This window comes from Trachurus trachurus, assembly GCF_905171665.1.
Source record: "Trachurus trachurus genome assembly, chromosome: 19".
NCBI classification, from domain to species: domain Eukaryota; kingdom Metazoa; phylum Chordata; class Actinopteri; order Carangiformes; family Carangidae; genus Trachurus; species Trachurus trachurus.
In genome coordinates this window covers 23,514,047-23,586,135 of record NC_139913.1, presented here as the reverse complement: position 1 = coordinate 23,586,135, position 72,089 = coordinate 23,514,047, and the positions used below count along the sequence as shown (strand labels likewise).

The 72,089-nt window shown below is 41.2% G+C and overlaps 2 protein-coding genes across 4 annotated transcripts; one reads left to right on the top strand and one right to left on the bottom strand.

The window, feature by feature from the left end:
- Positions 1 to 38,267: 38,267 nt before the first annotated feature.
- LOC311002477 (G protein-activated inward rectifier potassium channel 1-like) lies at positions 38,268 to 50,411 on the bottom strand (the record flags this gene model as incomplete). Its single annotated transcript, XM_083993860.1, has 3 exons — positions 38,268 to 38,941; positions 40,268 to 40,484; positions 49,743 to 50,411. The coding sequence occupies 3 exons, from the start codon at positions 50,409 to 50,411 to the stop codon at positions 38,268 to 38,270; spliced, it is 1,560 nt and encodes a 519-aa protein (XP_083849986.1).
- Positions 50,412 to 53,531: 3,120 nt separating this feature from the next.
- Positions 53,532 to 61,042, top strand: znf281b (zinc finger protein 281b). 3 transcript variants are annotated; one of them, XM_083993751.1, is made up of 7 exons: positions 53,532 to 53,659; positions 55,764 to 56,285; positions 56,405 to 56,518; positions 56,713 to 56,836; positions 57,645 to 57,728; positions 57,859 to 57,977; positions 58,257 to 61,042. In XM_083993751.1, exons 2-7 carry the CDS (start codon positions 55,836 to 55,838, stop codon positions 59,883 to 59,885), a joined length of 2,520 nt encoding a protein of 839 aa, XP_083849877.1. In that variant the 5' UTR covers positions 53,532 to 53,659; positions 55,764 to 55,835; the 3' UTR covers positions 59,886 to 61,042. The 3 variants fall into 3 exon arrangements, with proteins under 3 accessions (XP_083849877.1, XP_083849879.1, XP_083849878.1); XM_083993753.1 differs by having other exon boundaries at positions 53,572 to 53,655; XM_083993752.1 differs by lacking the exon at positions 53,532 to 53,659 and adding an exon at positions 53,844 to 53,980.
- Positions 61,043 to 72,089: the final 11,047 nt, after the last annotated feature.

Genomic DNA, 72,089 nt, shown 5'->3' with positions numbered 1-72,089 from the left:
GGGGACAATTCATGTTTTTCAGAAATTGGGGGGGACATGTCCCCCCCGTCCCCCCCCGGGATCTGCACCCATGGCTGAAAGTGATTTGTGAAAAAATAACTGTTAAATTAATTAGCTAAAATTACCATTAACCTAAGCAGTTGAAATAATTAACTTAAAGTGATTAACTAAAATTACTGTTAATAGCAAAACATGATCGTTTCAAATTTCTACTCTACTGCCAATTTTCTTTATTATGTTTTTTATAACAAACATTCTGTGGGCTGATTTCAGCCATGATGATCTGTGCGATCACCCGGGTGCTCAGAGGGGTTTCAAATAGACAGACCATAAGCCTTGGATGTCTGCTGTGAGATGAGCATTTTAAGGGCTGAGAACGTACAGTACTCATCCAGCGAAACAAGCACCCAACACAACAGGACAATAACCGTCTAGGTCAGACAGCCATTAGAAAAGAACGCCGGGTTCAAAGCTGTAGAGTCGACTGCCACCAGACACAAACACTCCTGTATCCTCTCAGAACAGTCATGAAAAACACATGATGAAGGAGCGCAGTAGCTCTCAGTACAAAATAAAAAGACTTTATTAAACACACAGTGGTAATCTATGTCAGTGTGGAAGCTTACACTATAAAGTGTATATTGTGGAAGTGAACATCACTAGGGAAATATGTCTGTAACAATGTGTTTTATACTTTTTGAAACAAAGAGAGGAAAGAAGTATGAGGATGACATTTTTTAAAAATAAAAGAAGTCAAATTTGGGATTGCAATAAATAGAGAACATAGAGAGAGGAAAAGAGCGCAGGTGGAGAAGGAGATTGATTTAGAAAGACAAAAAAGAAAGTAAAGGTAAATCCTTTTTTGCATTGCAAGGTTTATTATACAGTAGCTACCACCTGCAGGTTGGCTTGACATTTGTTGTGGAGTGAAATCAATGAAATAACAGTCCACTGTTTACACTCCAGGTCCCTGGAGGAGGAATACTGACCTTGTGACTTTTCCTTCAGTGGCACCAGTCAAACAAAGTGTTCACACCATCTTCAGTCAAATAGATCTGCTTGGTGAAGTGGCACAACATTTTGCACGTATACATTGAGGGTTTTCTTTCTTAGTTTTGGTTGTTAGTCAAATGTATTGATGTATTTGTGGTCAATTTAGGTCAAATTTTGAAGTGTTGTTTGAATATAAATAATCTCACAGTGATCACACACAGGAACCTCAGTCGATGTCTGCTGAATACACATTATAGTCATAGTTGGTGTCAGTGCACTTTCTTAATCTCTGAAAGCAGACTGAGACTCTGCTTTAAAAAAAAGTCTTTCATAGGCCAATATGCGTTTTAGGGATTTTAGCAGGAGGAGACGGCTTTGTAATTGAACCATAATTTCTGTGTGATGATGGGTCTCAGCTTTCCTGTACTGGCTACACTTATTACACCCAGTGAGCTTTTTTGTTCTTATCATCTAATCCTTGCTAAGCCCATCGGGGTCTTTGCCAAAGCTTAATGGGGTTGTCCACTGTCTGATATGGAGTGACCTTTTATGTGGCAGAAGAAGCTGAATTAGTTCAGCCACGGTGCCGTCTCCATGTCCATGTCCATGTCTCCACCACTTTTGTTCTCTGTTCGTATAATACATCCAGAGCTGCTTTTTACTGTATATATGAATTGATTTGCTCCAAACCGACACTCTCATCATTGTCGGACAAGTGTCGTCCTTTCTTTTACTTCCTGATGAGTGACCCTGAATAAACTGTGAAGAGAACATTAAATGTCTAGAGCAGCGTTTCTCAAACTTTTTTCAGTCAGGGCACCTTTCAAAAGTGCATAAAATCTCACGGCACCCCTGTGTAAAATATAATTCAAAATGACACTGCATAGCCTAAATGTAAATGTCCTGTTTATTTAGACGGGACAGTATTACAGTATTTATGCATAGGTGCCTCTGTAGCCTACATATGCACACACACACACGCACACAATAATCCGCAATGTGAGAGGAAGAGAGAAAGGTCTACATGCGCAGCGCAGGCACGCGCTCACGTGAATATCCACCGGCGTCTCCGCTCCGTTCTGTCTCCGTTGCGAACAATCAGAGAATTTCCACCGGTGGAAGAGGAGAGAGGAGGCTGTGACTCACCATCAGAGACGTGAGCCTGGTACGACGCATTTTTTTCATAGCGTCTGGTGGACACGGACCCACTGCTCTGAGTGCCCGTGACCACCGGCCTCTCTCTCTCTCTCTCTCTCTCTCTCTGAACGCTGCTGAAACGAGCCAGCACCGCTTGATATAGCTAATAGGCCTACCTACTGTATATCAGGGGTGGAGTGGGGCAGGGTTAGAATAAGAAAAATAAGAAATATGGGTAGCTATATTTAGCTATTTCCTTCAGAAGTGGGCACCAGTTAGATCATGGATTTGTATTAAAGTAGGCTACAGAAATACTGAATGGGGTAAAAGAGCTGCAACTAGTAGTATAGTGCCACTCAAGCATTAACGCTGCTGACCATAACATTACATCCAGTCAGGTATATTTCCCTCTCCCTACTCTGCTCTGCGAATGGATCTTACTGACAGCGCTGCACACGCCACCAACATGCTTCGGTGCCCATAGGTTCCGACTCTCAAGTGGTTAAAATCCAGAAGTAACGGTAAGTTACCGCGTACCGGCCAGGTACCGACGTACCGGCCCACTTAGCACGGACTGTGTTGTCTTGTTAAATGAACATAACTTATAAATAACGTGACACACGGGCAGGACTGATAAGCTTTGCTGTTTAGCTTCCGTGAGTCGTTCTGTTTTTAGCCGTAGCCGCTAGTTTAATGATAACTTTCTCAGTGACTTTTCTCTAGCGCGTTTCCCATTTCCCATGAGGCTTTGCGCCATTCTACAATTTAAGAACGAACAAACATTGCTGGTTATTTTATATTTGGTCATGAAAGTTCAGTTATATCTGAACAAAAAGAATTAGATAAAGACAGGAGGCTAAACAAAAATCATTTAGTAGTCTGGATTGATGAGAGTCTGCGTCACTATCGCAACCATGAGTGAGATGTAAAAAGACAAGAAGTGGTATAAATAATGGTTGGACTGTTAACATCAATTAATTCAAGGAAACCTTGAAGATTATCATGATAACATGATTGACTTACATTAGCCTTCACTCACTGAGGCTGGTCATAAAGACCGCGTAACCGCGCAGGGCAACCTGCTGCTGGTTAACTGGAGCATATTGGCTGGGCGGCCGACCGGGAGATCTCCTGGTCGTCCTGATAGCCATTCCACAGATATATATAAATATATATTTCAACTCTGAGCGCTCTGAGCGCCGCGACAAAAAAAGGAAAGTCCGACAGCTTTTTTCCGAGCTCCATAGGATCTGAATGGAAAGTAGACGGTGGACACGGCCCCTTTGCATATATAAAGAGAATGTATTCTATGAAATGTCAGAAGAGGTATTTTTTTCACGGCACCCTTGACGCAGTCAGACGGCACCCCAGTGTGCCGCGGCACCCACTTTGAGAAAGGCTGGTCTAGAGGTGCCAAAATGGTCACACTTTTCTATAGCTTTTGATGTAACTGTGCCATAACATTATTGTTGTAGAGTGTTTTAACAGAATTCATTTCTACTGTCTCTTCCTGCCTATTTTGTCCTTTATGTCCATTTCATTCTAAATCCATCTTTATCTGTGAATTTCTCCCTTTTCACTGGTCAAGTAGGGGATTATGTTCCACATTTCATGCACTTTCTTCTAGCTTTTTTCAATGCAAAGTTTTAAATCAGAGGGTTTTTGTTGTTTTTTGCCCCCATGCCTCCACAGTATCAGCTAGAGGTGAATTGGTTTTGGCTTGTCCATCCAGTTCTTGTGGAGGTGATATCTCAGTACAGATAATTTGGCACAAAGATTCACATGAGCTTAACTATGACCTGATTAGATTTGGTGGTCAAAGGTCAAAGGTCAAGGTTATGGTGACCTCTCAAAACACATTTTTGGCCTTGTGGATGAGATATCTGGAGAAGTCTTCAGTGGAAACCATTCATGTTTGACACAAATGACAAATGAACCATGTTAATATTCTGTCTGCTCATATTAATAAAGGTCTATGTGTTTGGTAGCTGAGGATAACATGGCAATGCTAGTGTAGGCTAACAGTTGTGGCTTGTTTGTTGTTGACTCAGGTATACAGTGGCAGTGGTGATCTTATACAAAACCTTTAAGTTTGGTACTGTTTTAATGAAGAAAAAAAAATATATATATTAAAAATAATGAGCATCTCAATTGAAGCTAAACCCTTCAAATTCAATTTCTCTGAACCTCTCTTAAAAGCCATCAGCTCTTCACAGATCCTTGGGACAAAGACAGTAGCATCCTGCACCAGTCTCAGTGCTGAGTGCCAACTAATGACTGGACAGCAGAGCACACTCTCTACTGGATCTCATTTGGACGGTAGCTAAGGGTTTATTGCAGGGTTGATACTGTGCCTACATTTCATCAAGGACGCTGTAAGGTCGATTCTTACAGTCTAGCAGTGAGTGAGGAGAGAGGATGAGATGTTAAGAGGTGTGTGTGATAAAACTGTCACTGTGTGTGTATGTGTTTGTTAGAGTCAGACAGGGGGTTCAGGATTTTAGTCATCTGCTTTTTACTATGAAGCTTTGATATTTTCCCCCAGATTAGATGTTTCTGGTGTTTTTATCACTGGTACAACATTGTGGGAAATAATTTATTCCTACAGTATATATACATGTCTACTGTGGTTTCATATGAACTCATTCTCCTACACAGATGCTGTGAAATTGCTTTCATAGTTGTGTTTACCTTTGCCTGTAATGGTTACTGCATGCTTGCATACACACACACACACACACACACACACACACACACACACACACACACACACACACACACACACACACACACACACACCTATATGTGTCCGTGCTGCACGACTACATCGAACCTCAGAATATTTAAAATGTATATGTATTTCTAATCATATTCACAGTTGGGTTTCAGTTTCACTGCAGGTGTTTATCAGAGTTCATGTTTCATTTTATGTATGTTTCCCTTTTTCTCTAATTTTCTCTCCATCTCCTCTCTCATCCATGTCCGCTTTTTCTTTCATCCCCTCTCTCTTTCAGTCTGTCAGCCTCTATTCTTCCTTTCCACTCCACACCAGCCTGCTCCCTCTTCTCCATCTCTGTTAAATTTGCAACAATCACCAGCAGTGGGAAGGCTGTTTTCCAGCTGTGTGCCAACACTGGTATCTGCAATTTTGGGGCAGAGGTGCTGGTGTATACACCTCAAAGTGCCAGTGAGACAAAGGAAATGTCGGTAACATGGTCGGGATGGGTTTCCACAGCGACTAACAGGTTTCCCCCTGAAAGGCTATAGTTTCATCTACTTGAAAGATGGGGACCGATTTTGTGGTTTATTTATACGCAGCCCTCCCTCTTGAGCCCTTGAGATGATGGTTTTCGTCAAGGGGTGCATGCGTGCCTTCTTTGTTGTTGCCAAACTTGAATAATCTGATTTGGAGTTGAAAAAGTGCTCTCTAATTATCCTCAAATGGTTTCCCTTAACAGGCTTTCTCTATTTGTAAAATGCACTTGGAGTATCACAAGCTATAAACAGCTGAAAAACATCCCTGTTTAATAGCCGGTGTGTTGCAGTCCAGATGACAGCATCACAGCGCTTTTCAAAATGATGGCAACTGTGTAATTGTGTTGAATGTTGTGTGTCAGCGTGTGTTGCCGATGGAAACCTCTGACCAGCTAACCCTCCATGGACTCAAGCAGCTGATTTAGTTAGCGCCCAGCGCCCTTACAGCGTGCACTGTCACAAAGGATTTCTATATTGTGCTTTACTCACATGATGACACACGGTTGTGTAGCCTGGCACCGTGTATAGCTACACTCACACAGATCGCCCTGACATGCACATGAACAGACCCACTTACTTGTGTTTACTGTAAAAAATGTTACTTGCGTATCTATAGTGGAGAGAGAGTCAAGTGTTTCTTCAATATGAAGTTTAATTTCACAACATCAAAGAGCTGTCTCTTTCTCTCAGTCCCAAGCCGTCTGTTTATTTCCTCCACTGAACTTCAATTTACCCCTCAAGTGTAATTTGATGATTTCTCGCCTTTCATGTGCTAATGTTGGTTGCAGCAGCCAGTGTTTGTGCGTTTAGGCAGAAAATGTAAAGGTGAAAACCTGCAGGAATTGATTTAGATTTTTCATTCTTCGGCTTTATTTGCCTTAATATCCACAAATCTTCACTGCAATTTGTTATAGCAGAACCCTCTGTTGTTTTATGCATCGCAGTGATGTAATAAATGTGACACAACATCAGCAATTTTTCCCACAAGAAACTCAATTTCACCCGCAGCAGAGGGGATTCTCTGTGGTGTTTGCTATAGCAGCATTTTTATTTTTTTTCCTCCACGTCGGTCTCACCTCAGTGCAGTCCATTACAAGCATTTGCTATCAAGGGAGTTTATTACTGGCAGAAAAGCAAAAACAAAAACAAAAAAACCCTCCATGATCTCTCCATTTCCACCACCTAGCATGTGTTTTCTATAATGACACACATACGCATTGACATGTTTTGTAAAATAATCTGCGCTGTGACCCCTCCTCACAAGGGGTTATGAACAAACCCATTTCCTGCTGTTTCACCGCCTCCCTGATGACTCCTGCTGCTGCGTTTGTTGTGTGCCCTCGATCCGTCTCAGCGTGACCCCGAGGTTCTCCTGTAACGCAGCGCTCAGCGCTTTCATGCACTGAAAAGAGGTGTAATCTGTGTGTTTTGTTGTCACCACATAGGGTTACTTTGATGGATGGGATGTATGTAGTCAATAAACTGTTAGTGTCATAAAGTGCAAAAAACACATTCATGTAATCCATCATCAATGTACACTCGCACGCATGTGGATAGATATGCACACATTTGATCTTATATCTGCCTGCTGTTTCTGTTATATGTAAAGAAAATAATGAGCAATCCTGTGCTCCTGATCTTGTTCCTATGGTTTCTTATATATATTATATATATAAACCTCTCGAGCTATACTATACACCTATAAGGGTCAAAGTCTGTTTCTCAGCTTGACCTTGGAAATTTGATTTTCTATAAAACCTTGATTTCAAAAACATCAGTAATGAAAAGACAATGAGGACATTCATCCAGAGAAGTGCTTCACACAGCTATTAAAGTGCCTATAAGCAGATGGGTCTTTCAATGTTAAAGTCAAAGCACTCCATTATACACATCTATCTGAGTGAGACATTATAGCCCAACTGTAAACCCCATCATGCATCATAATTAGTTGCTTTGGACGCTACACTTCTTGGCTTTCTTGCCAGCAGTTGGACGAGGAGCAAACTCCAAACATAAAACTGATGATGAGCTGTTTGATGGGGGTCGTGTACCGGACTGTTTCTCAGCCAGCATCAGTGACGTCTTTGGGATCTTCGCTGGTTGCTGGTAAATTGCTTTTTACTGCCTGTTTTTTTTTTGTGTGCTGTAGACTCAACTTCAAGGACAAAGATATTTTTTACTTTGACTTTCATGTAAGTGCAAGTTTCAAGTATTTTATCTTCTCTTCAAGCAGCCGCATCAGCTGCACCTGGGAGTTTGAATTCATACACAGTAACGGGGTCTCTCTCTACACATATCTCAGAATTCCCATCTTTGTAAACAAAACCGATACATTAAATGTCACCTGCTCATGCGTAAAATGTGGTCATGTTGGATTTCACTGTCAGCTCTCATGGACACCTCCTCCCCTGTGGTTCACACTGATCCAGCCACTGGAGGTTGAGTCCTCTCTCTCTCTCTTTTACACACACACACACACACACACACACACACACACACACACACACACACACACACACACACACACACACACACACACACACACACACACACACACACACACACACACACACACACACACACACACACACACACACACACACACTGAAATACACAGAACACACTTCAGAGAACACTTCACCTTCTGTGTGCCTCTCTACCGAGACTCCTTCAATCTCCTCCATGCTGAGATGAACACACACACACACACTGATTCACTCAAGCAGGGCGACACATGCTGCACCCTGAAGCATACGTACACTCGCATGCAGACGCACTCACACAAAACATACATTCACTGCAGCTGAATATAGAGATTCCCTCATTCATACAACACATGTGCTGTATTAGGTCACTGTTTAAAATGTCACACACGTCTGCCCCGCTACACCTACTGGAGCTCACCTATCTTTTAACCATGCTACTCTTCATGGCTCTGGGGATGTCGCTTCCTGTCTACCAGAAGGTCAGTTGATCGAATGGATTACCATGGGATATTCATGGTGCTCAGAGGATGAATCATACAGACATTGAACTAACCCCAACTCTTCCCAATGGCACCAACTCTATTTAAAGGGACAACGAGGAGTTTCTATTTGGTTATAAAAAAGTCTCATATTAATGTGGATGAATCTACGTTACCCACACATGTTAATGGGCCAATTTTTGATAAATATATCGTTTTGTCTCTATCGTTATTTTGTTATTATTAGTGGTGGTGGAAATGCTGGGTGAGCCGACCAGCATTTCTTTACTTTCGTTTTTGCGGCGAGTCATGAGAATAACGCAGCCGAATCGCCGTTTATGGTCGGAACTACGACAGTATGTGATCGTCTTCCAACCTCTGACTTTAATTCTTGATGAATGAAAACATGAGTCTGTCTTGCGCCGGTCAAAGAATTTCACGGTGCGCGGAGGCTCATAAATGTAGTGTGGAAACACTTCGCTTTTCCAAAACTCCTCGTTGTCCCTTTAAACATTTCTACTTGTGCAATTCATGACCAAATATCTGCGCATTTAGTGCCATTCCCCATCAGTCTCAGCTGCATGTGATATGCCAATTAGTAAATGTGAGTTAATATGCTAAACCACAACTGTGAACAACATGTTAATATTGTCACAGTGGATATTTTAGCAGAGCTGCTTGTTTTTATTAAATATCTGCAGTGTTAGACTTGTCTCATGTAAATCCTCAGTAGCAGAGAGCCCCATATGGACCAACAGGTGGCTAATGCCGGCTTGTTAGTGCTCAGGTGACAGAGAATCGCTGCGCTCCACGCAACTGGCATCAGCCAGACTGTTACGCAGTTCACAACGTCTCCCGCTTCCTTTGTTATTTATTTCATTATTTCATCACTCTCATATCCACTGTGATCTAGCATGTTGTTCTAGATTTGTCAGAATTGTTCTTTTTTGATGTTTTTAAGTAGCTTTGAAGGAGACTGGGAAACAGCAAGGAATATTTACACATATTTTGTAGATGCTGACCTTTCAATCAAACAGAATGATCTAAATGAAGTCATTATTACAAAATCCTAAGGTCATGACGATAATAAAACATCAAAACTCTTAGATGTCATAGTAACACCCTGTGAGCCTGTGTGTGTATTGTAGGCTATGTCTCTGTTCAAATTAAACAACTAACTGTAAGTAATGTGAAAATCTTTTATCTTCACATTTTTCTTCTTAGTATTTTCCCTGCAGACATGACCCCTCTTAACGAAGTCTCAGCAAGCAATTGAGTCTATTATAGTTCCTAAAATCTCCAAATTTTGCTTCAGTGGTGTTTGAAATTGAAAATGTCCAATCTGTTGATTGTTAATAAAAGGAGCCACTGAATTCACTTTCATTCATTATCACCTGGTCTGAGGACAGTCTTGTAGATACTTCACTGAAGGTCATTCTCCAGATGTGTTGCAGACCTCAGATATTCTAAAGCTGCTTTGTGTGAAAAAGAAAAGGTTTTATCTGTCATGTCTTTTTCGTCATGGAGTGTGTAAAACAGCTCTTTGATGTGCACCGGTGATAGCTGCTAGATGTGGTGACTCTGTCACAGCTGCTTTAGATCAGCAGATTGCTACTGGCTGATTGAACACATCCTATATAAGCTTTGTATGTGCTGTCAAGTGAGGAACTCCTGTGAGACTCTTCTGTTTATCTATAGTGAAATGTTGACTTCATTAAACGGCATCAAAAGCACATTTATTTTCAGCACTATAGACAACGAAAAAATCCCACACCCCATAAATGTGGTGCATTATCTCACATATGTGTGTCGTGTGACAGGATCAGTGCATGAACAGTGACATGGGCAGACTGTCAGAGCTGCATGGTGGCATTGGAGCTGATTAATAGGGTGGATGTGTGAAATGGAGGGGTGTTTTTCTCTTTTTTTGGGTCTGAACTGAACTGCTGACTGTGAGGGAGCATGCAGTGTGTCGATCTGTAAGGCTACTGAATGGCAGTGTGTGTGTGTGTGTGTGTGTGTGTGTGTCTACCAGATGGAGCTCTTGACAGTGAACTGTGTCGGCGTGGGGGTGCGGTGTGAGAGGCGACATTGAAATGATGTCACTCAGTCCCCTCTTCCTGTCTCCCCTTAATTTAATAAACTCTCTCTCTCTCTGTCTCTCTCTACCTCGCTCTCTCATTCTATCGCACTCTAATTCCATCAGATCTGGATACACTGAGGGGGCAGGTGGTGTGTGTGTGTGTGTGTATCTGCGTTGGGGAGTGCAGAGGGTTAAACATGCGGATAAGACAGCGGGTGCAGTAAATTCGAGGTCTTTCCTGTTTGACAAATGAGTGTGTCAGCCAGTGGAAGGGCAGCGGCCTCCATCGGCCTCAAGGTGCCCTTCTGCACATTCAGCTGCAGCTGGGACGATCAAATCACAAGTGCAATGAACTTCATAAGCAAATGTGTAGCTGGCGCCTCCGGGGAGAACAGTTAACACATTTCATTGTGCCCCCCCCACCCCCCCCCCACACACACACACACACACACCTCCCCACCCCAGCACAGTGTATCAACATTTAGCAGCAGGGGGAATCAAACGTTTTCATTTTTAAAACAAACCAGAGAGTTGACAGAGGATGTGATATTGTTACAGGGATTAACCCTCCTTTTTCCCTTCCTTCCTTCCTTCCTTCCTTCCTTCCTTCCTTCCTTCCTTCCTTCCTTCCTTCCTTCCTTCCTTCCTTCCTTCCTTCCTTCCTTCCTTCCTTCCTTCCTTCCTCTTTTGATGCATTTCACCTGATCTGTTCCCTCCCTCCATCTTTCTTTCCTTCCCTTTTCCCTTCCTTCTTTCCCTTCTTCCTTCCTTTTTGACCCAATTGATTCAATCTGTTCCCTCCCTCCTTCTATCTTACCTTCCTTTTCCCCTTCCTTCTCTCCATCCATCTTTTCCTTTGTCCTCCCTTCCTTCCTTCCTTCCTTCCTTCTTTCTCTTTTTCCTTCCTTCCTTCCTTCCTTCCTTGATCCAGGAGGACAACATGATTACCAATAATAGTTGCAGACCTGTGCATCAAGCCAGCTGATTGGGACAAGGACAAATTAATTATAACATTGCTCACATTACTAATATTTCTATTGAACAGTAGCATAATCTGCAATTATCATTATTGTAAACTGCACAAGAAGACACTTGACAGGCACGGCAACTGAAACTGAAGGGGTGGGACTTGTAAAAGTATACGGGAAGGTGTCCTTAGCAACAGCTCAAAGAAAAGAAGAGAAAGAAAAAAAAAGAAAAGAAAAAAAAGCCAGCTGATTGGTTGATTCAAATCCCAACAGGGGGCAGAAAAAGAAAAATATTATTCAAGTTTGTGGTTAGCACTGCTTCCCAGGCTTTTCTGGGTGGAGTTTGCATGTTCTTCCTCCCACAGACGCACAGTTGGTTGGTGACTCTGACTGACCCGAGGTGTGAATGTGTGTATGTGAAGTTGTTGCTCTCTGGCGACCTGCCCAGGCTGTACCCCGTCACCACCCTCAGCCTTCAGCTGGCTCTTTCTCCTCCAAGACGGTTAAGCAGTGTATGGATAGATATTATACAAGTTTTACAAAAGAAATAGTTTCATGACCCCAGATTGTAGACACTGTTCATATATCATGTCACAAAATCAGATAATTTCTATGAGGTGACATCCAGACAAAATCTGAAGGTTAAGATTTGGTCGTTGTTCAGAGCTCTCACTTGTTGAAGGTGGGAGAGAGGTCGCTGTGACAGGAGCAAGATGAATCATATAAACATCAGGGATAGTAACAAACACTTTGAGACGTCCTCTCCTCTGAGATGTTCATGTTGTTGCTCTTGTTTAAACACAGAAGAAGTGACAGACGTATGGAGAAGGACAGGAAGCAACTTGACAGAGGGATTCAGATCTTTGTAATTTCTCACTGCTGCACATCTGCCCGAAGGCTGAGTACTTGTCAGTGTCGAAGTTGCAAAAAATGAAGCAAATACGCAGTGAAAGTCGCAGCCGCGCCTTGTTTTCCTTGGAAAATGACTCACATTAGAGCGACATCTTCTCATATCCAGTGATTAGTCACTTCTCCTATCATTGGGCTATCTAAATCACTTTCATCAGTTTTCAGTGACATTTGGGAATGAGAATCAAATCAAAGACATCAAACTGCTCAATTCTCCAACTCTGACTTCTTCTCTTTTTTTCCACCCATTACAGAAAATACAGGGAAATGGATTTTCAAAGCAATTTTCATCTCCTCCAAAACAGACCGTGGTTGAGCTGAATGTGAGCAAATCATATTTAATAGCACCACGGTGGGGAGGGGAGGGGAGGGGTGTATGGAGGAGGGATGTTTCCATTAGGGTTAGGCATTGTGTGGTGGCGGGGGGAAATGAGAGATGGTTTGGAGTGGGCGGGTGGGATGTGACCCCCCGTGTTGGAGAGGGATGAGGGGCTCCGGCTGATAGAGTTTGGTCAAAGTGGGCTGATAGAGTTGAGCTTTACAGTTATGAAAGCAGCTCTGAAATGGAAGCGTGTGGGTGCCAAGTGGCTCGTCCAACAGTCGCTTATCTAATTGCACGTCGACAAGTAGGGTGGGGAGGGGGCTGGGTGGGGGTGGGGGTAAGAGAAAATTAGCTGTGTGCCTTGATATGTGTGTGTGTGTGATTGTGTGTGTGTTCATTCATCTCATGCCTATTGTAATCTCATCACATGAAATCCATATTATTGCCTGTGTGTTTTGCGGTTTCCTGTGCCAGCTCATGCGTTTGTTGTCACCTGCTTTTTGAGGACATAATTAGGTTATTTATTCATGTTACTGTACCAGTCAGTGTGTGTGTGTGTGTGTGTGTGTTTGCTTCAGCTTACAGTATACTGTAGCATCATGTGGAAGAGCTTCCTCTCCCTCCACTCAGAACTGCAGCGATTCAGATTATGAGGTCTGGATAATTACTGTGGGGGATTCAACACTGCAGCTCTAGTGCAGATCCCAGGTCTGTACAGTATGACTGAGACTGTACTTTGCTCTTTCAGTGCCAACGACAGACAGTTGAGCTGCTACAGCTACAGTATCACCTGCTGCTCCGGTAAATTACATTATGTTTATTGGTGTTTTATTATTGAGTTTCTTCATTAGGAGGAAGTAGTATCCACTTTGCAGAAGATGAAGTTTGGATAATCCCTAAACATGAGATCCCTGTTTTCACAGCATGCATTTCAATGACAGAGAACTCTTTCAAAATAATGATTAAAAAACTTTAAATTCATTTCTAAAATGGCAGTTTTTTAATTTTTGGAAAGACTGTTTTCAATGACTTGAACTAATAATTGTAACATAATTGTTTCTACCTCTGTGGTTATGATTTTATTACAGTTAGGCATAAAAACTATTTGGTTGAGGTTGATAATAAGTAATGGAGTATAGCATTGGTTCAGACACACTATTCAAATCAGCCTTCAATTAGCTGATTAGCATCAGCTGCTTTATCAATGCTTCATAATCAGTTGTGTGCCGAACAGCTGACCAGTGGTATCCAATAATATTCATGCAGGTTTACATGTGCTGTTACTTAGCACTGACGTTGATGCCAAGGCCGTTCACTGCCTTAACACCTGATTTCATCAATGGGTTTATATAAGAATTAGTCACTTCAACAGAACATTTGATCTGCAGCCTATCAGTAGTGATTTGTGTTTTTCAAGTTTGTTGATATCATTTTTGTGGCTGTGTTATTATTTTTCATGTTATTATTATAATCATAAGGCTAAAGCTGTTATTTTGAAAGAGGAATGCTGGCAGGAGGAAAAAAACACTTTTTGTTTGCCTTAAGGTTTTTCTTTTGTTCCATATTGTGTGTAATTCCTGTAAAACACAATACACTACACCTCTGTTGTACAGTACTTAACAAACAATTAAGGTTCACGGGTTGAATAAGAACTGGTCTAAAGAAATTATATAAAAGTGCTGTATATAAATAAATACACAGTATAAACTGAAACGTACATGAATGAAATAGATTAAAGCTGCATTTTCTGTGGGATTCTGGACTTTGACTGTTAAATTTTTCATTTTACGGTTCAATATGCTGAGATGTAGCATCAAAGTAAAAAGAGTTTAAAATGATTTTCTTGAGGTTGATAAATATTTATTATATTCAAGATCTTAGGGGCTGTTGATTCATGAAAGAGCCTTATTGTTACACACAGTTTATGTATACAGTATAAAAGGATGCTAATGCCTTGGTTTAGCTCTTATGGTATGTTCTCTGCATGCTGTTAGAGCAGCATTATTGTGTGTCATAATTCAGCATTATGTCAAGCCATTATTTGCAGAGTCAGACCATCATTCAGCCAGAGAGGGTATGGTCAAAATAAAAGAAAATAACATTTATTGTTGAGAGGAACAGAAAAAAAAACAGAAACCTCTCTTGTTTAAGTCAATGCAGTTTTACAAGCACAGTCTCATTGTCATTTTTTGGTATATTATTATGTGTTTTCCTTTCTTTCTGCATCCAGCAATATAAAACGGTCCACCCAGCCATCACGGCTAAGAGCGTGCAGCGTTGTGAATTGGGACTTTAACATTCCTGAAGATTAATGCTAAACAGCTGTGACAGGCAGATGTAGCGAGTGTTGACTGACAGGTCAAAGAAAATTGTGATGCATGTGTGTGTATGTGTGTGTATGTGCGTGTGTGTAGGCCTACATGTGCTCTTGTGTTCCTGTCTTTGTGGGGACATTAATGAGGAGCGATGGTTTGTGGCTCTTCAGACCTAGGACTGTCAGGTCCCAGTAAGGGGGTAGGTCTGGTTTGTGGAAGTGTGTGTTGGATGGGGGTTCATCTGTATGAGCCGAGCCATGCTGTATATGTGGTAACCCCCACTGTGATCAGTATGTATGCTTCACTGTGCACCTGCTGCATTATTAAGGAGCAGCATGGGGATGTGCACACACATGAAGAAGATGAAGGAGATACAGACACATGTCCCCTCCAGTTTTACTCTCACCCCCCCACCTCCTCAATCCCCTTTATCTAATGTTCAGTAATGAGACATTCAGGTACAGAGGTCAGCTTGAGCTCGGCCTTTCTGCCAGTAAGGTGAGATACAGATTGAGAAGGAGCTGGTTACAGTCTGAGGGAAGTAACTGTGGATGTTTCAGCCAGAGAAATTAACAAACATGCTGGGATAGCGCACATTTCATGTTTCATTCATCACTGCTACCAGGGGGCGAACAGGAGTGGCAGGAGATCAGGCGATCAGGTGTGCATCTGTGTGTGTGTGTGTGTGTGTGTGTTTGGAGTTAAAGTTGATGCATGTGCGATGCGCCTCTGAGAAAACTACATTTTATGTCCGCCTGATTGAGCGGCGGTCGACGGGAGTGAACCCCTCTAGGGGAAACGCTTGTGTGTGCATGTATATGTGTTTTGCATGAGTGCGCATTTCTGTGTGGAGATTCACACTCAGTTCATACATATGCACAGAGGCATCTCGGTGTGTTTACTTAGCTGTAACATGCATGTTTGTTGTCTTCAGGCTCATGGTGTGTGAATATAGCACAGCCGAAGCACCATTCATCTTATGAAAGACATTGGCCTCCATTTCTTTCTCTAATTAACCACTGAAAGACAAATCTCCAACTGTCAGTGCCTCAGAACATCCGCTGAACAAAAACTGCTTTATCAGAATAAGAATGATAACCCGACTCGCCTCTAATACTCCAAATCTGTGTGTTTTCCCTGCAGTTAAGAGTCTTTCAAAGCTGGTGATATCAAAACAAATCATATCCGATTTCAGCTCATAACACTGGACTGTTCTTCTATGACTTACCCCATCGCTGCTCACGCAAGTTATTATCAAATGAGGAAATGGCAGGATGTTTGCATCAGCTGTCCGCTCATTGCTCTTCATTTTCATCTGAGCTGCATGAGCAGCTGCAGAGCATCATATGTCAGCATTCATTTCATCATGAAACCTCCTGTTTTGGGGTGATTTAGTTTATTTAACTACTTAAACAACTGAGATGAGTTTCACTGCTGCTGCTTCAAACCTGCGTGACAGTGTCAGACATGCTGAGCTGAGAACATCTACTGTATTATCATCTCCTCTCATCTTTGGTAATTATATTTCATACTAGCCAATGAAGCAGGTAATTGAGCTTAAAGGGTGAGTTCACCCTAAATTAAAAACACACATTTTTTTCTTTACTACCCAAAGTGGTATTCACCCATGTGCTAGATACTGGTGGTACAGTTGTTTCAGCTTCATTTGTTCAGGTTTTGAGATGTGTTGCTGAGATTTCTGAAACTACAACAGAGTGGAGTTGTTTTTCTGTGGAGTTTTTGCTGTTTAGGCTACACAGCTTTATGTAATAGGTGAAAATGTGGAGAGTCTGGATTAATCTATCAGACGCACAGCAGATGATAAATGTGTGTGACCCCAATTGGAAAAAAAAGAAGAAAAATGTATCTCTGTGATGCAAATGTAGTCTTGACTAGAATTGATTTTGATGTTTGTTTTTTAAAATTAGTTACTGGATAACTTTACGTCTTTTAGCCTCCAGAGTAAAGTAGAGTAAACAGCAGTCTGAACAGTCTTTTGGAAATTGTGATAGCTCGTACTACTGCATGCAAACTGATGGAGATGTAACTCAGAAAGGTTGGGAAACCTTGGGGGAACAACATTTACAGACGGATAAACATTTTCAGAGAATGTGATTTGAAATTGCAAAGTGGAAATTTGAACTCGTGACCTCAGATGTTGTGAGAGAGTTGAGGGGCCCAGGGAGGGTTGTGTTCTGGACCACAGTGGTAAATGTTCCTTACTGACTGACTGACTGACTGACTGACTGAGTGATAAGGTTACACCACTGCTCGGTCGGCTGAGTGTTGGAGTTTCCCTATTGGTTGAAGCTCTTTCATAACAAATTGGTGTGAACAAGCAGTTTTGCCGAATTAATTTGCCAAGATTAACACACCTCACAGGCCCCTTTACCGACAATCACTGCACCATGACCTCATTACAGCTGACCTTAATCAGCTGTAATTGAACTTTTTCTCTGAGGAATTTGAATGTAAATACAGTCAACATCTCAGCACAGCTATTGTTAATTTATGCAAACTGTGATTTTCTCAGACAATGTCACAGTTATAAAATGAAAACGACTGCTGTGAGCCACATTTCAGGCATTGTTTCATAAATGAGAGCAGCTTCATGGGGAGTTTTGCTGTATTTAAGTGCTGTGAATGTCTGTACAGGGAGTTGGGCTGGGTTGTACATACCAGGCACTATAGGTATAAAACACATATTGCGTGATTGAGCCAACACTGTTGTTGGGTGTAGTTACCCTCACCTGGAGCTCAAATGTTAGGTGATCTAACTTAGTTCAGCTCAGTGGAAGTACGTCTTTTAGAAATTGTATGTAAAGCTGAATACTTGATAAAGACTATTTTCAAACAATTTGTGTGTAATTTAATTGATATTTTGTATTGACACAATTATGTATTTTAGTTTATGACTGTGCAACTTTTGCAGTCAGAAAAAGCACAACATGAAAACAAAAAAACAATGCCTGCAGAGACAGGCCATTTGGTGAAAAAACCAAACTGCTATTTTTTATTGAGATATAAGAACAAAAGTAAACATCCACTTTTTTCCCATATCTAAATGGCCCTGCGGCGGTTGACACAGTTGTGAGTCAGTTTCAGTGTTCAACCAATCAATCCTCAGTATCCCTTCAGTTCACGTTGCTTATATTATCAATCACAAGCTCTGTCCCCTCTCATTGGCAGTGGCTTTGACCACTCTGACATATCTAGCCTGTGTTTCACTTTACCACCTTGCAGAAAGCCGAAATATGGGCTTACAAATAGATTTTCTTGACAGAATGAGACAAAGCCGGTGTCAGCTGAATTTCTGCTGTAGCCGTTGATTCGCTCGAGCAATCTTCTGTTATCTCCTGCAGGGCCGGAGCAGCGCTGCTGGCTGTAACCTCACAGCAGAAATACGTCTGCTTTCTCAGGGCTGGAGGTACAAAGGAACGTGTTTTACTTTAATGGCTAATGCATTTTTAAACAACATCTCTTGTACTGAGTGCAGGAGTCTCCAAATGTATTTGTTTTTTTTTTCATATCTGGAGCCTCATCTGTGTCCTACAGTCCAGTTCAGCAATCTCAGACAAGAAGGGGAGGGGGAAGGAGCGGAGAAACCTTCTGTCCGATGTTTACACCACACACCAAGCGTTGTGTAAGGAGCCTGCATGTGTTTGAACATTTATATATTCACATGCAATATGAATGTGCTTGTGCTGGTGTTGTGTTCTTTTATCATCTCAGTCATGTCTTTCTTCTTCTTCTTCCTCTAAGTGTCTCTTGCTCGGTCTGCTTTAACATTCAGGATCATCAGTAAATCACTGCACTGCACGGCACCTCTAACAATCAATTAGAGCAGTCAGTTAGTCCAGTATCTAGTCGTTAACGAACCTCTAATTGGCCCATATAAAGTCTTTAGTCTGCAGGTCCATCTTTGATAGAAACAATAGAATATACAATATATATATACATATATATACAGTATCTTAAAAACTGTTAGATGATTTCCTCTTTAAATTGCACTGACATTCATGGTTCCCAGATGATAAACCCAACTGACACCGGTGAACCCTGACATGTCCTCAGGGAACACCAGGAGGCTCACATTTAGTGTGAAATATCTATTGGATGGATTGCTAGTCACACTTTCCTGACATTTTAATCTCCACAGACACAACACAGAATTTAGCTTTTGTACTGATCCTTTAATCACATTTCTGGTTTGCTCTTCTGGATTAAATATAGTCCGTTTTTTGACCCACTGTCTTCCTCTTTCATATCTTATTTTGCCTCATCCTGTCCGAGCAGCTTTTCTCAGGGATGTCATGAGATCTGCATGCTCCGTGCTACAGCGATTAGGACATTAGCATGCTGCAGCATTATGGGATAAGGCTCGGGAAATGAATACTAGACAGGAATCACACCAACTGTCTTCAGGCCTCGGGGGGGAAATCATGACCTTTCACTGGTTCAGCTGAATTGTGGTTTTACCTTGAAACAATAGCAGAGTGTGAGCACCTTTGCAAGGTCAGTACAAATTTGCAGCGGGCAAATTTAAAAAAAAAAAAAAAAAAAAAAAGAGAAGAAAAGAAAAGAAAAATCAGCACACTGTGGTTTTATTTAGAGAGGACTGTTTTCTCAATGAGACACCTCGGGAAATCAGGCAACACAAAATGAAGATACTGATGAGATGAGTCAGTGCTTGTGCATAATGGAAAAACTAAAGGACATTACTGGAGTTAATGAATGTTATGTTACCAAATATACAGTATGTGGTGGACATCAAAAACAACAAGAGAAGATTTGATGGTGATTAAAGAAAAATTGGATGCAGGCTTATTTTTGCACACAAGAAAATTAATAAATTCATCCAAAAAGTACAAAAGCATTTTGTTAAAGGCATTATTGTGACCTTGAGGATCAGTGCATACAGTGTGTGAGGCAGAATGAAGCAATGTGTCATCTACTTCCAGGCTGACCCCCAGACTCTGATAGCATTGTATTTAGTCAGTGATGACAATACTCTCATTTTTCCAGGGCCTAACTCAGTCTGTTTAACATAGTCCTGTTGTATGTGTGCCACAATAAATAATATACTGTATAATAAAAAGTTAAAGTGAGTTAAAGTTGCATATTTATTTAGATCCATGGGTTCAGTGCATTCATTAAGCGCCAGCTGATGCTACGTGGGCAGCGTACGTACAGTCTCACGAGAACAGGTCAAACAGCGAAATTCTCTACTGTTTTTTTATTTTTTATTGAGCAATTGAAAATACAAACTGAAAATCTCTACTGTGTACCATAGAAGACTGTAGTATGGAAGTGTACACAATGGAAACGGAAAACGTCATGTTACTTGTGCTGAAGGGATGTCACTGCTCTATGCAGGTGAGTTGGTGATTGGTGATGTCATTTCAGGATGCAGGGGTGTTCAAACATCTGTGACTCTCTGTTAAGGCTATTAGCTGCTGTAAGAGCTGAGCTTAGCCTGTTAGCGGCTAATGATAAGTTCACAGTTGCACGGCTGGACCTTTATGTAGCGTTATGAAGTGTGTGACATCTGTGGACTGATGTGTTTTTGTACACTTACAGATGTTTTGATATTGAAACTTTTTTTTTATTTATTTATTTTTTTTACAATTTACAGAAAATCTTTATTAACGAGTAGCACGTGTATGTATCATCAATATGTAGCCCCATTACAATAAACCAACATGTTGGTAGGAGGGGGTCATTAGCAGTGCAGTGCTGCCTGTTTTATCCAGCTTACTAAAAGTCCTACGTACAATCAATTTATCTTGTTACATCTGCAAGGTCATGAGTTTTGTTGCGAAATGGGGAGAGAAAGTAGCCTATAGGGAAAATAGGAAACAGAATTTCCATCCTTAGAGTAAATTGTTCGACATACAAGCAGCTCATATGCAGGTTTTTTGTGCGCCCAGTTAAGCACTGGTTCCCTATGGTAATTCAAGTGGACAGATATAATGGTAGCAGTGTGTTTGTGTTTTGTGTAACCTTGCACAGTATTGTAAGAGCCCAGGTTTGTTTTGGTTGCCTGTTGGTAGGCTCATACTGTATGTTGGCTCAGGTTTTTGTTTCAGCTAAATTTCTAGAACATCAGACATAAAATGCTATATCCAATTTGTAAAATTCAAATGTTCTTTTAGATTTTTTTAAAAAAAATTGTTAAATTATGAGCAGCTCTGTGGCCTTGTTGTTGTTGAGTAGTAAAAGTTTGCCGAGGCACCACTAAGCACAGGACACTCATGTCAGAATAATATTTGACAGTTATGGCGTCGTGATCATTTTAGTGGCTTTTGTGGTTCTTCAATGCGCTTATGAACAAGCAGATTGTGTACCATATATTAGGACTGTGCTAACACTGGTACTTTCATTCTAATCACTTTAACTTGATGTGGTGTTTAATACTCATTTCTACCTATAGTGAACTCCTCTGTGGGCTTGTTCATTTTTTTCCCAGTTGATTATATCTATGTGAAGTTTTGCAAGCAAAATGTTCTTCCCTACAAACCATCTGACTTTAGATAACCCATGAGAACTCACAAAGGCGCTGGTGCCTTTTACTTGATAAATAGAATAAATTATTATTAAATGATTAACTATATATTTTAAAACTTAAACAACTCATTCCATTGGGTGATGTTTAACTTTTAACTTCGGTGAGATAGGGGGAGATATTTGTGATTTGTTTTTAATGCTGTTTGTGCTTAACTGGAAGTGGGACTGAAGTGTGCGGTGTGTTGTATCGTCTTCAGTCTGAACACGTTTCTCTGCTGTACTCAGGTCCCTTTCTGAGCAGATCCTAATCTCCATGAGACAACTTGATTAAATAAAGGGGATATATATGTTGTTTGTTTGCTGTTACCATAAAGCACAAGCTTTAGTAGGACAGAGGTCGTGAAACCAACTATCGGACAACTTGTTATCCAAAGATAGAAACATCATCTGATTGTGTCTTTAATCTTTTCCTGTTCTTTGTTGTCACATAGCAGAACTGAAGTCTTAAGAGCAAGTTGCACATGTGTCGCACGATCACGTCACTGTTGTACGTCTCCAAACATATCAACAACCATTAGGTCAAAATAAATAAATCGAATCGTCCCATTTAGCCTAAATTAGATCAGGCAGAAAAACAACTGCACATCCTCACAAGCGCAGGAGTATGTGCAAGTCTGGTCAATGAAGAGACCCAACATAAAGTCTCCTGAGGACAAAAAAAAAAAAAAAATCAACAGAAATCCAATTATCCAGCTCATAAAAACATCCTCAAAGCATTGCTGCTGCCTCTCAGTGTTCATGGACCTTTTATTGTCAGAGCATCTTATTAAAGTCCTTCTGATATACAGTAGCAAATGTGTATTTAAAAATCAATAAGAATTACGTTACGGTAACAACACAGTAACTTAAATATGTCATTAAAGTATGTCATTGGGGCCAAGTGTGGGACAAAAGTTCATGAATTTTTCATATCCATCCTTTTGTTAGTAGTAGCATGCCCAAAGGACTGGGTAAGTGTTCCAGTATCTTAGTAGTTACTCTGTTGATTGAATCAGAGACTAATCAAATCAATCAAGTAATAAGATTTAAAAATTTCCCCAACTGATGGAGCACCATGGTTGTATAAGAAACCACAGACCTCCACAGAACATGCAATCTGATTAAGTTCTTTCGAAACACAATTTGTCCACTGTTAATGAAAATGAATGTAACCTGCCTCCACACACGGTTTCAACAATAGTCTAGTGAGGCTACAGAGCCCATAGTTAGTCCACTCACATTTACCTTAATGTAAACACATGTCCCCGCTGTCAGTGCAGCAGTGCTACCTTGTCTTCGTTTTTCTACTTGACACTCGGAGCTCTTGTCTTGAGCTGAAAAATCTCAAGCCAGAATAAATAAGGAGGCATTGGAAGTTGTCGGGACATAAAAAGCTACACTTTAGTTGCAGGATGATGCATCGGCCACAGAGTCATCCAGCGCAAAAAATGTCTTTGACAGCTGAACCCGACAGTAACCGGTCTGTCACCGGGGGCATCAATGTGTCAACAGCTCTGATGAGGTTCATCCTAAGAGGTGAAATGCACTCGTATATTTGCTGGCGTCAGGGGAGACAAGACGTACGTATGTGTGTGTATGGATGTGTGTGTGTGTGTGTGTGTGTGTGTGTGTGTGTGTGTGTGTGTGTGTGTGTGTGTGTGTGTGTGTGTGTGTGTGTGTGTGTGTGTGTGTGTGTGTGTGTGTGTGTGTCATACTGTTGATGACACACTTGCCAATCGTAGGTAATGGCACCACAGGAAGAAGTCAGTCAGCGAACATCCTGGGTCTGGACTGTCACAGATATTAGCAGCTCTGTGCTGAGCCCTGACAGAGCCCTTGATGTGAGGAATTACATCCCTGAGTTGTGAACGATGCCCTGAAACAGAAGGTGAGAACACAGGGCCAATGAGGAACTTAATGTTCATTTTATATTCAGAGTGAGAGGAGAACAAACTGTTTTCCCCTCCTCTCACTGCGCAGCTCTTTATACAGCTCGCACTCCCCGTGAAACAACATTTCATTTACTTATCAGTCTGCAAAAGGTGCTGAGCTGCAGGTTTCTTTTATGTATTGCATGCACGCGTTTCTGTAGTGGCTTTGCAAACAATGCAATGAATCCAGTATGGTGCAGAAACTATAGGGAGTGATAATTTGTATTATTATTAAAGCATTCTCTACCAGTGTTGACACTAAATATCCACAATTCAAGGTGTTTGCTCATGTTTTGAACTTGTAAAGTCATCAGCTGTAGATAGTGTGGAACCATAAAACTACACATAAAACACAAGAACCCCACTCCTCCTCTGTGGATATAATGTTACCTGAATTCAGCACTTATACTAAGGATCATGTAAACCGGATCAATGCTTCTGTAGCATTTGCGATTAATCACTTGTTTTCTCTATGTAGTGAGCAGCCACCTCATCCTCCTATTACCGGCGCAGTAGCTTGAACAAGCGGCTTAACATCCCGGCTTTTTGTTTTTATAGCAGTTCAAAAGGTCATCTTTGGGGGAAAATAAAATCAAACAACAAAGTTTTTAGTGGAATATTGATTGGTCATGGGAATGATATTCTGAGGAGCAATTTCATTTGCCTGTTTCCCCTCTATGGTAAATCAGAGCGTGGCAAGTCTTATCAAGTGCATTTCAGGACACGAGGCTCACTGTGCATACTGATGAGAGAGAGGGAGGTGTGACATCTCCGCCCCAAAACTGGAGCTGAGTCAGTTAAAGGGTAAATCTATACAATATTGTTTCTAATGAAATATAGTCAGCATTTGTCCTGTCTGGTCTGTTACTGCCCATGTGGGTATATTTCTATGTATCATATCACAGTATTTATGAATCTTATTTTGCACATGTATGGGCTCCATGTAAATATACAATTGTAAATCAATGCTTTTTTCATAGGTCTACTGTAAATATATTGTTTTCAATAGCCAGTGATGTATCTTTGCACACAAGGCATATCTGCTCCAAGCACACACACATACACACACACCCCAGGCTGAAAAATGAAGTTCAGCAGCGAGTCAGTCCCTGTAGACTCCCTTATTACAATGACCAACATCAGAGCAGAGATTAACATGATTACAGCCCGATACAAGGTCCACAGCTAATTTCCTCCTTGAGGACAACTGTACAAGGGATGAATTTTTATAAAACTTTCTCCATTAAGGCTTTAAGTTCTGCATAATTGAGGCCATGGCGCTTGAGTGACAGGTGCATCCTTGCCACAAGCCGGGGATACGCTGAAGCCTCAGCCTCTGCATGCGTCCACACACAGCCTCTTTATTTTTGGCTGTTTTTGACTTAGCTCGGAGTTGGATCAAGCACTGGCAAGATGGTGGCAGCTTAACTCCAGTCTATTCTCTGCTCTTGAACTTGGCTGCACACGTTCAAATCAGAGCTGCAAACATCTGTGAATTGATCAGTGAGCAACAAGGAAGAGCTCATTCTAATCAATTAGTCGTCTCAGACTGTGTGATACACAAAACCTGTTTGACTACAAAGTGGAATAGAAGAACTTTTTTGAACAAAAAACTCAAAAATGTACTTTGAAACCTCAGAGATGAAAGCTGTGTGAATGAAAGACTAACGATTCATTTAGTCAAATTACATCGTGTCTCCTAAGATCTACCTTGACTGAGCTGTAGGTCATGGTTGCACTGTTCAATCATGCAAAACAATTTTCTGCTGATCCTAATTAAGCAAACCTGCCTCCTCCAAACAATTACCTCTGAGTTCAGAAGACACAGATGGCAAAGAACCGCCGGCAAAGCATTTAGCATGACAAAGATATGTTTGTTTGTTTTTCAGCCCCACATCTCAGCTGCCATATTGTCTTATTATAAACTCACATGAGAACATAATGTGCATGCCGCTCTTTTTTTTTTTTTTCTCAAGGGCATCACAACATATAAGCCACTCTCCTCCTTAGCTGATAATTACCATGACAGGCCGCGCTGCAGTAACATTAACACAAGACTGGGGAAGGGAAAAGACTTTCATTAAATGCTGGTGTGAGCAGATCACTTGACCCACTTTACTGCCAAAAGATATCAGACATCACAGGTCACTGAAGGTCACCCAGCCTCCCTTAGGACATACTTTTAATTCTCTTTTAAGTTTTATTAAGTCTCCCATAATAGACTTGGCTTGGTCTCAGCAGCAGACATAGGGTGAATGCAAGGGTACGCTTTATAGCTGCCCCACCCATTCTGAGCTTCAAAGCTTTCATTTGACATGGTGCTGTGCAGCGCCATCATTAATATGCTGCTTGTTTTAAATAGTTACCAAAAACTCCATTTGTCTCCTCTTTTAAACGAGGTGAAGAGTCACGTTGCTCTGCTTTGGTTTAAAGGGATAGTTCAACATTTTGGCAAATTGGCCCATTGCCATAATCACTATAGTCATAGCAGTAGGTTCGTTACCTTTAATTGTCGGTGCAAGCTATTTTTAGAACGGCGGAGCGGAGCCGCGAGCTGCTCAGTGCTACGCTATGGAGGCTAAGGGAATTTCTTGGTTTCCCTCATCAAACTCATCAAATACACAACCCAACAACTCCAAAAGGCTGTCGTGGACAAGTTGTGACCTGCACATTCACCACGCTATGAGATAATAACGGAACGTTACCAGACAGAGTTATTTTAGAGGTAAATTCATGCAAAACCGCTGATGCGCATTGCGTTCAGGGTTAGTTTTTCAACAAGCAGACTCTGTATTTACCCTGTATTTACCTCTAAAACGGCTCCGTTTCGTAATGTTCCATTATCATCTCATAGCGTGGTGAATGTGCAGGTCACAACTTGTCCACGAAAGCGTTTTGGAGTTTTGGGATTTCGTATTTGATGAGTTTGTTGAGGGAAACCAAGAAATTCCATTAGCCTCCGTAGCGTAGCTCTGAGCAGCTCACGGCTCTGCTCCACCGTTCTAAAAATAGCTTGCACCGACAATTAAAGGTAACAAACCTACTGCTATGACTATAGCGATTATGGCAATGGGCCAATTTGCCAAAATGTTGAACTATCCCTTTAATAAATAATGAAATGTGAAAAGCAAAATTAAGCTGATGCCAAAAACAATGTCTGGATATTGCGCCCGTAAGTAATTTCGACACAAATGTTTCTTAACGCTTCAGGACAAAACACACTAAAATTTGCTTTGTAACCACAGATGGCCATCTCCCTCACTACCTGGAGACTAATGGTATTCCCTCTAGTGAAAGTCGTGTCACCACATTTGCTGTTTTAGCATGTTGCCCCCCCCACCCCCCACTGCTGCTCACAGTGTTGTCACAGATGGTCAGCACTAGTGCCCAGGAGGATCATGTGGACAACACAAAGCAGAGAGCAGGCGAAGAATGACTCATTTCATTCCAAACTTAACTCAAGAGTGACATCGGCTCTAACTAAATGTTGTTGATTGTCCCGTGTGCGTGCGTGTGTGACCATTTTGTAAAATTTTTATCAACTCATAATCTTCAGTAGAAAACAAGACATTTTCTCAATTTTCAAGATGAAAGTCGTCAAGTGGAAAGAATGAGTGATGAATAATAAATCATCCACGCCAACCAAGCAGGAATCATGTCATAGTATAAACTGGCAATCAGTTTTCCTGCCGGAGCAGCAGGGGAGTGGACGAGGGATACAGTAATTGCTGTTGTCTGAGGAAATCCCATTGGGACTTGCTGGGTAAATAATGCAGAGCTAATTGATTGAGACTACTCCCAATTGATTGGGATACTGGAGACAGTGTAATAAACTAGAGAAGTCACAGCCATTGGCATGTGTAAGAGAGACATCAGGTAAAGGCTCACACACACATGCTCTCTTTTAATGTCATTTTATTTCTGTGCAGAGCATCAAGCAAATGGTTTTTTACTTATTTGGCTGCGCTGCAGAACTGGCTGACTTTGAGATGTCGCTGTATTAGAAACTAATACTGTGTGAATGAATAATCTGCTTTGTCAGGTAAGACGTGGAAGGAGAGTTCAGTATGCATGGTACAAATGACTCACTTCCCTGCCTTACCAATTTGTCCCCAAACCATGCAGTGATTAACCCGACCCAGAGGCTGTAAATCAGCCTGGCAGGAGAAGAGGATAAGAAGTGAGGTTCAGGGGCACATATGCAGCTCCTGCACAGCTTCCATGCTGGCTAGCACTGCATCATTTCCCCAGAAGACAGACTGGTACTGTGGCCAGTCTGGGACATGTGCGCTCAACATTTGTGTGTTTGCCAGATTGAAGAGCCTGTTTGCTCAGCTGCTGTTTTTTTCTTGAAACTGGCGAATGTGTGAAGCAGCGTTTTATTGGTCATTACTCTGCTGCACTGATAGCAAATCTGTTCCCAGGCTTCCCCAGGCTGGCATCAAATGCTGAGTCGTGACAAGTATCGTGTCCAAAAACTGTCAGAGATATCCAAGTATTTGACCCAAATATCACTTTGTTGGTTGTTTCTTGTATTCATATGCCTTCAAATACAAAGTAGCCTACAAATGTGGGCTTATTGGTAATTCCCAGTCAGGGATATTAAGAATATGCACATTCAGGAGAAGCAGTCAGTGTGAAAGTAATCCACAAGGGAAAGAGTTAGCTAAAAGAGAGGTCATGGTTAAATGGCAAGTTAGAAATAAATAGGCCTAGTTGAAAATCTTTGATGAAAGTAGTAGATGAATAATTTGAATCAGTTGTTAAAAATGATTAGGCTAAACAGCGAGGGGTTGTGCATAAATCATTGAAATATCTAATATATAGGAGGCTAACTGAAATTAGCCACACATAATGGATTTATGGTCACAGCTAATATATGAACTTACGTTAGCTTCACACAACAGATAAAAGAAAGTAGTTCACAAAGAGTAAAAACTGAAATATAATGGCTGAAATGTTGAAATAGTTTAACTGAAGGTTGGAACATCAGCTTCTACAGTATGTATGAGTGCAATTGAATATTTAGAGCATTACTGTATAAAAACACTGTAAACCCATTATCTTCATTAATAGTTGAATAATACCTGGTGTAAAACCAACCTATTGACGTTGACATACATCTGGTGTTGATGAAGTAGTGTGTACATAAGAGAAGAAAAAAGACTCTGGCAGCTGATACTAAATTGTTATATAACCATGAAACTAGGGCTGCTCGATTTTGCCCAAAAATTAAATCCAGATTTTCTTCTCTCAAGAAGATTTCCTGAACCCGTCAGTAAAAACACACCGACAACAGAGACCACTGACTTTTCTGAGACGGTTGTTATTCTGTCACATGAGTTGCTTTGTGGAAAACCAGGCTGTGGTCCGTAATGGAGGTGCAGACAAGTGAGGATCGAAAAAAGAGCCTCTGTGTGCACTGTGAAATTCTTGGACAGGCGCATGACTTACGAAGTGAATCAGAAGTCACTACGGTAACCCAGCGCAGCCCAGATACATGAACAGGGGCTGTACCGCAATTACCCTAATTACAAAAATCAATTTTATGATTCTACGTTTTTAACATCGTCCTAACTAAATAATCGCAAATAAGGTTTAAAACCGATTAATCGAACAGGCCTATATGAATCTATATGAATTTTGAATGAAAACGTGTTTTTCCTGACTTCAACCCGAACAGGGCCACAAGGGGTCAAAATTCTGTCATTGGTTGCACTTGAACTTCTTTGAAGAAGCACTTATTACAGCTTCTCCAGCCACTACCATTGTCTCATCTCAGCTCTCTTCAAGGAATTGCTTCCCGGCATCTGGCTTTAATAAAAGTTTGAATTATTTATCAAAGTTAGTGTGCGGCAAAACATCCACCACTGAGTCAACTGTCACAGCACTGTGCTGAATAAGTGTGTGCTCAGGTAATCATATTTATGTGTGTGCAAAAGGGGTTGGATTTAATAAGATGCACCTGAACAAAGCCAAGAAAAACTGACCGAGCGAATATTAAAGCCTAGCCAAATTGGTACCAACAGAGAGGGATGATAAAATCTGAGCTATAGACTGAAAGTTGGAGTCCAAAAAGTTTGGATACTCCTCATATTCAGATGATTGTGTGCATGCTTTAGAGTCTGCCTCCTCTTGTACTTCTGTGCTATTAGACTTTTATCCTTCCAAATGACACAGGCAATGATTATCTGACATCTGATGTGTTACCGTTCAGACAAAAGCCCTTCTATCTAAAAGTTGTGCGGATGATGGAAATCAGGAAGAGGAGCTAAGACATCTTTGTGTCCTAGAAAATATGTAAATTTTCTGAGGATATGTAAATGTTCTGAAAATATGTAAATTTTCTGGGACATGAACAAGTCTTTATTCTGGAGCCTCGCTTTGAAGATTACTAAATTATCCCACATGGTATTTACTGAATGAGTTACTTAGGTAATCGGGAGGAGGAGGGGGGGGGGGGGGGGGGGGGTAATTAATATCATGAAGAGTTGCAAACTAAGTGAGCAGTGCAAGGCCATTTGGGAGATCAAAGCTGTTAGTTTTAGTTGGACAAGGTCTTCAAGTGCTGGAGATGCATTTTTTGTCTACATGAAAGACAGGAAAATTACGTCTTTGTCATTCACTGAAGGTTTCACCTGGAAGCCTCGAGCCGATGTGTGGGAGGCTGGCAGAAAGAGTGTTGTTTATTTGAATGACAGATGGGAAATACACACCTTGAAATGTATTAATTTAACAGCTTTGTAAATAATCAAATGCAGACACAGCGCTCTTCTTCTCTGTAACCAGATCACCAAGTTTGTCACGGAAAAAGTAATTTGAAATGATTACTTGTTCCGTAATGTCTCAGGCATGGCCTCTCACCTAAAATATTTAGGTAATCTTTTCTGTCTGGTGTTCTGCGTAGACAGATGATGTCACACATTTAAGCAGGGATGTCTTCCCCAAGCAGTGCTTTTCACTTATTAAAAGATCAATCAAATATTTATTAGACAAGCGCGCTTTTCACGGGAGACGAACATGCTCATAAATTTCCAGCTATGTAGGAGTTTGACTCGGCCCATAAATGATTCTGTCTGCTTCACTAACTTCACTAAAGTCTTAAACAATTCAGGATCCTTTCCATTTAAAGCGAAGGCCCTGTGAAGGCGCTAACTCATTCAAAGCAGCAGCAGCACTCGCTCCTGAGGTGCATCACCCGCTAATGTGCGCTGAGTGATTTTGTATTCACAGTGGTAGGATTGTAATTCAGAAAAAGTCTTAGCGGTAAAACCCAATTAAGATGCCATGAAGGGCCATGTAATAAGATTCTGTCACTCTGTAATGGAGTGATGGGCCCGGTAATGAGGCGGGCACATGTTGAGCTCTCACTCTGAGCAGATTTCAATCAGGGTCATCATGGGAAGCATGAATTTCCTGGAAAATAGGCTACAACACCTCACCTGCTGGTTTGGTAATTGTGATAAGAACACATTATACCTTTTTCAGACGTATGATTCATTGTGCATTTTTTTCACTAAATGTACATTCAGAAAATCGGCTTAAAAAGGCTGTAATATCCACAGTCGACTAATATCCATCTACTTTAATGCTGCATGACAAACCCAAACTAAATGAACAATTACATAAATAAATGGATTACAACTATTGTGACAACCCATTTATGGTTTAAAAAATGTATACCTAAATATTTACTTGCTTCAGCTCCTCAAGAGAGTTGGTAGTACAAGCCCGGATCACCATTTCATTTCCCATGGAAACACTTCTGTTGTGTTGTATTTGCAGCACGTGGTGTTGAATTGATGAGGATGTTTTCAGAATTTGTTTTCAGTCTATTTGCATGTTACTTTAAAGGAGAATTCTGGTCATTTTTGACCCCTAAATCGTTTTCCTGATGGTCACCCAGTGTTGGGGGGAGCAAAAAATTGATGCAGGCAAACCGGAGTTACACCATGGCTAGACGGCGCTAGGGATCATCAAATATCTATGGTACATGACTGGAATCCTTATGACACACCACTGAACTCATAGTAAATCGGTCAGAGATATTTTAGACATTACCACTGCACTGCTTGACTGTTTATTTTTGTAAAGAAATTTGTGAAATTTAATGTATGTTTAATATGTTGCAACCGTCCCTGATCCGTGTTGCAACTGTCCCCACGTTTGGGGTCAGTTGCAACGTCTGGATTCTTCCATTCAAATGAATATTGTGATTGATGTGTCATATGTAACCATCTTTAAATGGTATGACTAATTAGCTGACAAATGTATGTTTAAAGGTATGGTGAGCCTAGTCCAAATAGTCTCTGAGTAACTGAGAAAAATTAAAAAAGTGTTGCAACTGTCCCCAGTCTCCCCTAATTGTCCTTTGGTTCGTTACTTCTTTTATGGCATCCTTTTTTTTTTAGCTTGTTCTTTTCTTCTCTCCCCTGAGTCGGGATTCGATACAGGCGGGAGTCAAGTCAAGTCAAGTAATTTTTATTTGTCCCAACTTGGGCAATTTGATTGCAGTAGATGTAAGAACTATGGCCTCTACCAACTGAGCTAAACCACACCCCATGCTATCCATTTTTGATACAAAATCATTTTTATAGCTGTTAAAAAAAGACTGAAGTTTGCAGTAGTTTTGAGGTGATAAAAGTTGTTTCCATGATATTGTTTAACTATTAATAATTTGCATGAAGAAAATGTTTTCAGCAAAAACTTTCCTATCCTGCTGTTAGGTTTATTATCAAAAAGTTATTATCTAGCTCCATGTGGTATGAGTCGGAAGTAGATTTAGATGTACTGTGATGCAGCAGCTGGAAGTAATTCAGCTCCATCAAATGAGAGAAAATACTTTCTCATATTCTCCAGGTTTATCTCAGGAATGTTTCATTTTGCAAATAATGTTTGTTTACAATCCTGCTGACATTGTAAGTATGTGGTTGAAAAATACCTCCTGAGATTGCTTTGCTCTTACAGTGTGCAATTTTTCCAGCGGACGTGAAAAAGTGGAGAAATATTGATCTTGAAATGAGCATTTTTCAAGTGGAGAATGCTTCATGGAGTCACCAAAACTAATTTTTACACTTCTCAGTCCCTGATTTTAACTGAAAGGTCACCACTGCAATAAAGACCAATTGAACTGATCTACAGTGACTTGTGGAGAAAAGCAAAGAAAGAAAGGCAATTGAGATTCTGCAGAGGAGAGCTAAACAATATTTACCTAGGCCGCCCTGAGCGAGCCTGTGGGCACAACACAGCCGACGCCACAAGCCAGCGATGCCCACTCCCACTGCGGTCTCTAGTGGCGATCAACAGGAAATTTTAAAAACTGCATGGACCATTTCTGTTCAGGCGCTGCTCTTCTCTCTGACATGTTATTCCATCCGACTAAAAGATTTGCGAGAAAGAATCGAAATGTCTGTGACGAAAAACAGCGGAGTGCGTTTACAGTTAAAGAAAGTGTCCATGGCCCAGTGAGAGGAGGGAGACTCCCACTCCCACACTCCATCCTGTTCAGTTGTTTGATGGTCTCCTCGACCCCTGAGAGCAAACTCACCTGAAACAGGATCCTAGCTCAGTGATAGAGATTTATTCTGCTACCCTGCATGACTGTTAAGAGGTCAAACAGCTACAGAACTCTATCCTCGCACTGTAGATGATCTCTTAATCTACCAGCTCATCCTGCTCACATAGCTAATGGCACTGTTTTAGAGAAGCAACGATTTTTCTGCTCATTGACTATGGATGAGCATCTGGTCAATGTGGATGTGTGAGCTGATCACTGTGCCTCTCCTCAGAGTGTTGCACTTTCTTCCCTATATGCACACATGCAGTCACACTCTGCACCAACGTGGAAGCATACAAAGGCAACGTGAGATTACAAGACTGTGACAGGAGCTCTTGTAAACATAGATGAGCAAATGAACCAGAAGATGGACTTGTGAAGAGGCATTATATTGATAATAGTTATTGATAGTTTTAGAATGTGGAGAATGAACCATTAAGAATAAAAAAACATCACTGCTGTGGATGTTGATTTATCTGATGGACTTCAGGCTTGTGATTATAAACCAAGATGATTTAATGGGATGCAGCTGTTTGCAAATTTCCATCATGCAGTGATGTGCATTGAGTCTATAAAATGCATAAATGGTGAAAATGCATTGATGTTGAGGTACCTGAGTTTTTGTTCTTATGCACCACTATCCTTATTACAGCTATGTAATTACTTTGCAGATTATGATTTCAGTTCAATTCAATCACAAAAACATTATACAGTATATCCCCAAGGAGTTGTATACAAAACTTTGCGACACATTAGATGTCAACTATACCGATGAGTATCATGAAATTGTTTGCTAAAATCAACTGTAACTCCTTAATAAAAGGCCGCTTCAGAGATTTTCACACTTGACATCACAATCTCACACATAGACACTACTGTCTGTGCACAGTCACATTTTATTGTACGCTCATACACTGATTTTTTTTTACTCTCACACACACATGCCCTATTACATCTTGTAATCTCTCACACACTCATGCACACAACACTGTCCACAGGCTATTCCTACACACTTACGCATTTTATGTTTGCATAATAATGTCCCTAAAAGGATAATGGTATATGATTGGAAGCATGGTATTATTTATAAATGTAGTTTACTGTGTGAAAACAGCTCTACTCTGTGTAGGAGGGAATACTATTATGTTGGAAATAGAATAATAGCATATTGTACATGTGAATGCAAATAAGCATAGGCCCTATGTATGGAACAACATGTTGGTGAATGATGACGGCATGATGTGTGAGAATATGATACGATACACTATGAACTTTATTAATCCCTGTAGCAACCAAAAACGTAATAACAGCCAATAACGTAATAATTTTGGCCATTTTAAATGTAATACAGCCAATAATGTAATAACGTGCCAATAATGTAATAAAACATTTGAGCTAATAACGTAATAACTTTTTGCCAATAATGTAATAAGTTATTACATTATTGGCTGGTAATAACTGGTGCTGATAATGTAATAATACATAAATATGACTGCAGTTCTTGGAAATAAAAGCCTTTTTTTTTTTTTTTTTTTTTTACAGTTTTTGTGCAGTTTGCTAATCAAAAATAGGTATAGTGGATGACATAGTCGTCATGTTTTTAAAAAGTTATTACGTTATTAGCTCAAAAGTTTTATTACATTATTGGCACGTTATTACATTATTGGCTTTATTACATTTAAAATGGCCAAAATTATTACGTTATTGGCTGTTTTTGGTTGCTACAATCCCCAAAGGGAAATTCATTTGTGCGTCAGCCCATCTACCATTTGCAGAAGAATTCAAAAGCCTGATAAAGGATCTTCTATATGTCTTCGTCCTGCAGCGAAGACAGAGGAGCCGTCCACCACCACCACCATTTTTTGTCCATCAAGGTGTTATTATGAAGTGGATGATCCCAGTTGTTCAGATGGGCCTCTACCATCTTCACTGTGCAGTCCATCAGGGAAACATCATTGAAGTTTATTATTAAAAGTACCTCTAGGTGTTTAGTCTCTATCAACAACGTGATGGAGAACTTCACATGGAACTTCAGGTGTTGCCATGGATGGGATATGCACAATGATATGAAAAAATGTCTACTTTCTGAGTCTTCTCCAGTTCATCACTCTTGTTGGGCAGAGAGTTGACATTTCCCATGATGACTGACAGCAAAGAGAACCGACTTGTACATCTCCATTTCCAAGCCTTCACTTTTGCACCAGCATGGCAACCATGAAAACACTTCTTCATCTCAGCTGGAACAGGGTGGTATCCTCCAGACTTGCTCCATTTTCAATGAAAAACGCTCCTCTCCTGAACATGCTCCTCTCTCCACAGAAATATCAACCAGTTGACAAAATACAAAATACGACAAAAACAACAGTAAAAACTCAGAGCTACCAGATTTTGCTGCTACCGGTTTAAACGCACGTTCTGATCATAAAAATTGAAATATTATTTTATCATTATTGGTTGCAACTTTATCATGGTAACTTTAATCTGTAAATGGTGCTTTTGGATGTTTGACCTATGATATGATAATATATCATATTTACAAACTAATCATTTGTATCACTTTAGAAGTATAACTATTAACCTTGACGAAGTCCATGACCGTCTGGAACAGATTTACTGTTGTGTTGTGGTCAACTACTTCCTGTTTCAACCTTCTGTTCTTCATCAGCTCAAATGTAGTTTTTATGTTTGGTTGGCTCTCATCCATTTCTCAACAGTGGCTCAGTCTTACAATTGTAGCACATTTTATCCCTTATTTATAGACGTAATGACCTTCATTCCACCAAGGAAGTGGCATTGAAATGAAAATTAGGCTAATCCATTTCCCAAGCATAATTTAATGACAGAGTAACAAGCAAAACAGAATTTTCTTTAGTTGAATCCATCATTATACAGTATTATGTCTGTGTGAAGAATGGTCTGTGATTTATTCCTCTTCCCATCATTTATCTGAGTTAATTTTATCTAAAGCTGGACGGAGGTCATTTTGTACTGTCAATGCGTTACATAATCAAATTTTCTGCTGTTCTTTGCACTGTGACTAATTAGCTCTGGACATCCTCAGATGTGTAATGTCTGGATAATTGCCCTTTTCTAGAGCATTTCCATCTCGATAAGCACAATCAAGACAAAATGAACCAAGTGCCACTGAGCAGCCTGGTAAACAGCTTGACTTCTGCTGGCTTCAGAATAACAAACTCATAGCTCAGAGGAGAACGCTAAAGGCTTTGATGTGAAGGGAGCAGAGGAAGGTGGAGCGCCTACGTTAACCCAGTAGATTAACATTTTTATGGTTTTGGCTGAAAGTTTATTTTACGCCGAACTCCTGCCCTCTTGAAAATTGCTTTAAAATAGAAGCCACTCATACTCACTTTTAAGGTTTTAATAATGAATGAATGTTGGTTTAACCATCACAGCGGGCGTCAGCTGCTGATGCATAATGACGGCTAAAATACTTCCGGGTGTTGAATTATTGTCAGCTCATATACAACCGGAATCTTACAATAAAGGGAGCATATGGAAAAAAAAACTGTACTCACAGTTGTGATTTCAAAGAATTTATTATTTAGCTGTTGCAATATGAAGTTTCATCTTACCTTTATATTGGCAATAATGTGTGTCCCCTGATGTCAGCATCCCTGCATTCCCAGGTATTTTAATAAATCATGATGAAAGAAAGTCTGTCGTCCAAAATTGACATGTGATTACATTTGGTCACCCATGCGTATAGCAGGCCAATGCAAACACTGCACCATAGGGTAAAAAGTGTTAAAAGTGTACAGTAGTAAACATACAACTCAAATGTGCATTCAAATAAAGAAATATTCAGTACAAGTGAAGAGTAAATATAGTGTATCAAACTGACTTAATAATCAGAATTGTTAGGATCCTTTTTTTCACTCAATTCATGTTGATTGACGGTTCGCTAAGCCCCATGCCTACCTAGCTCTCTTTTTTGCATGGCATATCTGCAGTTTACAGTAATAACGGTAACTTATCACTTATATTTCTCATGAAGTTTAGAAACATTAGGTTGTTGATTTCAGATAGACAGAGGTAGACAAAAGCAGCTTTCTCATTTCTAGACAGTAACCCTTCGATTTTCTACATTTAGATACTAAACTTTAGCTCCATGAAAACTCTGTCTAACTCTTTTTAAAACTGTGCACTCGATGGCTAGCTATATAACACATGTGGTTTTTGTGATAAAAGAATAGAAATAGTTGTTGCTGTGAACAGCCACTCAATGTGAAGACCAAAGATGTGAGATAAGGCTGCTTTATTCTATTCTTACATAACCCTGTTTGGCTGCTAACCTTACAAACTCATTTGTATTTTTTGCACAGTATACTTTCTTCTTTAAGATTTTAAGAGAAACAACTTAATACTAATGTGCTTGGTAGACATAACTCTATCTCAGGTAGCATTGCCTGGCGTTAATGGTATGTAACGTTTCCCAAATCAAACAGAGCAGGCTATGGCTGCTAATAGTTGGCCTAAACTCCATCAGCTTTCAGGATCTGTGCCCACACAGTTATGCATTTATCATGAACTTGGTTTTTAGAAAATATAACCTGTTTTATCTAGTCAGTTAATTACCAGCTCCTTGGCCTTGATGATGCTTGGGTAGCGCTACTTGTTAGCAGGCCTCGCAAATGTTTGCAGCTCTCTTTACAGCACAAAAAGTTACTTTTTAATCAATTGCTGACATTTCTGGCTCCAGTTTTCCTTTTTGAAGGTTAAAAGAAACATGCCAACGTCCAAACTCCTTAAATGTCACTTTTTCTACAGCCTTGTGAGGGAAAATCCAGAGCTTGGCAGGCCTCTGCTCACAAAACTTTGATTGGACAATCACTGTGGTGGAGGGTGAATTTGGTGGAGGTTTAGTGAATAGTCAATTCAGGCCAGTCATGTTCATGACTGCCTCTTTGGTGCTTGAATAATTGAAAAACTGTGTTGTTTGAGATAATAATAAAGTCTTTGACGCAACTCCATGAACAGAAGTGAAAGAAACAAGCACAAGGACAGAAGTGTTAAAAGTCAGTAGGGGGCACAGATGGTGATATCAAAAACGACTCACAGTATGAGCGGATGGATGGCTTATTGGTGTTGTCCCTCTGTTTGTGGCAATGGACAACCTAGTAGAGAGCCTAAGTAGGTAAATGTAAAATACTGGATAAAGTCTGCCGAAAAAATAAAACTTGTATCACAGTAGTCTTTATCTATGTACAATGCCCATCAAGCCTGATTCAATTTTAAAATATATTTTTAGTCTTAAAGGTTGCAGAAGTCAGCGGTCTGCATTCATTCTGCGCAGTTTGGGGGGCAGGTTATCCTCTGGTCGACTCCCCACCATGGGGATCTGGACCGGTGCTGGGGTTGGAGCAGAGACCGTGCTGATGGCTGCTGGCAGTCTGTGTCTCTCCGCCTCACTCTCCTCGGCTTCTCCGTCCAAGGACAACAGCTGGACCTGTTCCTCTGGCTGTCCCAGCCGCGCGGCCGGGATGGAGCTGGACCTCAGCCTCTGAATACTAAGTGGCAGATCTCCTGTGCTGGAGGCTTTCCCCCCCGGCAATGCTGGCCCTGTCTTCAGCCCCCCCCAAAGGTGCTCCTCCTTGGTGGAGCTCATGCGTTGGAGTTTTCGGGGCAGTCTGTAGGGTTGGTCCTCTGCGTGATCGGCGCAGTCGGCCGACAGGAGCCGTTCCCTGCGCCCCCCGCGGCCGCCGTTGCCCAGCAGAGGAGAGGAGGGGGTGGGGGCAACGGGCAGAGGGTTGGGGGACGTCAGCGAGGACTTCTCCTCCTGCTCTTTGACGCTGGATGGAGGTGTAGGTACCTCAAAGGTGTTGTGGAACTGGGAGTAGTCGACTCTGAAAAAGCCCTCTTCCAGTGACATGACAGGGAGGAAACGATGACCCCACAGGACTTCATCTTCAGTGTAAGAAGTCCTCGCCTGACAGGTCATACCTGAGGATGAAAGAAGAGACGTTAGCCCAAGAATCATTTAAATCCACACGCTGAAGTGAAGGAAACATTATGATGCAGGGCTGCGTGGTGGCAGCTGAGCTACATTAAAGGGATAGTTCACCCAAAATATTTAAATTTCACTCATTATCTACTCACCCTCATGTCGACTAAGAGCTGTGAGAATTTTCAGAGTCCTCCGTTCCTTCTCTGAGTTATACGGGGGTCCGTGCAGCAGTATTTGTCCATATAATGGTTGTGAATGGATACCAACTTTCTTCGTCCAAAAAGACACACCAAAACACATCCTTTATATATACCTCCATACTGCTCGTCTGTAATGTCCCTCTTGTATTGAAGCCCCGACATGAGAAATTGTTCTGAAAAAAATTAAATAAGTCTATATTTTAAGCTTGTTTGTAGCAGAAGCTCCCAGTGTCTCGGTTCACTGCTCTTCCTGTGTCAGTGCAAATCTTGCGTGATTTACACTGACCAGCGGGAACAATTTCTCATGTTGGGGCTTCAATACAAGAGGGACATTACAGACGAGCAGTATGGAGGTATTTGGATGGTTTTTGGTGTGTCTTTTTGGATGAATAAAGTTGGTATCCATTCACAACCGTTATATGGACAAATACTGCTGCACGGACCCCCCCGTAACTCAGAGAAGGCACAGAGGACTCTGAAAATTCTCACAGCTCTTGGTTGACATGAGGGTGAGTAGATAATGAGTGAAATTTGAATTTTGGTGAGGTGAAGGGTGAGGATGAACTATCCCTTTAACTGATGAACAAGAGGGAAAGAGGAGTGACCAAAGAACAAACAAAACAAAACTGATATCACAAATAATGTGCCATATACATGAAGTGGTGACAGTGCAAATTACATTTGATCTTAATTAAATGTTACAAATGATAATACGCTTCTACATTAATGGGTAAACAGGACAGATATCCTCACATTTGCAAAGACGAGCAATCTCTGATCTGTAAAATGATCACAGTCCATCAGCAGAACCCTATTTTGAGGAAAAGTGTTGAAAGTAGGTTGTTAAATAGAAATGGACAGAAAGCCAGACGGAGAACTGAAAGGAAAAGTGGTAAATGTCTTTCAGCAAGAAAAGAGACAGAAATATGAAAAAAATGACAGAGATGGAGAAGTGCTTGTCCTATTGAATATTTAAAGACCATGAAATTAAATATTCCGTTAAATATTTCATTTTATTACCGCAAAATGGACTGTGCCGCAGGCTAAATGATGATAAATGCTCATTCATAGATTCATAGATAGACAGTACACACACTAGGGGAAAATATAGTGAGCTCTAACCAGTGGTTTCCACAATGCCCTCTAGGATGACAACAATCTCAAACTGCTCATTCATGAGAGAACGCTGTGACAGATCGAAGAACGGGCTCTTGGTGTTGATTTCATGGCAGATGGTTAGAGGCGACACCAAGAAGAGCTGGTCCGCTCCCGTCCCAAATCCTACATCCAGTTCACACTGATCCAGAGGCAGGAACTCGCCCTCAGGGGTCTGCCGGGACTGGAGACACAAACACACAGGACATGGTACATTTACATTTTTACATACGATTCAGCATAATTCTTTGAGTTTTCTCCTCCACAGTGGGGTCAGAGTACAAGGCTGTGAACTGATTATCTAAGCAAGTGAATGGCTAATTGTGACATTTAGCCACTGGTGAATGCATAATGTGAAATTTAATACTGTTTTATTTATAGCACTGAAATATTTGGCAACCATACTTCTTTAGTTTCGTGGTTTAAATTCCCCTATGAATTTCCTAATAGTGTATGGTATATAAATAGATGCATATACATGAAAAAAATCAAGTTCTGAAACCAAAACAATTTAAGTTATCAGGAATTAATTTCTTATATAGGCCTAGTATTTTGTTACAGCTACCATCTGTGTTTCATACAAGTTGAACCTTTTCAAAGAAATGATTCTTTTGACTTAAAGGTACAGAAAATTTATAACAGATGTAACTCATTCCCATTTCCAACCTCTCTGACCAGCTGTTAAAGTCACAATCATCATTGTCCCTTTTTTTTATGGATCAGTCTGTTCGGCTGTATAAAACACAACCACTGGTGTCTGAGAGAAGTAGTGAAAAACCCAAGTGTTCCCGACAGACAGCAGGGATGGATATTATCAACAAGCCTGTGAATGGAATCCCTCCAAAAATCCAAGGCCTTGTTTTTTTTTTTTTTTTTTTTTTTTATCTTGCAGGGTTTTCATGACCCAGAGGACTTTGCTGGTGAGCAGTCTGCAAGGCCCACTTCACCAGCAGGGAAAGATTTTATGCATCTCTGTTGTATAATTTGTGCCACTTTGATAGATATTTTTCATCCAGTATCCATTACAGATACTGTATACGTATGTAGTTTTTGCAGATGTAACCGTAATAGGACTGTAACTGAAGCAGCGTTAAGGGCCCCATGAAATGATGTTGAGAAGGTAATTTCCTTCTGTGATTCAGCCTAGTTCCACATGAAATAGGATTTTCAAGTTTAGCCATTGCTACATAGCATTATCATTATCTATATCTGATTGCTTGCTAGTGAGGAGAAAACAGACCTGAGAAAAGAAACATTTACTCGCCATGTTTTTCACTTCCATTTCTATCACCTCTTTTCCTCTGCTAATAATAATATATCTAATAATAATATAAAGTTAGCCTGCTAACAAGCTAGACCTGTTTGGACTTGAACATCACCACGTTCCATGTTCACCAGGCTGCCCTGGAGAAGTAGTGCTATATAACCTTAGTCAACACCAGATGAAGCTATTGGGAAGCCTGGTAAGTAAACAGAGCTAATGCTAACACTGACTATGGAGCAACAGCAACTCTGAGTAGCTCCTGAACAAGAAAGCTAGGAAGAATAGCTGATGTGTAGCATTTGGGATGAAAGGGATGAAAATTTGCCTTAAAAAAAAAAAAAAGTCCTATGTGATGCGTCCAAATACAGACATCATTGACCTGTGGGTTAGTATTAGTATGTTTACTGTAAACCTGCATGATTTGTAAAATGAGGAGGGCTTACTCTCCCTGAAAATCTATCATGACATTTTATCCGGTTGAATATTTATTTTTCTTTCTTTCGGAGGATGAGTCAACAGTATTGTTTTTGTTTGTTGTCTTCTTTTTCATTTGGCAGAGGAAGGGGCACATTTTGATTTGAAAAGGAACATTTGGACATGTTTTTGGCATTTAGTGATAGAGAGTGCAACAATACACCCAGGGGAAGAACAACACTCCACAGGACCTTGATGCTGTCCTCTGTGCGCTGACTGTTGAGCATGCTGCATGGATAAAGGTGAGAAGTAAGGGAGTGAAAACCTGTGGTCTCCTGCTTCCCTCTCCATCAGACAACATGGGTATAATTTATATTTGCAGCCACTTTGACCTCATCATTTATTCTGTACAAGCCCCCTCATTGCCAGAGCATTAGAGTACTTACAACTCTGTCTAGGGGCCTGTCCTTAAAGGCAGGTATCATTAGATTATGGAGAAGACACTGGTGTTTGCTCTTCAGAAACCAAGCTCAATCAAATAAAGCTGTTAAATTAAAACATGGAATTAGAATGGGAGCTCAAGGAAATGTAAAAAAGGAAACCCAGGGCCTATAAAACGTCCGGTCCAATCAAATGAAAACCTCTTAATCCAGTTAATCATGTGAAGAATGAATGATTTACAAAGAAAAGGGTTTGTTTGTTTCACCCAAAAGGCCTAAGATAAAAGTAAAATAAAAACACCTAGAAAACCATATGACTTACGCAATCCACATGAGATAAATAAATGAAAAGCATTAAAAGAGAAAGAAAATGAAATCCCATGTCCAAGTAACATTTATTACCTAAACCAAGATATATTCCTCAACGGCTCAAGTGAAATAGTTCCTTAGTTTCTGTCACCTCATGTTAACTCGAATGCAGAGTAGTTTCTCTGGCCCTTTGAGTGAGGAGCCACTCGGTCCACAGATGGCAAACAGACTGCCATTTGTATTCAGAGTGATGTTGAGGACAGAGGGATGTGACATTTCACAGGAAGACGTCTGTGCCCACAGATCTCTGGCTCGCCTTGGTGAGGGAAAGTGTCACCCATCACGCTGTACCAGTGATGGGTGCCCCTGAAATACGCAGACAGGGAGCCTATGTCTCATGTCTACTGAAGTTAAATCAGGATAAATCTCTAAAAGGATAAAAAATTAATAAAGCAGTTGTCTTAAATCACAGAACACTGTGAACACCAGACAGGACTAAACGCTATCTGTGCTTTAATACTTTGTCTTCAGGTATCTAGTCTTTGTGTTGTCATTGCTATGCCTTACATTAATATTGATATGCCTAGATTTCCAGCTGATGTTCCCTCAGGCAGTTCAAATTTCCTTTGCATATTTTCATCTACAACTTGAATATTAATTAATCCTTCTTTTCTTACCCTCGTCTTGCCACATGTCTCACCTTGTATAAGTGACATACAGTGGGACTAAACAGGTCTAAATCAGAATTTAAATAAAAGTCTGATACTTTTGCAATTGATTTTTCCACATAACCATGAAATCTGCCTCTGGAAAAAGCTCCCTCGCTCTGCTATAAGCGAGAAGAGCACATTAAATCATGCTTTAAAAGCCTCCCATGTCCATATATGAATTAATTTCTGTCACTCAATCATTTAAAAATGTAAATTGTCACTGAGATGCTGCAGGCAGGTGTCCCATTTGTCAGCAATGCTCCTACAAGTCAATGAGATTGGAAACCACTTTCCTGGGAAGGCATGCTTTGGCCATTTGTTCATGGCTCTGTCGGCTAGCACCAGGGTGTCGCCACAGAATTATTATACCTTTTCCAAGAAAGGAGAGATCTGCTCGACGCTGAAAGGTTTTAACAAGGTGAAAGCCTTGTGTGTTCTCCTGCCGCCGCTAACCAGTCACTGCCACAAGGGGGAAGTTAATGGCCTTTGTAAGAGGAGCTGATGTAGAGGGAGAGCTTCATTTACCAAGCCACCTGAGATTGTGGTTGAGTGAAAGCAGGCCGATCCCCGGTGACTCACTTCCTCCTCCGTTGACAGCGTGTGTGTGAGTGAGAGCAGGTGTGTGTGTGTGTGTGTGTGTGAGAGTGATGCAAAGAAACAAACAGTGACAGGAAAAGTTGCACCAGTGTGTGTGCACTGTGCAATGCATGCGCGTGTCGTGTGTACATTTGCCTTATAGTCTGTGTGTCTCTAATGCAATTATGCACTTGTGTGCTCGTGTGTGTGTCCATTTGGAGACAGATGGACATTAAAGGTAAACCTAACACAGACGTCACACATGACATGAGCCACCATTACCCGTCCTTAGACCGCACCATTAGAGCTAATTCATCTGTCCCCTCTCCTTCCTCTCGTCCTTCAGCGTGAGACAGCGGCAGAGTCACGCTGACATGTCTGCCTGCTGGCCTGTCTAGCTAAACGCCCGCATCCCACCCTGCCTGTCTGTCTTCTACTACTAGTCCTTATCACTTATCTCCCGCTGTGGACCGACCCACTGTGACGAGCTACTGCTGACACTGACGAGCGCTGCCCAGCTGTCACTCTCCTCCCTCTCTCTCCTCTGTCTTGTTGTCGGGCTGCTGCTGTTTGCCACATTGCCGCAGCTTAGTTTCCATCTTGTCTGAGCACTTTTTGTTTGTCTTGCTATAGAGTGTGGGTGGGTTTCCTCTGCACACTACACACTACACCCCCCTACCCCCTCCCAACCAAAAGAAATGCAAGCATGTTTCTCTGTCAAAATCGTATTCTGGTCATGCTGCAGGGGTCAGTGCACCACTGCATTCTATTGGTTTATTAATGAAAGGTGCATTAATATTAATGGGAATTCAAGGTTATCTTTATAAGTTACAGTAATATGCATTATGGATATAGAGAAATGCACAGGCCTGCTTAGGGATGTTTCAAAATAAAATAAAAAATAAAGTATTTCAGTCACAACATAGTGGGCACTGACACATTTGCATCCAACACCATTGAAAATAATATCTAATGAAATGTAACTGAAACTCAAATGACAGTTTACCGATTGTAAATGCTTTTGCTTTTTAGTTTTTTCATGAGACACCTCTCTGCAGGTATGATTTACTACAACGATCTTACATTCCAGGTTGGCCTCTTGACGAGTGTGTGGGAAATCAAAAACTCCCACACTGTCCGTCACTTGTACTTGTTTTAGTGATTGAGTTGAGGCGTTATTTAAGGCAGCAGCGTTTTCTTGATGTTTAAGTCTCTGTCACTCTCCACGTTGATGATTGTGATGATGGTGTTGGATATTGAATGTTTGGTTCTGTAAAAAATTGTTTGAATTGTTCAGGGTTCAATCCTGGGTGCATAAGAGTTCCGGGGTAGGATAAAACTAACCCTACAACTCAGGAGGGGCATTTTTGCAAGACGTGTCTGAAAAGCTGAAGAAAACACTGTTGAGAAAATAGATGAACTGCAGATTTTTAGATTCGGGGTCAAATATTAAATTCAGTGAGTTCGGCTGCATTTTTTCTTCACAAAATCAACAACAAAGCATTTTTGAGATTGGTACCACTCAATTTGGTGAACCTGACTTTCTCCATAGCAACAGCGGCTCATGTGTATTGGAGCATCCAGACGCGGACAAACTGAAGGACAAAAGACAATTTGTCAAAAAGTTCAAATATTCAGTTTCTGTTGGAGGCCAAAGAAACCTGATTATACACCAATCGTGTGTAGTTAATATTTCCATATTGAGAAAAAATAGAAACTACTCTCAGACCTTCAACAGGTATAGTGGAGAAAACCACAATGACCAGCAAACCCTACTCTACGACAGCATACTGGAAGTCACTGGATTATTTTGTGCTTTAAAAAAATATTTCACAAAACAAAAGGGCAATAAGGTTTATACTATTGATGGAATGATATGTAGGAAAAGGTATGCAGGGCAATTTTTGAAGGCTACAAATGTTAATGTTTATTTGTTTTTTGTTGTTTTGTTTTTTTTATATTTAAAAATGTATTTACTGCTACTGTTAAAGCAGAAGTAAGCGATCCGGTCGTTTTGGCTAATGCTGCGTTCCAGGCAGGCTTTTGAAACCGTAAATTACAGCTTCAAGTCACGACTTACGACTTTGTAGCGTTCCAGGCAACCCACTCGTGTTTTTCCGACCTGTTTTACCTGTGAAAGTCACTATAACGGCCACTCGTAACTTCCGACCCGTGAACTCGTACCAGATTGAACTGGTACGACTTCACAGGTCGGAAAAACACAAGTTACGGGCTGCCTTGAACGCACCATAACGTCTTGTCAGCCGATGGAGTTAGCAGCCCCCGCCCTTGTCATGGATCTATTGGTCCTCGTCCCTACGTCACCACATTCAGGCACATCCCTTGGCTGCACACACAGAGAGGACCGCCCCTTTATGCCGTTCTCTCTCCTCATTGGATAAAACTTGTAGGATACAAGGAAAGTTTTCTCCTCGGCTCAGAGCAGAGCAGAGTAACTGACAGACCCGTGTTTCGGTCCAAACACTCTATATAAGTGATTGCTGTCGGAAGATAGAACTATTTAAGACTTAGATTAACACAAAAATATTGCTTACTTCTGCTTTAATCTTATTGGTTCTGGTCCTTTTCTGGTTTAGTTTTGCTTTTATGTTTGTTTGTTTGTTTGTTTGATTTTTTTTTTTTTTTTTTCATATTGTAACAATGTGGAGTAGCTTTACTTTTTGTTTGTTTGTTTGTCTATTTTTTTTTCTCTACTATTTATAATATATTTAAATACTGGTAACCTTATTGGTTCCGGGTTTTTTTTTCTGTTTTTTTGTTTGTTTGTTTGTTTGTTTTTTTCCTCTGGTTTAGTTTAGTTTAGTTTGTTCGTTTGCTTGTTTGTTTGTTGTTGTCTTATGTCTTAATGTGAGTTTGTTTGTTTTTTATATTGTAAGAATGCTGGGTAGCTTGTAGGACAGGCATTAATATAACATTATGCTTCTGCCTGTGCCTTTTCAGTCACTATTTTGTCGATAATGTTTGTGTCGATAATGTTTGCTATTGTGTGATGTGACTGAATAAAGAATTTCAAATCAAATCAAAATGATGGATGGAAAAATAATGCATAATGGTCGCCTGTGTCTATTTCTTAGATAAATACAACTGTGAAGAAAATAAAGTTGAAAAGAGTTTATATGCACCAGAATCCAGAGTATCCAGGTCCCATAGGAATTTACAGCCTACACCTACCCCAGAGTATCCCTGACAATTGATAGCAGGTGCCATGCCACGGTGCGTTTACACAGCTCCATCATTAGGATTTACAGCAGCATGCCTCATTTCTCCAGTCAGTTTTATGGGCAACCCATCTGACAGTGACCTTGAGCGGTGTGTTACCTGAACAGGAGCCACGGCATTGTTTCCTCAGTGCAGGTATTAGCACTACGAGGTGATGTGGAGTCAATTTACTCTACAGTGCCTCATTGTACACTGTACTGTCCGACACGAGCATGGCACAGTTTTATGGCTCTGCACTGTCAATTTTGATATAGATTCAAAAACACATGGCAATGCTACAGCGGCGTCCTGCATGCTGTGACTTTTTAACAACACATTTGATCAACAGTCCTAAATAACAAAACACAACATCTGTTTTGTAATATTATCCTACAGCAAATATCAGAAACCGCACTGGAATAAAACAAATTTAGAGAGCACATTTTGATTGGTTCTTGTTTTTCCCCTGGGTATGATTGATGCCACTGAATGTGACGCTCCTTAGCAGCCAATTAGAAAAGTCCTGCATGTCTGACCTTCCACCAACACGTAAATAGCTCTGGCTTAAAAGATAATTTAATGCTCATTTAAAAGATCATCATTTACTGGCAGAAATCCCAGATCCCGATCATCACCTAAATCTAATCAATTGATCTCTGATAGAAAGCCAGAGACTGTTTTTGAAAATCAGAAAAAAACAGATGAGTGAAAGCATTTCAAATTGGAAATGATCCTACTGTACAGTACTTTGCTGTTATTATGCTATACTCAGACCGCTTCATTAAAAAAGACCTTAGAGGTAAAGACAAGAATGAGTAATGTCCACAGCTGGTTCTCCATAATGTGACTAATACGCATCAGTAGTGCAGCAGTTGTTGCAGCGTGTTCTGCTTTGAATGTCACGAATAAGAACTGATTGGGTGCAAATCAAAATTCAGCTCCAAGTAGTCGTATTCTGTTCAGGTGTCGGGCACAGAGCCTAATTTAAACCATCCCAACAATCTCCATCCTTTTGAATAATAAATCTGAAGTCGTCCCATGTGCCTTAAAGGAGAGGTAATTCTACTAAGGCAACATCATGTGCAGACAAATCTGACCAAGTTCAAACATGACAGTTTGCCCCATGGGGGGACATCCAACTGGTTTCATTCGTTTTGAATTAATGGGATGAAAGCAGTACAAGTTAGAGAAAACTACAACAGAATATTAAATTGCCTGTATGAAAGTACAGTTCTCTGTGGCAGGACAAAAGTTGATGATATTGCATTTCTGCTTTGCAATTAACGCAGCCTAACATATTTTTTTCCCCTTTGCCTTTCTGGGCTATTAATTAAAAAGCAAATGATAATGAAAAGAAATGGAAATCATCCTAGAGAGCGCTAAAACATTAGCGATAATACGTTATTTAATCATGGCTTTTTATGTGTTAACTGAGTCACATTTATTTCCCTGCTGGGTACCATTTCACATTTTTAACCCTAATCTAAAGAGAAATGACAGAAAGTGATACTTAAAATGAAATTATATGCCTGGATAAAACCAGAGTGCAGCACAAAGCATTAAGTATGACCGTATTAATGCACTCGTGGTGATGTGAAGAGGCCTGGGAGCTTCCTCTGCCAGAGAGCAAGATAGGAAAGTGTCACTTGAGATCATCAGACTATTCTGCAGAGATGACACAAGTACAACTAACTCTCCGTGTCACAACACAGTGCCATGTCCTTCAGATATCTACAGCAATACATTGTATGTATCACGCCTGTTGTCTGCTACAGGAGGTGAATGCAGGGTTTTATGAATGTATAGGTGTATATACAGGACGCTCTTATGGAGCTCCCAGTGCTTTGAAATACAGACATTTCTGCCATTATAGTTGGAGTAGCCTTGGGGAACACAGTCTTTACCTTATTTTGGTCCACTAAGTATAAGAATTGGTTCAATACATCTTTTAGTCAATAAGCGTAGTTTCCACCTACTGTCCCCTGGGGGCCTATTCATCTCATCTGGACAGTTGAAGCAGAGGCTGAACTTAGATATACAGCCCATTGACAGCCATTCTGCTGACTGTGGAGGGGGGGCCAGTTTGTGATGACCCTGAGTGTACCAGCTAGGCAACACACTCAGCAGCTTAGAGATGAAGAAACAGAACTGGTGATAAATCCAAACAGTGCTGCAGGGGGGGTAAATGTAGATGGTCACTCATTAAAATACATCTTATGTTGGAGCATCATGTTCAAAACCATAGCTCCTCTGCAAATCACAGGGGACCCTCGGGGAACCTAATCAATTCTGGAGATGAATGGAAATTCAATGCATGGCTTGGAAAGCACTCATAAAACATAATGAGCAATTGCAGAACAAATAAAGAGATTGTCAATTAGTTGCAGCCTTGATAATGGTATTTTAGTTGAGATGGAGCAAGAGCCAGACGCTCACTACGCCGAAGTGCGCCTGTTGGGTTAATGGGTTTGCGCTTCCCAGCATGTCACCTACAGTCACCTGTAGCCTACCTTGATGAGTTTGCACCTGATCTGCGCGGACACCATGTGGCTGTTCCGCAGGTTCCCCACGCGGAACATGAGACACAACTTCCCGTCCCGCTGCGAGATCACCGCGTCCTGGCTGAACATGAGCGTCTCCGCGCGCTTCTTCGGCTGCGACATCTTGATGAACATGCAGCCGATGAGGAAGGCGTCCACGATGGAGCCCAGCAGCGACTGGAAGAGGAAGAGGATGATGCCCTCCGGACACTTCTCCGTGATGTAGCGGTAGCCGTAGCCGATGGTCGCCTCCGTCTCGATGAAAAACAGGAACGCGGAGGGAAAGTTGTAGACGTTGGCGACGCACGGGGTGTAGGACGCGTCGTGGCCGCCGTGGCTCAGGTCGCCGCGGATGTAGGCGATCACCCACCACATCGATGCCATGACGAGCCACGCGACTGTGTAAGTGAGGATGAAGATGAGGAGGTTCCAGCGCCACTTGAGATCCACCAGCGTGGTGAAGAGGTCGGAGATGTACCGGCTGGTCTCTCCGCCAAGGTTACCGTGCTGGACGTTGCAGCGACCGTTCTTGTCCACAAACCGCTGCCGCTTTTTCTTCACCGGGGCGGAAAAAGTCATGCTCCGGTTGGTGTTCACCACCTGGTAGTCCTCTCCAAATTTCCTCCTTATGGCTGACATCTTATCAATCCCCGCTTACTTGTGCCAGGCGATCAATAGTACTTGTGCAGAATTAAAGGCTCTTTACGCAAGTTTGGTATCCCGTTGGCCAAAACCAAGCAATAACAGTCAGCGTGCGACTCCCATCCTGTGAGATGGAGATGCGCTTCTCTCCTGTAAATTGATTCTAAGTGAGCAGAGATTCTGCGCAATACATGATTCAGACTCGGTCCTTTTACGCAAAGGAGACTCCTGCAGGTGCCAACTTTTTTTTTGTTCCGGTCTCATCCATGCATGAAAGAAAAACAAGAGAAACACATTCAAAATCACATCTTAAACAAAAGCTGGCTCGGGCGGTCTGTCCTTGGTCGATCCGCTGAGTTGCTGCTATTCAATGAGCCTTTGAATGTGAATGGCCAGGCTACAATGCGCACTCCTGCCTGAGGGAACACGCACTGGTAGGAGTGACTTCAAATTAAAGACTGTGGAGGAGCTGCAGCACGGGTGGCAAATTTCTCTTTCACAGAGGGGTGGGGGATCTGATGTGGGGTTATAGATAGGGAAATGTTTTTTCTTTTTCTTTTTTTTCCCGTGGCTTGTATCCAATCAGGTAGAAGCACCAGAGCGCACAAATAATGTAACATTGAATCAACCGTGAGCAATTTTCTTTTTTTTTTTGTCATTTTATTTTCCCCACATTTTTTAAACATGTTTCTTGTCGCCCTATCATCCCTAAAAGCTGTAATACAAAATTGTATTTTATTTCAAAGTATGTGTGGCGCTTGGCAGCTATTTGGTTCCCCCTAGTGTTACTGCAGTGGAAATGACCCTGAGCTTTGCCAATAACTGTAGGTGATCAGCACTAGGCCTATGTACAGTATATACTTAGTTTATAGTGAGATGTACCAACAAAACAATACATTCACAAGGGTCACTCATGAATGTTAGGCTATAGGTTACCATAGCCTATAAGCATGCTTCACAGCTGTCCTTATATTACCATATTAATATGGCTGTTTGTTGTCAATTGGAGCATGGATTAATGACTGATTTACTGTGGCTGAATACATCTATAATAAGGGCAGTGATGTCATCAACACTGTATCTGTGGTGTGTGTTGTTTTTGTTTTTTTCAGTGGTAAGATTGTATGATATCTCTGTTAAAGCAACTATATCATCTCACATTCGTGCTGCCTGTTTACCTCACTGTTATAAATGAGTGAGTACAAAGGGCTCAGAGGCTGACGAAGAGCACAGAAAGAAGGAAACATCCAGTTCGAAAGTTGGTCCAAAGCCAGCAGGAAATGAGATGTTCCAACAAAATGAGTTGTTCAGCATTCGGTTCAACAGCTGTGTATACAATATAAAATAGACTGAAAACAACATGGTTAAGTAGTTTTACTGGTTGGAGTTTTTTGTATTTGGACATTATTTGTTTGATCTTTATCAAATCTATCTGAGGTAAAGAACTAATTTTTCAAGAAAGCTCTGACTCACAATCACAGTCAACAACAGAATATAATAGCAGTGATTTTTCATAAAGGAAGGCTATGAACTATGGTCACAAAGGGACAATTCACATGGCATGACGTCACCGTATAGTTGCTAAATCTTATATAAACATGGTGTGCTTATGATATGTGACTCAACTGTTCAACATCATTTCAAGTTTTTATTGTTCTGTGTTGAGCATGAATTGCCTACATATATGGGTGACAAAATAATTAGTCATATAGGATTTCTCATTTTGATTGTCAATTATCATCAGAAATGCTATGATTCACCAAAAACACATGCAAGCAAGAGTGTATTGAACCATTACACAGATATGGATCACCCATCATTGGTGTAATTAGTCAACCCAATAAAATTGAGTAAGAATATAAGGTAACAAATCATCACACTGAAATGTTAAATCACCACATTATTGCTTTAAGTTCCCCCAAAGCAATATTATAACCCACATGCCAGGAAATGACTTTCCATTATTAACCAAATCCCTTGAAATTAAACTGATGATAAACCACGTTTTATTTCTGCAAAGATTAAATGTGTGTTGTGGTTTTTTTTTTTACTTATAACTCTTGACTCTGTGCTCAGCAAACAATGTTAAACAAGCTCAAAGTGCAGCAAAACACTCTTATATTTTTCTGATACTTGATGTTAAATATCAAATGAAAAATGCATCAGTGGGTAAAGAAAAGCTTTCAAGATTTGTTATACAAGCAATAAAAATAACCAGTTTTACTCAACCACAAATGTAGTGCCACAATTTTCAAAGGGAAAGGCCACTCTTATTACGTGAATCTGTCTAATACCAAGAGAAGTTTTCAAGTCAATCTAAGAAATAACAACAGAGTTGCACGAACACAGACTCTGTGGTTACTACTGCAATAAAAATCAGAGCTGTCATATTTGAGGTCTATGGATTTAGTCATTGCCAGATTAATATTAAGTATTAGGGCAAAAACTGAATCCCACAATCACGCAATCACGTGCAAGTAGCCTAGATGAAAAATGTACTTGCACTGTCTCAAATTTTAGGGGCAAAATGCCCACATTTAGGGGCAGTGTGAAGCCCCATTCAGCTACTCACCATCCACAGTTACTTTCAGTCAATTATGTCTGTCATCACAACAAGAAAAATAATCAAATAATAGCTACATTTCTTTCATTTTTTTGAGACATTGATCATCAAGACAAAAGTAGCCTACAACATTTTAAGTTTGATTTTTTTTTAATAGATTGTGCACTGAAGATAACTTGTAGCCTATACAGTTCAATTTACAAGAGATTTTATATATTTATATAGCCTATAGCCTACATACACTTTTTTTTGGCAGTTTGATAGAATAGACATTTATAATGTTAGTCACTAAACATGAACAAAATAGCATGTAGCCTAATCCTATTAAGGAAATTAAGTCTAAAGCCTATCAAAACATTTTAGTAATAAAGGTCAAATTTGTGGCAAGTCTATTGTATTGGGCTACTAGACTACACACGTTATGTGATCATGTTAATGCGTCCACCTCAGGTCCACCTCCTTTACGTGTTTCCATCACTGTCCATTGACACTGTGTGAAACCCCGGCAGCCTTCGCCTGTCTCCTCTCACGACCCGTCCTCTACACCCAGAATTCCCCGCGCCAGGACAAGATGGAAGAAAGCAGCGACCGCCGGAGAACAATGTTTTGGCAATAAAACCCCAAAAGCGGCGAATACGGAGACAATACAGGCACGTTTGGAACCAACTGCGGTCATGTGTAGGTGAGTGGGAAACCAAATGGACTTTTTATTCTTGGTGAGCGCTCGGCCTTTGTCGAGATTTAGGCGACGGAGAGACGTCTGGCTCGGCGCAAACGGGGAGATGCAGTGAGAGGCAGCATCATTGTTTCTGTTGCATGGGCCGTAATGCGGGTTTTCGGTCGGGGGGTAGCTAGCAGCTAACTAGCTAGCCCAGTCAGCTCGTGGCAGCTTTGATTGTTATAAACACAGTCACCTCGAAGCCCACAGTTTTGGTTTTTCACATTTAGCTCGGTCAACATGCACCGTAAACGACGAGGGATGTTTCTTTAGCTCGGCGTGCTGGTGAGCATTAACCCGTTGTAATTACAGCTAAAGTTAGCTATCAATAAATAGAGCGCCAGCGTTGGTCGCAGCCAGACAGATTTGATTTCATGAGCGTCATCAAAGCCTGGGAACCGGAGAATGAGCAATTCATGCCGCTGACCTGACTTCAAAGCACAAAAACTGGCTGTTAAATTTCACATTGTCGACGACTATTGTGTATACTTTTTGACCTTTTCACGCTATTTGGGTTTTTAGTGTGTTTCTATCTCATAGTATCGTCATTAAAATCTCCACTGATTGCGTTAATAATCATCAAATCATGGGTCCTTGTTTTAGCGTCGGCTAGCTTGATAGCAACGCAGGGTAACGGGCTAAACGTTACGTTACATTGGCTATAATGGATCAAATTAGAAATGTATTGATTACAAATACAGCTAATTCCAGCTCAAATAACTTTCAGCGTGGACCCAATTGTAGTTGAATGCACGATTGTAGTTCGCGGGACGTTTTGGACGATTGTTTTGATTGAGGACTTGAAGATAACGTTGATTGTGTCTCATTGTGGTTAGCCGGCCAGCTAACGATGCTAACTATTATGCATCACAAAAGCTCATCCGCTTTCTGTTGGATTCAGTGTCGCGCAGCCAAATGGTCGGCTGGTCTAGACTAAACAATAAATTCCCACTCCACTCATTCAGCTCTGCTCGTTTCGATGCTTGTCCCGCTTAATCATCCGACTGTGCCCTGCGTCTCAAAATCACTGAAATGTAGCGTTGGATTTGACCTAAATATTGTTTGTTTTAGGCAAGTGTAGTGAACCGATTAATTTGCCAATATTGGACCCAATGACGCCAGCTTTTGCGTTCAGTGTTGGGTTATTAGCCAGGCATGGTAAGCGGTGTCATCCAGCATGCATCAAAATTGTTGAAACAATAGGGATATTTAGCAGAGATTAAATTTTGGCTGTGATCCAAGTCACATGTGGTGCAAAATGTCGCAAGTAAAAACAATACAATGTGTAGATTGAATATTTCGGGGGGCCTCAATTTTCTTATAGAACAAAGGGGACAAAAATATTTCACTGCCAAAACTTTACTTCTGTGATTAGGGGCAGAGATTCACTTTTTTTTTTAAAACCATAAACTCACTCAATTAAAGCATCTCACAACAGATCACTAAGACCATCTTTTGAACCAACTTAGATTGGTTTGGTTTGGATCGTTTTTTTCTATTTAATTTTTTGTACATGATGTAGTATGTTATAAACAAGCAATTTCAGTTTCAGTTGGAGTTTGGTAGGAGGCGATCATGATTGAGTCTCTTTTACGTAGTCATACAGCACCTGAGCTTTGAGAAGTATTTAAAGTAAGCTGTGCCAGAAATCATGGGTGGTGGGTTTGCTGATTTGTAATTCATGCTTAGTTACATTTATTTTATTTTTTTAAATAAACCCTGTCACATTTAAGCAAACCTGTACACAGTGAGGTATTTATTTTAGTTTAGAAGTTGAATCTGTGAAATTAACAGTGTTCAAAAATATTCACTAAGGCTTCCAGTAACTTTACCCAGGGCTTCTGTTGGATAAAGTCCAGTAAATCCAATCAAGCATTGAATAATCGAGTATGAATGCTGTGTACAGTGCCATGTAGTAGTGATCAAATTTACTTAACCAACGATACATGTATGAGAGTTGATGGTAAATATAACCAGTGGTAGTTACTTTGGATTTTATCTACTTGTTCATGTCTGTAATAACCTGATTTATTTATTTATTTATTTTTAAATCTTCTCTCTATTTCAGGATATTCTCCTCCTGCATTCCTCTTTAGATTTATTGCCCTCCTTCTCCCCTGCACAAAGCAGAAGCACCACCATGAGTATTATCCAGGACAAATTAGGCAATGAGTTTTTGCGCAACGGTGGCATGGACCCCAATTTTGCACCAGGTATGCTTATGTTCAGCCACCTGCCACCTGTCACCAGCTTTACACGGCTGGCCTCCCAGTCGGTCATGGGGGAGCTTCCTCAGGAGATGATCTTGAAGAAAGAACGCGACTCACCCCCAGAACACCAGGGCGCCGCTGTTGGGAATACGGGGGGCTTCCTCCACAGCATGGGCATTAAGCAGGAGCGGCTAAATGAGCTGGATTACCGTATGCCCCTCTATAGCGGGGGCGGAGGAGTAGGGGTGAACTGTGGAGGGGGCGCGGGGAAGAGTGGCACTGACATGCCGGACATGTCTTTCGGCAACCACCACCAAAATCACCAGAACATGCTCCTGCATGACCTCAGCCTCAGCAATGTCCGTTCCCTTGGCGAACCGGTGAGAAATACTATTGTTTCAAGTGATATTTCGTACATTTTCCCTTTTCTGCTTGTACACACTTTTTTTTTATCTCTTACAATACTGATTGTTATACATGTTTTGTTATTTGTTCTTAGATGCCTGGAAGACCAGGTAAAGATCCAAAAGAGTCCACAGGTCGAAGAGGGCGGAGGAGCAACGGGGACGGGCAGGGAGGCAAAGCCCGACGGAAACGTAACGATGCTGCAAAGGTTAATCTCTTTGTTTTCCTGGTCTCATTCGCTACACCTAAAAAATATTTTGTTTTCCTGAGAGATATTGGCACATGATGAGAATGGTATTACACCTTTAATGCTTCAGATGAGTTTAAACTATGCTAACCTGCTGTAGGAAGGTCATCGAAACGTTATTAGTGCCCCTTGTACTCATGATTTTCTCTCTGTAGGCCATGATGTTGGATGCAGATGGAGCCTGCCTGTCCCCCAACTCAAAACCACATATCTGTGAGCACTGTAATGCGGCCTTCCGCAGCTCCTACCACTTGCGCAGACATGTGCTCATACACACAGGTAAGAGACTTTCGCTGCTTGTTTGTGCCTTATCTCTTCCCTCAGGCTTTCTACAGTTACAATATGTTTTTCCTTACCAACTGTGTTGACAAAAATGTAGTGATTTGAGATGCAAACATTACAAGTTATGTCAGGCACAGTGTTTTCATTTGTCTATATAACATAAAATGTCTGTAATGCAGGGGACAAATTCTGCTAAAAGAATTTAGTCCCATGTCGATTGCCAAAGTTAGATAAATGAAATGTGAAATGAGATTTGTTATGAATTAACATAACACTCTCAAAACAGAATCAGTTTCAAGAAACAAATAAATTGCTCCCTGAGGAATCCTTCAGTCTTACTGATCCCCTCTTTAGTACTTCAGTGTGACTTAATTTAAAACCAGACAGCCCAGGGTGACTCAGTGATTACTCATGTGTTTCTGGATGCCTTAGTCATTCTCTTTGCTGGGAACTTGTCACGTGGTTCTTTTGAATTTTGAACCCATAAATATTTTAATGAGAATCCACCCATTTTACTGTATTTCTTCTAGTATATTGTACAACTTTCACATGTGAAATAAGTTGCTTATGTATTCAAAAGAAATACCGCAAAGGAGCTCTATGCTATCCAAAATTGGCAATGCAGTGAATCCTCTCCAACATCTGTTGGTGGTGTGTAGACTGTAAGTATTTGCGGTCATGCACCAGGTATTTGACAGAATGCCAGAGGTTCCTTATTGTTGTGGCCATTCAGCGAGCAGAGTTTTGTGACAGGGTGGGTGTATATTAATGTGGTGAGCGGATGGTTGTACTCTTGATCGCACAGGTGAGAGGCCTTTCCGGTGCAGTCAGTGTAACATGAGCTTCATACAGAAATACCTGCTCCAGCGGCATGAGAAGATCCACAGCGGTGAGTTTCTGCACTTGGTTTTGTTGTTAAACTAAATGTTTTTTTGGAATAGTCACCTTCAATATTCAGCAGTTTGTCAGTCTGTAGGTACTTTATTTATACTAACACTGCCCCTGTTTGTTTCTTGCAGGAGAGAAGCCTTTTAGCTGTGACCAGTGTAACATGCGCTTTATCCAGAAGTACCATATGGAGCGGCACAAAAGGACACACAGTGGCGAGAAGCCATATCGCTGCGATACCTGCCAACAAGTAGGCAACATCCAGTTTGTTTGCTAAGTAGCTTTCTACAGCGTTGCCTGTATCTGTTAAATGTTGTTCATGTTTACACTGTATGGAATTTTAATGCATTTTAAATTGTCATTTATTTCTAAAAATGTATTTATAATGTAGGAGTAATTATAATTTATAGCATGTAAGCAGTCGTATAAACAAACTGTTTAACTCTGCAGTAGCTTTGCTGTTTTTAAAACTATTTGTGTGGAAACTAAGCTCATCCCTCTCTCTTTTTTCTGTCTTTCCTTCTCGTAGTTTTTCTCTAGAACAGACCGGTTACTGAAGCACAAACGGACTTGCGGAGAAGCCATAAAGAAGGGCCTGGACCCGAGCATGCTGGAGCTCAGTGAAGCGGAGCTGGGCCAGGGCAGCTATTCACTCACTCAGGGAAACTCTACCACCTCCGGACGCAAGAGGGCCAAGTCCAAAAACGGTGAGGGTGGTGAGCGCAAGAGGAAGAAGAATGCCTCGGCATCACTGGCAGCAGCCTCATCCTCGGGGGGGATGGCCCGCGACTTGGGCCTGCAGGACTTCAACATGGAGCACCCCTCAGGCTCTGGCCCCACCATGCAGGGACGCACTCCCAAGTTGGTCTTTAAAAAAGCTGGACGCAAGGGTCTTGACAAGGGCCTCCTCTCTCTGGAAGACGGCGTTGATGGACAAAAACTGTTGGGCCAGAAGCCCGGCTCCATGGATCACGTGGAGAGCTCCGGCCTTGACAACATGGGTCTACTCCAGGGAGCCGGGGGCAATAAGCAGGGGCCCACCACCAGCAGCAACTACGATGATGCAATGCAGTTTGTGAAAAAGCGGCGCTACCTCCACGCAGTTAACAATGACTATGGAGCCGGCTCACTGCACATGGCCACCCAGGGCAACAGCGTGATCCAGGGCTCCCTGGGGCCCGAGCCCACGCTGGCCATGCTGGACTCGTCGCCGTTGGAACTCAAACACGACAAGTCGGGCATTCCAGACGAGGTACTGCAGAGCCTGCTGGATCATTATAGCCATAAGCCAGAGGGGACACACCACCACGACGTGACTTTCGACCTGTCAGACCACCCACACCACGTGGACCTCCAACCGGCAGCCCCCGTTACCCCAGAGTTGGAGGACGACTCACCCAACGGTGGCGATAAAACAGCAGTGATGAGCGAGTACTCGAAATTCCTTCTGCAGGCCCTGGAGCGCACCAGCCATAGTGGGCCCTTCCCCAGCCTTGGCCCGTCGGGGCCGTTTCCACTCCTGTCCAGCAGCTCCAGCCCCACGGGGCCCCTGTTCTCTGACAAGCACGTGTACGCCACATCCCCTCTGGACTGCGGCTACCCGCCATCCGTCTCCTCCCCGATGCCCATCGTCGCCCCTTCGTCCACCTCGTCCTCGTCCTCTTCAAAGTCCCACTACGGCATGCTGGTGGGCTCCCCCTCCCAGGCCGGCTACCACCTCAGCTTGGAAGCCGCCAGCCACCAGCAGCTGACTCCATCTCAGGAGCTGACGGAGCAGTTGGAGAAGCAGCACTCCCCCAGCGCCTTCAACCTACCTCCCCAGGACCTGACTGCCCAAGCAGACGGCTCCAAGGGGCAGCAGGCCAAGGCTGGAGGGAGCGCTGCACCCACCAACGGCTCCAGCTACCCAGACCTGTCCCCACTCAACCCCCCTAAAGAAACCACGTACCAGATTGAAAACTTCGCCCAGGCCTTTGGCTCCCAGTTCAAGTCAGGGCGGCGGACCCCTCTGAGCTATGGCAGTGATCCTGGGGCAGAGGTCGACCACCGAATACGGACTCCAGTGTCAGAATTCTCAGGGTATACCAGTTTGTTAGCTGACGTCAGTGAGCCAGTGAGTACAGGATCAAAAACCCCGACAAGCCAAAGTTTCAGATAAGGGTCAAACAAGGTGAATCCAGCAGGGGCTGTTCTGTTACTGTCCATACAGTCCCTATACCCATCCTAATTTTGTTCTTGTAGCAAAGTTTTGTTTTTTAAACACTGCCATTAAATGTTAATACAAAAATGACCAGGGAGGGTCTTCCATGGCCTCAAATGCAATTTTTTAAATATTCTCATTTTTATTATGTATTTAGTCGCTTAATTTTTGTTTAAGAGTAGTGATTTTGATATGAACGTACCGTAGATTTAAATGTAATTTAAAACATTTAGAGGGTAGCTATAAACTTGCTTGATTTTTTTTCTTCTACTTCTTTCCTGAACCCTTGTGTTTTACCAATCATCATACCATTCATTGTAAAGTAATAATGAATAATGTTGATAACTTCAATAATAATAACATTTGTGGCAGGGAAAGGCCCAGAATTCAAATGGCAAAAAAGTATATATTGTCTGTTACAAGAAACGTTTTAACTCAGGAAAATAGGCAAAATTGTGTAATAAGACTTTGTATTATGAGATGCAATTAGCACAGTTTTTACAGGTGTACTTTGAGACTACAAAGCTTTGATTTTGTTTTTGTGTTTTTTTTAAACTCGTCAGAACAACAAATTACAATACACGATCATGTTTGGTTTCCACTGCGTGTAGCTTTGTCGAGATTATGGTACTGTTGTGTCAATGTGAAGACATCCACATTTCTTTTGAGAGCCACATGTGTACACGAGGTAGTGCAAATTGTAGTGGAGTGCACACGCAGCATGCTCTGAGGTGAAGGCGATGCTTGAACATAACTGACTGTTGTTTTATCGGCACGCAAGTGTCAGTCAGCTCCCGGCTGTGCCCGCCCGTGGCCAGTAGAAAAGACGGCACAGACTAAACTTCTACGCATCACCGTTATGGCTGTCTCAGAAATGCAATGAACACCCATCTGCAATCTTTTAACATGCTGTTGCTGAAGTGATTTCTGTTTTCTTTTTAATCGAAAAAAAAAACCAGTCACTACTTTTCTGCTCCACTCCTTGCTGTTCCTTTTTGTGTCAATGAAATCAAACAAGCACTTTTTTAAACAAATCATCATTGGAAACAACAACCCATTCAGTTTGCATATGTGATACGTGAGTATTATGCTAATGCTTATTCATATTATTTTAAGAGGAGAAAACTGTGAATGGGGAGAGGGAGGGAAGGGGGGAGGGAGGGAGGCATGGACTGTGGGTGGGAGGGGGATTGGGAGGGAGGAATGGGAGGGTTGGATTATTGTTTATTGGGGTTTGATAGGGGTTGACTAGGCATGACCATGGGCATTTCAATGTATTTTGTTGCTTTTTCTCAAGGGTAGAAGAGAGAGAGGGGGGAGGGCTTGGGGTGGGGGATTTTTTTTTTTCTTACGGTTTGTCGGGTGATGTTGTAAAAAGATGATTTTGCCATAATTTTGTTATACAATATTTTGAGAGTACCTCTTTGTATTTAAGTGTTTTGAGAGACGGGCTGACATGCTGGAACCCTTATATCTTTAACCCCCCCACAGGTATGTCCGATGCATACCCAAACCCTTTTATTTATTCTCCACTAGCCACAACAGAACTCAGTAGCAGATACTTTTTGGCATGTAATCACCGGACCTACACCCCTACACCCCCCCCGTATTTCCTATTGTTATTTTTAATTATTCTTTTTCAAAACCCCACTGTTCTAGTCACTGCAAGAAACTGCTTAAAAACAACTAAACACACCTGAAAAGTTAAGTTATACCTATCTTCCCTCCCCAAAATGCAGCCCTGCACTCACAAGAATAAACAATGGCCTTCTTTGTCTTCCATGGCTAAAGCCATTCTATCCCGGCAGCCAGGGTTGATATTTAATTTAGTTGATTTCCTGTGAGACCACCTCCCCTCTTCTTTCCTTTTCCTATGTCTGTGAGCTGCACAGCCAAGAGACTTTGAAGCTGCTCAGATCACAGGGAACAAAGACTGACTGACCAGCCACTTCACTCCAAACACACACTATGCTTTTAAAGGAGAGAAAAAAAAGACAATAAGATTGACCTAAATATACCTCATATCACTAAAGCGTAAGAAAGCAGGGACACGCGTTTCATGTATGTAGTGGAAATATTTGTAGTATAGGTTCGACATATTGTATAATCATTTAACACTGCCTGTGTTTACAATTATAGAGCGAATGACTCAAAATGCAAATGTATTATTTTTTTTCTGTAAAAAAAAAACATCCACGCCAAGCAGTGTTGCATTCTAGATGCCTCATAGAACATTCATTTTTCTCATGTTATATCCCTTATTTTTGTTACTTGCCATAATGTGTTTTGATATGATCTCTAGAAGGATATTGTTTACAAAAATGTACAAAAACACTAAAAATGTGTGTTCTCAATTTTTTTTTTTTTTTTGAGTTCTTCTCCAGTATGCATGATAAAGACATTTTTGTATGGCTTTTTTTTCTGTCACCTCAATACCAAATTTTGTAGCAGAAGCCTCCCCATTCCTTTGTCTTATTTGTTCTAGACCCCTTGTGATATGATTTCCCAGGCTGTACCTGTTATTGAGATGATGAACGGATTAGAGAAGCCAATAAAAACTTTTTGTTACAAAAAAAGAAGCACATGGTGCATTTCTTTTGTCCTTTCAAAAGGCAACCTTGAGCTTTGTCCTGTCAGTGAAGACTGAAAAATGCCCAGGTTCAGACATGTACTTCTGCTGCTTTGTTTGACATGACCCAGATCTGTGTCAGCCAGTAGGCCACTGGTAACAATGCTACAAATGTGTCAGGCACTCACACTTCAAAGCAGCATTTTATTGTTTATCAGAAGCTAAAGTATCAAAGGTCGAACTAATGATGAATCCAGCTAACAATGTAAAATCTGACTTGGCAAATAACTGCAATTGTAATTTTCTATTTATACCCAAACAACAACAAAAAAGAGCTTAATATCTACACAACTATAAATAATAATACTTTAAAAATGCACTAAAGCACGGCCCATGTACAGTTAATTCATTATTTGTGCGTTGTTTTGACTGTAATAGAATGATACTGTTGCATAGTGGACAACTGCACATTCAACTAGTCTGAAAAAAGTCAAACTGTTCCATTGTACCTGTCACGCTATCTATTTCATCAACTGTAGAATGAAATGTGTAGCTTATATTGAACAAAAGACATGATTTACAAAGGAAATAAAACAGAAAAAAGAAAAACAAACTAAAAGGCTTTCAGCAAAGCTGTAGAACATGTATATTAATGATAACAATAACTACACTTAATAGCAGTATTTCACACGCTATCTATTTCTGCTACCCTTTGGGGCAGACATTCTATCTATCTATCTATCTATCTATCTATCTATCTATCTATCTATCTATTTGTTGGGAAAACAGGAGTAAACAGTTCATCATCATGTACCAGATTCAGATAATGAGATGTTTATAACTGAGTTTTATGCAGGTGTCTGTGCACGTGATGCACCTTGTTCCTGTGATTTAACGTGTCGTGTGAGGTTAATCACACTGTCCTGTAGACAAACAGTAAGAGCCTGTTGCCAGAGGATGGAGCTGTTTTCCTTAAGGAACACTGACAGCTCCATACGCTGTTCTGTACAAGTGGTCTCATTAGTGTGTGCTATAGGGTAACCAATATCGAATGTAAACCTAGTCAAACACAGTCTCAATAACAAGATGTGAAGCAGGTGCACATCCTCTGGTCTTGAAAAGGTGCTCAGCTACAGATGGAGATAATTAGAGAGTCCCAAGGAGGGAATAGCGGCACACTTTATAAAGTATACTAGTAAAAAGTCTCAATAACAGTTTTATTTTCACGCTGAGTATTTAAAACAGAAGTAAGCGATCCGGTGGTTTTGGCTAACTTCCTGTCAGCCGATGGAGTTAGCAGTCCCCGCCCTCGTCCCTACGTCACCACATTCACGCGCATCCCTTGGCTGCACACACAGAGAGGACCGCCCCTTTATGCCGTTCTCTCTCCTCATTGGATAAAGGTTGTAGGATACAAGGAAAGTTTTCTCCTCGGCTTACAGCAGAGCAGAGTGACTGACAGACCCGTGTTTCAGACCAAACACTCTATAGAAGTGATTGCTGGGGCGGTGCGTGGCACAGTGGTTAAAGGTGTACAGAAATGGCCGTTTGTCCTGTTTGTCGCGCCGAGTTGTCCCGAGCTGCAACACGAGTTTACCCGAGTGAGGAAAACGAATTTGATTGGTCGTTATGGAGCGGGCGGGATATTCAAAGCTTGGGGCGAGACCGAGCTCCGTGTGTGTGTGCGTGTCTCAGACGTTGAATGACGGATGACGGATCCAATATCAGTGGCTGGTGAATCGTGTACAGGCTGACGTATAATCCGTGCGCCTGCATTGTCCTATGCGGAAAAAAAAATACACACTTTCATCCCGGATTTACTCAAAAATAGAATTTTGCCCAAAGTTTGGCCTACATCGTCTGAAAGATGAGTTATTACACTAATTTTATGACCCAAAGTGGGCTCAAATTAAATTTTCTTTTCTGTACACCTTTAAAGCGGCCGCCCCATGTAGAGGCTACAGTCCTCAACGCAGGCGTCCCCGGTTCGTATCCCGCGTCGGGCAGACCTTTCCTGCATGTCATTCCCCCTCTCTCTGCCTCCCCCTTTCCTGTCTATCTCTACTAGACTCCATCGGCTGACAAGAAGTTAGCCAAAACCACCGGATCGCTTACTTCTGCTTTAACCTTACCTGAGAATGTTAATTTCCTGACCTGAATCATAGGTTAACTAGTTTCTTTGCTACCACAATCACCACACAACCTCTCCCTGACCTTAACCATATTGTAGTTCCCACACTGTAGAAATTGAAGTCTGCGCTTCTCCAGAAATGAGAGAACGATAACACATGCAGATACTTCCAGACAGACCATAATGAGTATGATGGGAAGCCTAAAGAGGCCTTAAAGGGATAGTTCACCCAAAATTGAAATTTCACTCATTATCTACTCACCCTCATGAGGACTAAGGTCTTTTCAGTCACTTGTCCAAGTTCTCCTTTACTTTTTATTTTCAAGACAACTCTCTCTCTCTCTCTCTCTCTCTCTCTCTTTTTTATGTTTTATTTTACCGGCGGTGTCAGCTGATGTGCACGTCTGCAGCAACCCAAACAAATACACATGTTGACTGGCTCTATTCCAGCCACATGATTGGTTCGGCGCGGTGGAAATCTCAATATCATTGGCTATTTGTATTGTCTGCCAAACATGGATCGACTCGACCACGTCTCATATTTCTATCGAAGAAAAGTTATTTCACAATTTAGGCCTACTGTTTTATCGCCCAGCCCTGGTGGGCTACTGTCCCTCCTACCTGGGGAACAGGAGGGAGACACAGCTCTAACTACACAACACCGACAAGCACTGAGAGCCGCATGTTGCAGTGACGTTGAGATTAAAAAAAAAAAAAAAAAAAACGCAAATAAACCGACGAAAAGATGCAATTGACCCTTCGCGTAAGCCCCGCCCCCTTGGTTACTGTTGCTACGGCGGGCAAGCTTTCACTCCCAGCCATGCTCCTGGCAGTATTTGGTATCGATTTCAAAGGAAATATCAGCAAATTTCTGGATAAACTGTTCTGAGATAATAGAGAGAAGAAGTCACAAAGATCATTCCGAGTTTTCAGTGACGTGACTCGCGCAGGAGGATAAAACATCTGTTCAACGACACGACTGGACAATGTACAGAGCAGCAGTAAGGACCGGTCATTTTACCGTCTATCAACCCACGAAGACTTGGGTCTTCTCACTGGTCATGAAACGTTGTCAAACTGCAAGTTTTTGGGCGATTGTGAACCACATACAGCTTTCGCTGCTGTTTTTTTTTCTCCCACCGCTGTATCAGTCAGTGAAAGCAGTCCCTGCCTGGAGGATCCCTCGCCTAAAAGCCCAGGTAAAAGCCCTAAAAGTACAGCTGTCATTTCGGAGGTGAACATATGGTTATCCCCATATTTACACTTGCTCAAGTCGAAAAAAAAGTCCGCTCGTATCTGAACATCTCTATATTGCTGCTGCCGCCGCCGCCACCGCCGTAGTAGCAGCAGCAGCAACAACATCCTTCTCTACAAACAAATGTTTTTCGTCCTAGTCCCAAAATGTGTCCACAAAAGCAAACGTAATGACTCACTGCGGAAAGCTTGCCAGGCCTATAGTTACGGTTGCTAACGTAGGATTGGACAATAGCCGTTTGTGGGAGGAGTTGGCGAAGGGTCAATTTACCACTTAATTTCTTGTCGATGTAGGCTATTATTTGCGGGGGCTTTGGTGACGGTGGAGGATCTAGACTGATTCACTGTGGACCACCACCAGTCTGATCAGGTCCATCACAGCACGGCAGCTGCAGCACTGCCCCGCTGACACATTACTCTCGTGTATCAGCACAATCCGATATCAGGAGAATAATGAGACGTGACGGTAAATTAATGAAAATTAAAGTATGATAACGTACAGATATAAATATATTTGTTTCTGGAAAAAACTATCATGATTTTTGGGGGCATTCTTGGTCAAATTGAAGGCCAACTGGCCCGTGGCCGCCTCTGAACGCGATGTGAGCGACAGAAATAGAAACGGGGCGTCGGGCTCTAAACGTTGCGTCGCGCTGCGTCGCTCGCGGCCAGTTAGGACATTACAATAGGAAACCATTAATTTAGCAGCTGTCGCTCGCTCGCGTCGCATCCAGTTAGGACACGGTGTTAGTAACAAAAAGACACACCAAAAAACATCCAAATACCTCCATGCTGCTCGTATGTAATGTCCGTCTTGTATTGAAGCCCCGAAATGCGAAATTGCCCTGAAAAAAATTAAATAAGTCTATTTTTCAAGCGGGAAGAGGAGCCTCCACTACAAACAAAGTGGAGGCTCCTCTTCCCGGTTCGTCAAATTTGGACGAACCAGGGTCTGTCCTCTTCCCAGTTCGTCCAAATTTGACGAACCGGGAAGAGGAGCTTCGAGAAGCTTCCACTACAAAACAAGCTTGAAATATAGACTTATTTAATTTTTTTCGGGACAATTTCGCATTTCGGGGCTTCAATACAAGACGGACATTACATACGAGCAGCATGGAGGTATTTGGATGTTTTTTGGTGTGTCTTTTTGTTACGAAGACAGTTGGTATCCATTTGCAACCGTTATATGGACATGCACTGCTATGCCGAGACCCCCTGTAACTCAGAGAAGCTACGGAGGACTCTGAAACTTCTCCCAGCCCTTAGTCCACATGAGGGGGACTAGATAATGAGTGAAAATTCAATTTTGGGTGAACTATCCCTTTAAGAGTCCTTAGAGCTCAACATAGCGGGAGGTTTTGTTTGGAGCGACATGTCAGACGGAGTATCTGCTCCCCTCTTGACCCCACCTCTTCATGAACATGGAGTCCTAGTTACACCTGTCATTGCCTGGAACAGCAGCTTTAATGAGGGCAATAAGGTGCATGTGACTTTGGACTTTTGGCAGTAGTGAGAAGACACTGAGGCAGTTATTGCTCAAACGCACGATCACACCTCTGTTGACACTCGCACAGTGACGTCTTCATAAAACCTGCGAGTGAAGAATGCAGCTGGGGAATAATCGATGTATCTCTAGTTCTTAGAAACAAATAGCTGAGTGAGCAGTTAGCAGTTTGATAGTGTTAATTGAATTAATTTATTTCTAGATAGCGGGCCTTGGACTATTGGACATCACTGTTGCTAACAACATTTTGTGACGTTAAAATGTCCCCAGTGACGCAAGCATTGTGAGTCACATCCTTTTGGCAAAGCAAAAGGAATTGTGGGAACTTAATTGAACTGGACACAACTGGTGTGATTTATATTGAATATTCCTGGCAAATGCAGTGGTTATATCTGAAAGATTATGATAATTCCTTCCTCTCAATCTCAGTTAAGTTATCTTCTGCCAAAGGTCCAGAATGTGGAATTCATTGCCTATACATTTTTTTTGTAATTCACCTTTATTAGTTTTCAAAAAGAAAAAACATACATACCACAAGTCTAAACCAAGCCCAAACAGAGCCTCAACAAAAAAAAACAAAAAAAAGACGAACAAACACACAGAGGGAGTCCAACAGAGACAGTATACATGCTACACCTATACAAATATATAGCCTACATACAAATGCAGACTGGTGACGGGAGTTACCCGTAAGGGTGCAACCCACCATTGTATCAAAATGCTGCAGTATAAGAGCTCCATATTATCATGTATAACTCTTCCTTGTCTCGCAACCTATAAGCAATCTTGGCCATCTCATCGAACCATTCCTTTATGGTTTCCAGTGTTGCAACACTACCCTACATCCAGTAATAAGTGCTGTTACCGTATCTGGTGGACAGTTAGCCCACTTCCCTTCAGTAACACACCTAGTAGACAAAGCACTTTAAAAAACAACAACTTATCTTCAGTTTAAAAGAGCACTGCAGTCATTCCTTCTAACCAACCAACACTTTCCATATGGCCTGCCTTTATAAAATACTCAATATTCATACCACTATTCAATTATCTATTAAACACTAAGTCACCAGTACATCTCAGCTCTTAGGCAAGGCAGCTTTATTTATATAACGCATTATATACCAAGGGGCAACTCAATGTGCAAAAACAATTTAACAGTAAGAGTTGGATAAAATATGCATAAAATATGAGTTTGCGGCATGAAATATTGATTTATATTAACACAATTAAGATGATTTACAGTGCAAATCCAAGATTAAGATTTAAGTTCTTTAAAAGAGCTCTGCCATAAGCACATGAAAAGAGAAATGTATTGAAAAAGGCTTACAGTTGGGGCTGATTTCAGTTCTGCTAGTAGTTTGTTGTTAGTCTGTTAATGTCTCTGCTGAATTATATAGGGCTTTAATATGTGTGAGTGAATGTGTCTCACAGTTAGTAATCACAGGGTTTTTGAAATGGATTGTCATTAGTGCTATGTCGAATTATGTTAGTTTTTATTATGCGCAAAACCTTGTGGCTCGCAAATTTCATAATAACACAGTAGCCATATCCTAGTCCATGGGAGAAAAGGTTCCAAATAGAGTTCATTCATCTGAACACATTCAGATATGCCAGTAGTGCTGATGTAAACCTAAAACACAGTATGTTATTCTATGTACTGAAGATGGGAGTTGTTGTTTTTTTGCTGTTGCTACCAACATGGACATCATAGACATCTAAAATATATTTTATCTTTAGGTTGTATAATTTTTCCATAAACACCCATGATGACGCCAAAGTGGTAAAAGACTTTGTTCGTCTGTCAGCTCAAATATGAAACTAGGTATAAGGTCATGTTGAGAGCTGGAATCATTTTTGGGTGGTGGTAGTGGTGGCGCAAAATCTCATAGTTTTCATTAGACTTTATGCATGATTCTTTATTCCGAAAGTGACAGTTTTAAACAATTTGATATTACAAATGTTCAAACTTTATTATGTCTTGTTTTATTTTACAGTGTACACCACAGTTGTTATATCTAACATCTTATGACGTTTTAAATCAAAGGTCACCTTGTCGTTTGTCCTGCCCTGTTTTATTGCCCTCCTAGTTTCAGATAACACTGTTGTAAGTGAACCAAGCCACTTTCTGAAAAAAAGTTGTTAGACTTGCTAGCATTAGGCTTTGCAGAAACATCTTGTTTTGCTATGGTGTGTGGACACATCCATGTGCCTGTGGAGAAATCATATTTTTAGAGCTTGTCTCGGGGTTAAATGATGACAGGTGGAACTGCCGTAAATTGATAAAGAACACTGTTGAGGAATGTAACCTCTGTTCCTCTTTTTAATCACTGGCCCTATCAGTAACATATAAAATTTTATGCTGAAACGCCTAAAGGAAACTTTGCTATGTACCCTGAAATAAAACTGAACATCATTGTTTTTGTTTTAAGTATTTTTTGTTTTTTTGTTTGTGCAAAATTTCCAATGTATCAAATTTTACAATTTCCCAGTTATGTAGATAAGTCTCAGGAAGAATGTAGCTATACGTGACATCACTCAGTGCCAATGTGATGGGCTGTGCTTTTATATAGCACAATAATAATGTCTGTCAGTGAACTGTGTCCTCTATATATATAAAGCTATAAAGCTCCGTCCTAATTTAAAACACTGGTATCTCTCTATCTAAAGAAATCAAAGTCTTGAAAGATGTCTAATGGCCTTTTAGTTTGACCCATGAGCACAGACCACACTGTAAGAAATGTCCGTAGAAATTACGGTAAAAAACTGTCAAATAGCAACAGTAAAATACCGTAAAATCAAAAATAGTATATCACTGTATTAAATACACTGAATTACCGTAAATCAAGATACAGTAAATAACTTTAAATTTTACGGTCTTACTAAGTAGAAAATATGGAATTTTACTGTGAATGTTGTAAAAAGTTCGCAAAATTCACGGTAAAATACCATAATGTCACAAGCGTGTAATTACCGTAAAATTGACGGTATCATTCTGTCTGAATTACAGATTTTGCTGGTGTTTACGTTTAAATTTACGGTACACAACCATTAAATCATACCATCATTTCTATAGAAAGTAGAATGTTAAAAAGTATGGTATCAGGACAGGCTGTGGTCACGTGGGCATTGTTCGGGTCGATGTGAAGCACTTACTGCAATAGAAAAACTACATGTTGTCAAAACAGAATTAAGATAAGATTAAGATAGGCTACTAAGTCAAAATAACATGTAATAGCCTATATGTAACATATATTTCAGAATAAATGTGCAAACATGGAGTTCAGACATAAATATATATTTTTAAAAATACAAACATCTCTATTGTACAAACATGTAGTCTCCATAACATACCTACACACAGTAAAAAAAAAAAAAAAGGAAAAAAAGAAGAAGCTTGAGTCAGCTCTGGCTTGGGTGACCCACAGGTGACCCAGCAGTAACCATAGTAACCCATTTGTTGGGTCAACGGTTGGTTTGCTGCGCGCCACCAAGATCCGTTATTTTTGGCCGGAGCGCCGTTACAACCTGGTTACAACCAAGCTGCTCTGTTGTCAGCCAAAGACGACATAAGTAAAGTGGATTCATTTTATTTTTGATGGAAATGCCCCAGCTTCAGTCTGCAAAAAAGTCTGACTGCTTCAGCAACGAGTGTCGGTGGATCGGACTGGACTTTCTCAGGTTGGATCGATACCAACTGTCCGTGGAAAAGCTACAGATCAACTGTAAGTATTTAAAAATGAGCATGGTTTGTGTTACTTTGGCCGTTTAGCACATGAGCTAGGCTAACGCTAACGATGGCTAGGCTAACGCTAACGACCATTATGCTAATACAGCTAACGGTCTATTGTTATGCTAATAACGATAACGGTCGTTATGCTAACGCTAACGGTGGATCGTTAAGCTAATAATGCTGACTACTATAGCATGAGACTAGCGTGAGAGACAGGACCTGAGAGTAACCAGAGTTTTTGTGTTTTCTAATCAGAGTAAAGTATGTGGAAGCTAACGTTAGCACATGGAGATAGACGGTCTGAAGAGGAGCCTTGCTCTCATGGAGATGCAGAAGTTCCTAAGGGAGGCCAACATCATTAACGTTACTGTTAAGGTAAAGTTATGTGTTACTGTGTTTGTGTGGAAGAGGGAAAATACACCGGCCTAAAACTGCCTTGTTCAGATATCCATGTAGCTACTTCTGTCCATTATCATTATTACTGAAGTGTTACATGAGTTCATTTTGTGTTCAACATATATATTTGTACAGAACCATCCCATCCCTAGTTGTACACATTTTTAACACTACAAAATCATTTTACCTTCTCCTCAGCATGGTGCAGCTGGAGAATGCAAGGCAGCCTACTTTGCAGGAATGTGACATGGCCAGTACATCTTCAGCGTTATCAACACTCAGCTTCAGTGAGTACATTTAAAATGATAGGCTTCTGAACTGGTGCTGCCATTAGCCTAAATGTTTTTGTTTCTTCATACCTGTCAAATATTTACATGGCCACATCAATAATTATGTCTCCCATTTATGTCTACAGTCTACTACCCTATTATCTGGAGTTCCTTAAGGATAAATCCTCGGAACTATCCTTAAAAAAAACATCAAAATCACTGATTTAATGTCAAATCCAAAGGATTGTGTGTTTTCAGCTGTAGCCTCCACAGTTTCTCCCTCAATCTCTCTCAATCTATTAGATCTGC

Bases quoted from the DNA above. Each gene is read 5' to 3' on its own strand.
- znf281b (XM_083993751.1), top strand. From the start codon at position 55,836: ATGAGTATTATCCAGGACAAATTAGGCAATGAGTTTTTGCGCAACGGT. The intron at 56,286-56,404 runs GTGAGAAATACT...ATTTGTTCTTAG, and splicing joins TCCGTTCCCTTGGCGAACCG to ATGCCTGGAAGACCAGGTAA. The intron at 56,519-56,712 runs GTTAATCTCTTT...TTCTCTCTGTAG, and splicing joins AACGTAACGATGCTGCAAAG to GCCATGATGTTGGATGCAGA.